At 42.5% G+C, this 72,089-nt stretch overlaps 1 protein-coding gene across 3 annotated transcripts; it reads left to right on the plus strand.

The window, feature by feature from the left end:
* The first annotated feature begins 11,122 nt into the window (after positions 1-11,122).
* On the plus strand, positions 11,123-55,288 carry GCLC (glutamate-cysteine ligase catalytic subunit). 3 transcript variants are annotated; one of them, XM_058554137.1, is made up of 16 exons: positions 11,123-11,698; positions 32,759-32,871; positions 33,629-33,811; positions 37,757-37,870; positions 39,494-39,552; positions 39,652-39,785; positions 44,566-44,640; positions 45,110-45,226; positions 46,308-46,446; positions 46,900-47,012; positions 47,503-47,595; positions 47,891-47,995; positions 52,080-52,161; positions 52,240-52,343; positions 52,420-52,540; positions 53,831-55,288. In XM_058554137.1, the coding sequence occupies exons 1-16, from the start codon at positions 11,549-11,551 to the stop codon at positions 54,040-54,042; spliced, it is 1,914 nt and encodes a 637-aa protein (XP_058410120.1). In that variant the 5' UTR covers positions 11,123-11,548; the 3' UTR covers positions 54,043-55,288. The 3 variants fall into 3 exon arrangements, with proteins under 3 accessions (XP_058410120.1, XP_058410121.1, XP_058410122.1); XM_058554138.1 differs by lacking the exon at positions 37,757-37,870; XM_058554139.1 differs by lacking the exon at positions 52,420-52,540 and having other exon boundaries at positions 53,831-53,923.
* The last annotated feature ends 16,801 nt before the right edge of the window (positions 55,289-72,089 follow it).

The following is a 72,089-nucleotide window of genomic DNA, read 5'->3' on the forward strand; positions in this document are numbered from 1 at the left end:
CTAGCCATAACTTGAAAACTAAAACTTGGAAACTTCAAGACATATTACTTTAGTTAAAATGTAATGACCCTGAGTCTCCTTTTTACATCTAGAAAATACAAAAAAGGATACAACAGAGAAAACCCTTGTTGAGGATCCCATCTTTAGGCAGAATTTATGTTGTTTTTTTATGAGGGAGAAAAACCCACAGGACTTATAAACAACCTTGGGTGTAATATAACTAACATGGATTAAAGTATTTATTTCTTACAAATTTGACATCATCAAATGTACCAAATTTCTGAAAAACAGGACTGTGTGTACTTTGTTCCTCTTGCTTTACATTCTGGACGCCTTCCACCACCCTGTGCTAGGAACTTGATATCAATATGGTCTGCCTGCAGAACATTATAGAGTAATATTAGCAAAGGCGTGCCATTAATTATCGTTTTCATCCCAAGTAAATTTTGAAAGAAATAAAAACCTTAACCATGTCACAACATGTCGAGTCAATTTAATCAACAGACTCAAAACATCAAATCAAATATTCTTTGATATTTTGACACTCTTTTGATTTACTGATAAACCCTATCAGAAATCTTTCAGAAATCTTTCAGGCTTTAAAAATTGTTTAAATATTATGTTTCTAAGGAACTATAGATTCACAACAGAAACAAAAGGGACTGTGAAGGATAACTAAAGCATCTGTCTTTCAACAGCATTTCACATTGATTATCTCATCTTGACGGAATTTAAGAAGGAAGCTATATGCCCCACCTGGAGGAAAAGGAGGGAGAAAATTCTCTCTCTCCACTTCAACGGACAGATTTTTATCCCCAGCTGGAACAAAGGAAAATTCTCTAGACCTGGCAGCTTTTTTTTTCTTTGGTGAGGAAGACTGGATCTGAGCTAACATCCATTGCCAATCCTCCTCTTTTTGCTGAGGAAGATTAGCTCTGAGCTAACATCTGTGCCCATCTTCCTCCATTTTATGTGGGACGCCTGCCACAGCATGGCTTGATAAGTGGTGTGTAGGTCTGCACCCAGGATCCAAACCTGCAAACCCCAGGCCACTGAAGTGGAGCGTGTGAACTTAACCACTACACCACTGGGCTGACCCCTAGAGCTGGCAGCTTTTTTCGCCTGCAAGATCACAGCTGGTAGCTAAATCATTAGCAAAACTAACCAGAAGACAGAGTGACACACGTAAATCATCGCGATGACAATAGGTGCTCTCTATCATTTTCTTCAAAATGGCATCTAAAATTATGAGTTTATTTTCTTGTTTATTGTCTGTCTTCTCCCACTAGAAGGAAAGCTCCATAAGAACAGAAATATTGCCCTTCCCATCCTCCCAATATCCCAGCACCAAGAATAGGACATGCACAGTGTGGGTACCTAGTAAATATTTGTTAAATAATTTTAACAAGCACAAATTTAATCCAACCAGCAGAGAATTGCCTTTGTTATATAATCATGGAAGTTTATATATGGTCCAAACTTCCAAAAGTTCTCTGTAGCCCAAATCAACATTGGTACTAATTTCACAGCTAGTTTATGGACATATTTAATCTATGTTATTAAATATTAAAAGACATCTGTAAAAGATTTCACGGTTATTTGTTTTGCATAGCAAAAACACAAGAAGATAGTGCCCCAATGTAACTTCAACAATAATCTTACCTTCAAGGACAAATTCTCACATTCAAGGTTTTAGCTATTGCCATCACCACTGCAATCTAATTAAGACTTGACAACCTCCAGAATTTCCCCATTATACATGCCTGAAACCACAGGACTGTACCCCTGACCTTACCGAGGGCAGGGTGAACGGTGATTAGTTCCCTGTGTGTGGAAATGATGCACAGTCTCTCACAAACTTACATTTGGTTTTCCTGGACAGGACAAAGGTCTTTGCTGTGTGCTTAAGAGACATCTCGAGACTTTTCATTTTCAATACCGTGAATTTTAGTGAATGACATCACTAAATGATACTAAAAAGGAGTGGCCTGTTTCACGTCCACGGATTTACTTTAAGGATCACACTTAGGATTTTCCTTTAAAAAGAAATCATCTCTTGAGGGTCGTCTAGCTATCGTAGCTCCCACAGTCCTCTCACCTCTCAAGCCTATTCTTCCAGTGATTGGTGATTCAACCTCTCCTCTGCCTTTTGGTCTTTCTCTATTATATCTTCCTCCACCAGCACATGACATAGGTATTATTCTAAAATCCAAAAATCATAGACAAATGAAAGGGTATAGAAAGAAATAGAAATGTATAAAAAACTAAAAATACCATCAAGTTTAAGAGTTTCTTTTGTAAAGCCTTGACCCAGTAAAGATGACTATCTTATCCTGAAAGTCTCGACTGAATGAGGTTACACCACTGCTCTTGGGGCAAGGAGGGTTGTGAACTTGCAATCAAAATACCTGGGTTTAAGTGCCGATTCTAGCACTCAATCTTTCTCCGGCTCAGTTTTCTCATCTCTAAAATGAAGTTGTATTAAAATTCTACAAGATTATATAATCCAGTTGTGAAAATGGGGCATCTATATTAAGGTAGCCTATTATACATTATATTACATTACATTATATATTTTAAGACAGCCTACATATTAAGACCTCCTGCAGGCAGGAGGTCAGATGAGGGTACCGGCAGGAAAGCTTCGTGAGGAGGAGATGGGGTGACCCTGGGCAGAGTCAAGCCATCACCCTGAAGAGGTGGGACACTGACCTCACCGCCTGCCCCCAGCCAGCAGCTCTTCTACCAGAGAAGAAAGTCATTTCCTTCTGTTTGTAATGGTTCTTAAAAGACAGTTGACTGAGGATATTTTTTAAAAGAAAGGCAGGGGGGAAAACTATCTGCTAAACATCAATTCTTGAAGAACTGGGTTTGTGACGAAATACTCACTGTTCAATGTCCACCACCAATTGTTGGCCGGGTTGGAGCAATAACACTGTGTCCTAATCCAGCTCGGCCTTGGGCTAGACATGTAAGCTCTCAGCCTCAGTTTCCTCCTCTGTAAAATTGCCCTGCTTCACCTGTGTTATAAGACGCAAATGATATTATTTTATCAAATATGTGAAAGCTACACTGTTGTACACCAAAATAAGTTATTAGTGTGCTCATTCTTTGAGTCCAGTTCTTAGAAGTAGTGAGTTCTAGAGAGAAAATTATGAGAGAGCAAGTTAAATTTGTAAAACGTACCAAGGCTATCTTCTATAAGTTTATGCATAAGAAACTAAAACTGTTCAGATTAAATCAGACTGTTGAGGTAGAGCACAAGATGTGGTGTAGGTATATGAGAAATGTTCATTCTTCACCCCTGAAATCCCCCTTTCTTCTATCAAAGCACTCTGTAAGCCATAAAGGCCTTTTCAAAATTTAGGTACTACTGTTTATGTGGTTTGATTTTTTTTTAGCAATTTGAGGCAAGTGGAATGAATTTGGATTTCTGAAGGCAAACAAGTCGAATGTTTGTTTACTTGTGGTTTACAAGTGTGGCCTCTGAGTGTGCTTCCTAATCTGTGACCCTCAGCTTCCTCCTCTGTAAGATGGGGTAATGCCTCACAGTAGTCTTTCCCAACCTTTTTCACAACATTGCACATCTTAAAAATGAGAATTTTTTACTTCAAAGGATGTTGCTGCCCACAGTGAGATGTGAGCAGACCTGGGGGCTCTGATCACCCAAATCAGGTCCTGCTTTGCCTTCACGAGGACTGAGGGCAATGGGCATTTTGGCACTTCATTACTATTCAGGGCACATTACTATTCTGGGGCACACTTTTTGGGAAGTTCTGCCTTATCTGGGTTTGTGGGGAGGAATAAATGTGAACCTTCCTGATCATTATAGATGTTGAACGATTCCTTAGTCCCCTTCCTTTCCTAGATCAAGGACCAACAGAGCAACCTGCTTAGTGGGTGTCCATCTCCCTGGCTGAACGCTCCTCTGAAGGGCGATGGGTGGAAGTGGACCAGAGCAGAGCTGCCCACACCAAGTGATTGCTTCACGGCAGCTCTCCCTCGGGTGGACTCCCTGCCCAACCCCACCCCCACCCCCCGCCATATGAGCTGTGGCCTGCCCCTCTTGAAGGAGAGTTCTACAACAGCCCTACCCGAAACCATGGAGGCAGCTGCTGACTAGCAAGCTCTTTACTTTGTCCAGGTTTCAACCTGGCGAGGAGGAAGGTAGAAGAGCCAGTGAAGGTTTGCCTGAACGACACTTGCAGAATACTGGCAGTAGTCACAAAACCTCAAAAGTTAAAGTGCCAGAGAGGCAGCTTTTAGGGGCCAGGAGAGAGCTTTTTAACCCTGGCTTTTATAGGTGCTGGACTTTTGAGTAACGGGAGTATCTTTCCAAGAAAGTCTAAAACTTCTTACCATTGCAACCGCAGAAGCATCCACAGCTGGAGGATGTTTTCTGAGCTTACTGCTACTTGAGCGTAGTAGTGTTGCGCCTCCTGAAATTCCTTGCCTTGATTAATGCAAAGAAGTACCATTTAATGAGCCCCCAGTGCCTGCCAGATGCTTTCCATGTTACTTTCAGTCTTTACAACCACTCAGCAAAGTATCACTTTCCCCTCTTATACAGATGATGAAACTGAAGCTTGCCCAAGGTTACAGACCTAGAAGGGGGCAGGGTTGTGATTCCAACTCACTTCTAAAACTCAAGCTAAGGCTTTTTTCCAGTATGTCACACTCCCTGTCCAGTAGTAACACAGCTTCTAAAAGATCTAATGAGTTTTCATTCTTTAAAACTGAATTTTTAAGAAATGTAGATGAGGGACTAAGACCTCTGCAGGTTAATATTAATATTGGTATAAGTATATAACTAGTCTCGCATGGACAGGAAATAAGACACCGTGGAGAGCAGACCAGGGCTGGATCAGTAGGTGGCCATGAGGAAAAGAGAAATGGGATAAAGAAGGGCTCCTAATCCCTCCTATCATGGGTTCCATCAGCGCACTAAAGACCAGCACTATATTAGATGGCTGTATGTATTCATGTTCATGCTAACTGCAAATAAAGTGACACTAACCATTGTATACATTCAGTTCTTCTCAACCAATCATTTTGATGACCTTAGAAATCCTTGCAAATATTTAAGGAAAGGCACCCATGTAATAATTAGAGTTAATCCTGATACATGTAGACCAAGGTTTCTCAACCTTGGCACTGTTGACATTTTCAGATGAATAATTCTTTGTGTGGGGCTGCCTTGTGCATTGTAGGGTAAGTTGTTTTCAGATGAGTTGATTTTTTTTCTCCCCAAAGGTACCTATTATATTTTAGCTAAGTACTAAAATAAATGGCAGCGGGTATTGTGTGTGGAAAAATACCTTCAGGAAGTACAATTATGTTATTCCTTTTTTTTTTTTTTTTTTTGCTTTTAGGAACTGGTCTTATCAAAGCAAAATTGCTCAATATCCAGTACAAATGCCTTTCCACATAGATGTAATTATGGTTAGCACTTTTTCACGTCTCATCATCCACAAATGATGGGTTGCCGTGTGCCAAAGTTCAATTATTTGATGTTATCTAATCTAGAATGAAGTTTACATATAAATATATGTGAAAGGGGAGGAAAAGGGTGTAGTCTAAGATTAGGAATCTTTAAAAGGGTAAATACATGCCTTAAAGACTTTGTTCACCTTTTGACAGCAGGCCTACTTTGACCAAAATAATTATCCATGCCAACTATTGTGAAACAGTTTATACTACATGTGACCAGCATGGTTTTTTAGTTTAGTTTTGTTTTTAAGTGCAAGGTCCCATAATTTAAAACAATAACTAGAAAATCTGGAATAAAAACAACTGGATAACGTCAACCATCTCCAATTTCGGGATGAAAAAATGACTTCCAGTAAGAGATTAGTCTATTGCTCATTTCTTTCCATCTTCCTGGAACACCCCTGGTACTAATTGCTCAAATGGTCATTTACATTCCTCTTTCTTTCTTCAGTGCTCACTTAGAGCAAGCTACCTGAGATCAGACTTCAGTGAGATTTGCTTTAAACTAATGAGAGGGGGTAAATGCCAGAAACAAGATAAGCTGTGTGGTGATACCGAACATAGTTAATAGGTACATTACATTCTGTTTTCTCTATTTTTGTGCTTCTTTGGAAATGTCCATAATAAAAAGTTGTGTTTCTTTAACCATACTCCAGCAAAAAGAGTGAGTCTACTGGACACAGCTATTACCTTTCCCGTCCCCACACATCTTCTTCCCCAGCATCTCACAGCAAGACGATACTGATATGAAAAAAACTCACCACTTCACATGTGTTCTGGATTCCATCAAGTCATGTCTCCTGAGAGATCTTGCTTTTAAAGGCATCCTTTCTCACTCCCACATCTTTAACCTCATCCCCTGTTGACGCCTATCCATCTTCTTTACACACTCAAGCTTCCCCATCTTAATAAAGGCCTTCACTTGACTGAGCAGACCTTTTGTAACCCTACATGAAAATGAGCACATTTATGTCTTTTAAAAATCCATATGAACTAAAAATTGGCTTTAAAAACCAAGTTAAGGGGCCGGCCCCATGGCATAGGAGTTAAGTGTGCGCACTGCGCTGCTGGCGGACCACGTTGGGATCCCAGGCGCGCACAAACGCACCATTTGTCAAGCCATGCTGTGGCGGCGTCCCATATAAAGCAGAGGAAGATGGGCACAAATGTTAGCCCAGGGCCAATCTTCCTCAGCAAAAAGAGGAGGAATGGCATGGATGTTAGCTCAGGGCTGATCTTCCTCACAAAAAAAAAAAACAAAAAACAAGTTAAAAGATGTTGTTGGGTATTTTTGACTTAAAATGATAACAACACATCTCAGCAGCATGTGTTAGAACTAGTTCACAATACAAAAAGATTTGCACTTTTTCAACTAATTTAGTAGTGTTGACATTAGAGAATGTTTAGGTTGGAAGGGAAACCTCATTTCCTCCAGACCCTCATTTGACCACATGAAGAGGGAGAGGTCCCTGATGATAAGCACAACTTTGCTTAGATTGACCCCGAAGGTTACACTCTGAGCTGGGGCAAAGACTCCAGTCTTTTGGCCACAGCTCTTCTATCATAAGGCCCTGGGGCCTTCTTCAGTATAATCAAATCAAATTCCAAGTATAATGCAATTGTAGAGGGAAAATCCTTTCTACATCTTCTGCATTTTGTACCGTGTATACTTAAGAAAAAACTGTTTTTATCAATTAACTACAATAAAAAGAAACAAAATCTTAAGCACCTCACCGGCAGACCAGAGGTCTTTCGGGGAAAGGGTATGTCCCAGAATGAGGGCTGTAGTGGAGGTGGTATCAAGACCCAGGAAGAGGGCGACAGGAGGCCCTCAGCTGCCCCCACGCTGTGCCGTGTAGCATCAAGTGCCCAGGCTTTGAAATCACGCTGGAGTTCAAATCCCTGCTAGCCACTACCTGTTATGCACTATTATTACTGGATCTCAGTTGCCTCAGCTATTAAACGTGGCAGCAACCAGGACTGTTCTATGGATTCCAGGCCAAAGTGCTTGGCATAAAGCGGGTGCGCCACACACAGCAAGTTACTGAGACCGCTGGAGAGGCCATCAAGGGGCATGCCCAGGCCAAAGAGAGCGTAACGGCAGGGACAGGTGACCGCAAGCGGCTAGACCCTACAAGTTCCTCCCTCCGAGACCCCGAGACACAGCCCCTCTGCTTTCTTCCTTTGATCTCGGCGAGGCGCGCTCCGGACTCTCCGCGGCGCCGCTGACTCAGGGGAAAGGGGAATGGCGCGACCACAGGGAAATGATACATTTCCTCCTCCTTGCCGGGAGGCCCGACAACCGACGAGTCTGAGTTAGCTGCTGCAACGCCAGCAGCACCAGCCCCAGGGTCAGCAGCGGCGGACCGAGACTTTGCCCCGGAGCGGCCTCTCCGGGATTGACCTCTAGCCCGGAGCCGGCACAAAGTGCTGAGTCACCGGGAGGCGGGCCCCGCGCAGTCACGTGGCGGGGGCTGTATCACAACAACGGCGCGGCGTGCAGCGCCCGCGGCCCGCGCCGCTTCCTCCCGCGACAGGCCCGCTCTCCGAGCATGCGCAGCTCGGCCGCGCGGCTGCGCGCATTCCCGGCCGCGCGGCTCCACGGGCCGGGTTTTCCGGGCGGCCGTGGGGCGGGGCTTGGGGCAGTTCCGGGTGCTGGTAGGCGAGGACGCGGTGTCTGGACCGCCACTGGCCGGGGTGGGTTCCGGCCCAGGTAGTCCTCGTTTTTTCCGCGGGAGAAATGAGCAGGCATCGCTCTTGGGCAAGGCTTGGGGAAGAGCTCATTCTGCAAGAGATGGGCGCCTTCTTTTCACTTGAGCGATCGTGAAAGCCCTAAACGATCTGTCCGGCGCTGTCCGCAGAAAACTCACCCGCTGAAGTCGAAACCCAGCCCCGGATGCAATCCACAAGTGAAATCGAGGAGAAGTAAACCTAAAAATGCAAAGCCAAATTGAGGGGATTGACTGTTGTCGAATATGACTTGTGTTGATCTGGTGGATTTTTATCCCCTTTGTAACAGCAATTGGTAAAGGCACTGTGGAGGTCCTGGTTTAGATTTGACATAACTGCCAGGTGGTGCCACCACCCTGCACCCGATTTGGGATTGTCCAGAGCCCAGGGGCTCTCTCTCGGGGTGCTGGTTCAGAATTCGGGAGTAGGTGGGAAAGGCCCCCTTCTGTGTCAACTGTAATTTGGGGCTGAGTGATTCAGATTACAGTGTTAACTCTCACTACATTCAGTTTCACGTAGAGCTTTGCTAGACTAGAACTTAGTCTCTTACTGAACCTCGCCTGTCTCCGTTTCCTCGTTAAAACGAAACTGACACTCTCCCTAGAGACCAGCTTCACGGTACTGTGAGGAAATGCAGCAGGTGTAGGGGGAAAGTGTGTGCTTAGCAAAGGGTAAATTTCTACACCTGCGCTGTTTCAACTAACCGGAATGCGAGCCACATATGTAATCTTAAATTTTCCATTAGCCACCTTTAAAAACTAAAAAGAGGTGAATTAAAGTAATAGACTGTACCTTAACATATTCAAAATACTATTACAGCAACAGGTAATCAATATAAAATTATTAATGAGATATTTACATTCTTATTTTTGGTACTAAGTATTTGAATCTGGAGTGTGCATTACATTCACAGCTCACCTCCCAAACCACTACATTTTCATTGGAAATACTTGATCTGTATTTAGGTTTCATAAATTTAACAGATGAAAAAGTGGGTTCGCATTCCCAACCTGTTCCAAATGTGCTCAAAAGTTTTCCAGAAACTGAATGGAATGTCAATTTTGAAATTTATATTTAAGTGGATTAAAACTAAAATCAGTTTCTCCGTCAAATTCGCCGTGTTTCAAATGCTCAGTAGCCACGTGTGGCTGATGGCTTTTGTGTTGAACAATGCAGGTCCATGCAAATGTAAGGTGAGATCATGAGAATAACAAAACGGTCCTTGGGATGCCTCACCTGCACCGGAAACAATGACCAACACTGTCCCCACCTCCCACTCGTTGCTTGCCTTCCTTTGGAAGCTAACATTCATACAAAGCACTTTTCTAGAATTAAAGATACATCCAAAAAGCATAAATCATCTCCATCCCAAAGGAAGTCCCTATCTAGTGTGGACATATTTTTTAAATGATTCTATCACAATGTAGAAAGAGAGGCATGCACAAAAGCAACCAAAATACAGAGGGGAGTCACCGGGACTCCAAGGATGAACAGGAATGTGTCAGGTGAAGAATTCCAAGCAGAAGAAACAGCAGAAAGCCAGAATCGCACCGATCTGGTGAGGTTGGTAGGGAGGGTACAAAGGAGCATGGGGGCAGTAGCTGAGGTTGAGTCTGCCGTGGACAAATAAGAATGAGGCTCGGTTTTTATCCTGGCTGTGTGCTGGGGATTGAAACATCATCTTCTGAGCTTCGAAGCCCCCCATACATACACACACTCCACTGTGGAAATTACAGCCAGACCTTGGGTATCCATGTCCCCCAGCCCTGAGACTGGCACATCCAATATGAAGGGCAGTGGGAGAGGAGACTCCTACTACCATATATCCATTCAGCAGTTAACAAGTGCTTACTAAATGTTAACTTTGTAGTGTGACGGGAACAGACACAGTAAGTACACACATTCTGGCCTCAGTACATGTGGGAACTAGTTGCTGTTATCTTTCCCTGACCTGTCAGGTCATTGCTCTGTCAACATATATTTATTGAACAATTATTTGAGGGTCAGGTAGCTGGTTCCTTCCCTTCCTCGCCAGGATAGGGCCAACCCCATTTGTTTCTAATAACCTCTACCCCCATGGCAAGCTCACATGAACACCATTTTAATTACTTAATGGATGAATCTTAGGTTTGGATGGAGGATATGCTTTCGGAGATGATTCCTTCAAATGATCCATCTGGAGATGTTGACAAAGCCCCTTTTGTTGCAATGAATAGTGTCTGTGCCATCCAAAGAACATATGTCATCAAATAGTTAATTTAGAGAATATATAAACTCTTGCAATATATACACATGTCTAAAAACTTGTAGACAAATTGATTCTTCTTAATTATTTATTGACCATCAATTCTATGCACATCTGCATTATGCACATTCTTACAACACCCATAAAATATAATATTAAAAATAGTAATATAATTTTATACAGGTATGAAAATAACTTGCCCGAGGTCTCACGTCAGTAAATGGTGGAGACTAGAATTGAACATATGTTTCATCGGACTCGCAAGTTAATATTTTTTCTCGCCATACCCTGCTGCCTTCACCCTTTTATAAGTGTGATGTCCTTCTCACCTAAAAAATAATCTAGTGGGTTCTTCATTAATTCAAATAATCAACTGTCTTCCCCAACCCAGAGTTCATCTCCTTGGATGAGAGAAAATGGATTTTTACATACTGCATTTGCTTAAAGCGAAGCCCACTTCCCTGGGCCCCCACCCTCCCCTCGGTGAGCGCCTCCCCTTCGACTCCGCCCCAACCACGCCTGCGCGCGCCTCCTCCACCGCCCCTCTGCGTCTCCCGCGGCGCTCAGCCCTACCTCCTCCCCCGCACCGCCTCCTGTCCCCGCCCCCGCCCATAGTCTATAAAACCCGGAGCGACGGATCGGGCCCGGGAGCGGCGAGCGAGCGGGGAGGAGGACTGGGCATGCTCGGCGGCGGCGCTGCTTTTGGTCACAAGTAGGAAGCCGCCAGTGCACGACACCGGCAAAGAGAAGCGGGAGCCGCTGCCGCAACGCGGCTGTGGGGTCCGTCGCCGCCGCCTCGGAGCAGGAGCGGGGCGGGCGAGGGCCGAGAGCCGCCCAGCCCGCCCTCTGCCTCTGTGTCCGCGCGCTGCGCCGGACCCCTGCGTCGGTCACCTGGGCGGCAGGGACCCCGCGCCGGGAGCCGGGGCGGACCGGACCCTCCCTCCGCCGGCTGCGGCCCGAGGGCGCCCCCCCGGGGCGGAGCGGCCGCCGCCCTCTGCGGGCAGCTGAGTGTCCGGCTCGCGCCCCGCGCCGGGAGCGAGCGGCGCCGGCAGCCCCGAGGAGAAGGAGGAGGAGGGGGCGGCCATGGGGCTGCTGTCCCAGGGCTCGCCGCTGAGCTGGGAGGAGACCCAGCGGCACGCCGACCACGTGCGGCGGCACGGCATTCTCCAGTTCCTGCACATCTACCACGCTGTCAAGGACCGGCACAAGGACGTGCTCAAGTGGGGCGACGAGGTGAGCCCCGCGGCCCCTGCGCCGCCTTCCTTCGGCCGGGCCCGACCCGGCGCCCCGCGCCTTGCCCCGCGCCAGAGGGTCCCCGGGTCCCCGGCGCCGCCTCGCCCGCCGGGCGTCCCGAGCCACCCCGAGTGGGGCCCTGCCCCGAGCCTCTGGCCGGACTTCTCTCTCCCATCCATTCATTCATTCGGGCTTTCCCTTCCCTCAACAAACGTGGATTGGGCGCTGGCAGGGCGTGAGCGTGAAAAAGTGTGACATTTGGTGCTTCGGGGAGTTTTCAGCCTCCTACACCTGGCCGGCCGCCTCTCGCAGTCCGGTCTCGAAGTGCGCTTTTGCGATTGATATGAAAGGGATTAACTTGTCTTAGACGGCCCGTTGCTTATTAGGAATCGGGTCTTCCAGATGTTAGCTTCTGCCCCAGCTCATCCAGGTATCTTAAACCTCCAACTTCTCCTTCTCATCCCCTTCCTCCTCCCCCCGACTACACTTTACAGGTATAAATTGAAACAGAAGTGACGCCTCCGTTTTTCTAAAGGGGAGGAAAACTTCCTGGTCCTGTTTAATTCTAAATGGAAACGCTTAGAGCTTCAGAATTAGGATTTTTTAGTGCGTTTCCATGGCCTAGATCCAGCATCTAAACTTCACAAATCCAGGCAGCGTGTGTTCTGCCTGGAGGTGAAATGTCTCTGGATTCTCAATGGGTTGAACCATTGTTTACTGGAATGATCTGGAAAGCATTGCCTCCTGTTAGGTTTAAAGTCTTCTGCCAAAGCTTTTTGTGCTCTCCCTTCCCGTTTTAAAAAATCACATGTATATACAGTTCAGATAATTAAATGACTTCTTGAAAAGTCCATCTATATTTTTCGTGTTTTTACTTTTTGCCTTCCATGGCTTGCTCAGGTGTAAGTAATTTATCTTCTAGCCAGTGTGATCACTCTTGACTTAAGTGTCAAGGCGCTGCTACACCAATGCAGAATCTCTCTCTCTCTCTCTCTCTCTTAAAGTTAGTTTTTCTGTTTCTAACGTTGGAAGATAATTCTGCCTCCTACAGCTGAAGGAATTGTGCTATTTTAAGTTAGAAAGGTATGACGAGTAATTCACGTTTCTACTGTTAACCGTTTGTCATACTTTGCACAGAAAAGGGATACAGTATGTGTTTGATAATTCTTCAGTTTTAGTCTGAAGTTCACTGTTTCTTTACAGCATCTGACATCTTATATATTCATTTGTGTGTTGTATGTATTTTATGGTCTGTCCTAGATTTTTTTCTGTCACACCTCTGTTTGCCTTTTTCTCCCCACTGGTAAACCAGTGTCCTCCAGAGTGGGGAGTTTACTGTTTAACAGAATTCACAAAGTGGAAAAGTTATCTTAGACTTAAAAAATAACCCGCTGCTTACTTATTATTATTTTAAATTCTGCTTCAATCAAGTCTCTGGATGGAGTGCAGGGTTTTCAAAAAGAATAAAATTCCTGCTTGTGAGTCTTGACAGTCCTGTTGGCAGTAGGCCTCCTGACACAAGGGGAAGAATTGAGGTTGTGAGGACTGTCCAGGGTGTTTAAAAAAAAAAAAAAAAAAAAAAAAACACCCCAATCTTTCTACTCCTGAAATGGCACTTCAGTGAAATCTTAGTCTCTCCCCAAGTTGGTTCTCTCCCCCATCCTTGGCCTGTGGAGTGCAGGTACTAATTCTCCATTGTGGTGGCTCCACATCTCTAAGGGCAGAGAGAAGGTGTGATGTTTTCTGGGAGTGGGTCTCATACCTAAGTATTTGCTGATACCTCTAGCTCTTCTACTAGCGTCCTGCCAAAGTAATCACTCTTGTATGTTGCAGAGCATTATTTTTCAAACTGCACGTCATGATCCATTAGTGGGTTGAGAAATAAATTTAGAAGATTTTAGAAGTCTAAAGTTCATTGTTTCTTTACATCTGACATTTTGCATATTTGTTTTTGTATTGTGTGCGTTTTATGATGTATTCTCTCCATCCCCCTAGATTTTTTTCTCTCTAGGACATTTTAAAAAATGAAATGGAGTTGGATGAAGAAGATGAATTTCTCATACATAGTAAGAATAATATGTGAAACTTTGGAGTTATTTGAGGGTGTATATGAAGGGGTATGTATTGGGTCACATGTAGGACTATTTCTTTCTGTGGTTGCAGTTAAAGGAGTCTGAAAGCAAGAATGTCACATTTATCAGGGAAGGCTTCCTTGATGAGACGAGCCTTTGACGAGGAGCAGGAGAGAACTTAACTTCTCCGGTGTTGGCGCTAGGCCTTGCACACAGTAGGAACTCACTATCACTCCTACTGAAGAGGAGTCTGCAGACAGGGCCAGGCAGCAAGCAAGCTTGTTTGTATGCAGAAGCCTTGGAAGATAACTGAGAAACAGGCTGGGCAGATAAAAGTAGATAAAGGTGTGGGGGGTGGTGTGGCCCCAAAGATGAAGGATGGCCTTGCCAGACAGACAGTGGTGTTTGAGATGTGATATGTGGACTGTGTTGGCGTGATAGCAAAATACTGCTCTTCATGGGAGGTTTTGGTGTTGTACTTACAGGGCCATCAACTTGAGTTAAAAAAGAAAAAAAAAAAATGTGCTGTAAAACTGGTCGCAGATATGATTGGATGGAAAGCCTGCCACTTGAGAAGTGGGGCACCAGTTGTCTCTGGTGTTGATCTGAAAGAAACCTGGATTGGGAGTTCCACTTGTGTTGTGTCCGAGGCCTGCCCAGCTGCCTGTGTGATTGTGAGCCTCGGGTTCCTCATTTGGAAAATGAGGGGATTGGACTCGCCCTTCCGGCTTTTACAGTTTGAATGAGATTTTTTTAATAATGTACGTGTCTCAAATGAGAATATTACTCTTTGAAATTCACCTGGAGATAGATAATTTTTAGACTGCTGAATAAAGAGAAGGCTGCTACCAATCGCTGTGGTAAAAATGGGTTGTATTATAAAGGTGTGTGTATGCCGGCTTTTTGGAACTCAAAAGTACTTTCCTGTGAGAACCTTATAAATAGGTAGATTCCTAAATCAGTTTACAGATGCATGTTCCACCTTTAGTGTGACAGGTCCTACCCCTTGCCGCTATTTATTATGCTGTTTCTGTGGGGAGTAGAAGTTCTGATTCCTAGGTGCCAGGAAAAGACTGTTTTGCCCCAGAGGGGAGGGGTGAGCGGGCAGAGGTGAGATGGAGATTCCTGGGTGCTCTGTTGCCTGCTGAGCATTCTGTGTATGCAAAAAAGTAAGTCTTCTCTCTTCACAGCTCAGCCTTGCAGGTACAGATTTTGTTTATAACTTGGAATGTGCACATTGTAGACAAACCTGGGAAATCTGTGCTGCGAATGTGGCAATAAATACGACTGTTGAATTTTTGCTAGTAATCACTCTCATGTTAGCTCCCTGCCAGGCCTTTTCACCTACTTAAAAGGAAGAGCATTATCAGAATTGAAATCTGTCGGACTCCAGGTCCATTTCTCAAACACATTATACCAGGTTTTGGATTATTTACATTGTATGAGATTTTATCAAATCTGACTTTATCAAATCTCACTTTACAGAGTTGAACTCTGTAAAAGGTTGTAGAGGTGCCAGAAAACAACATTTAAAAGCAAACATAATTTTTCTAACTTTTTTTTTAACCCAGTATAGTGGCTCTCAAAGGCAAGAAGGTAAATTGTCCTCTAGTTGCAGAAAAGTCCATGTGAACTTTGAGGGGAAAATATAATATATCTTTAATGTATATGAGTGTGTTCTTATCATGCATAAAACCAGTAAAACAGATGGGATTTATTAGGAGCTGGTATACCATCCATTGAGTTTGCACTGCAGATTTGCCTGTGTAGGTTAAGAATGCTTAAGTAACCATTGAGAAAACACATAGCTTGTTAATGAATAAGCTTATGATCCAATAATAAAAATAACAGTCCCAAGCTATAAATCTAGAACGGACAAAAGCGTAGTCATTGGAGTCTAATTGAACGTTCTGTGTTGCTTTGGACAAATAGCTGAACTGCTCTTAACCTCAGTTTTGCCATCTATAAAATGGGGACAGTAATACTTTCCTTATAGGGTTATTAAAACTAAATGAGATAATGTTGATGAAATGGTTTACAAGTGCCTAGCCTTTTAAGTAAAGACTCATAAATGATAGCTTAAAATGTTTACTTGGAAATTTTAAAATAATCTAGTATATCTCATTTAATAACCAGGGTCATTGGGGAATGAGACATTTCCATGTATGTGGGATTTTTTTAACCAATTAACTGAAATTTGCCCATTCAGATATAGTTATATTTCATTTGCTTGGTGATTTTTTATGGTATTTCTGAATTGCATCTCAAAATCTAAATTGTGTTTGTAAAATGCATCATTTGACACTGATTTCTTAGAATAAGACATTGATAAATTATTTCTTGATAGTCATTCTGAGATTCTGGTTTCTTACGTCGGTCATTGTGTGTTCTGTGGCACATAAAGTACAGTTGTTGCATCTTTCTCTCTTAGCTGTCACTGTGGACGTTAGTTTAACAGCATTTATTGACATGTGTCTAAAGCACAGTGGTGAAATCAAGGAAAAAAGAGTGAAACATGGTTGGAGCCTTCTGGTGAATTTTTTTTTCCTTTCAAAATTACCTTTTTTACCAAGAGGTTCGTTTTTGAAGGTTAGGAAACCAGATAGCTGACCCTGTGTTTATATCAGGAATCGAGGCTGAGAATTGAAGCTTGGCTTAAATGTGAGCTTGACGACTACTTCTGATGTAAGTCTCAGGGTTTCTTTTCCCCCCTTCATTTTGTGTTATATAGTTTTGTGTGGGCTTTCTTTTTAAACCAATTTCACTGAATTATAATTTACATACCGTGATATGCACCCATTTTAAATGTACAGTTCAATGACTTTTAACAAGTATATACGACCAGATATCGGCCACCACAGTTGAAATAGAAAATACAAACGGAACATTCGTGTGTATATAACATTCCCATCACCCTCCAGATGTTCCCTTGTGCACACATGCGAGAGAGAAACCCGGCACTTCAGGTGATTCTCATTCTTCAGGCACCGCCTTTGGGAAGCTGCCCTCAAGAATGGGTGGCCATTAATAAGATGAAGGGGAGACATTCTAGGCAAAAGAACAGTGTAGTAAAGGCAGAAAGGGGAGAAGTAGCATTGATATGTCAGGGTTATGTGCACTTTGGGGTTGTAAGTGCAGTGAGTACATACGATCAGTTTCTAGAGGTCTTTGGATAAGTAGAGGTTTTTTTGCACTCTAAACGCATGAGGAAAATAGAATGGAAGAAAAAGGTTTATTACTTCTGTACACCCAGTTCTCCTAGAGAAATGTTTCTGGACTTCTGAACCAGTTACTGTGACCCCAGCATATCACTGTTGAGTTCCTCTGTGTGAAGAGGAAAGTCTAGAATACCACTTCTAGTAATGTCTAGAAGTGGCTTTAGCAAATGGACTTACTAGTACTCTGTGTGTAGCTTCATTTTGTAGTATAAACCTAGGTAAAGTTCAGTAAGACCCCATATCTTGAGAAAATATGTCAGAATATTAATTGAGCCTCTAACATCAAAATTTGTGTTTCTGGTCATTTTTGGATACTCAAGGCATCTGAATATATTGTTAGAGCACTGTGTGTGGGGCATTACTGATGTTGCTGGTATTATTGGATGCACCATATCCTAATGAGCTTGCTAGTTAATATTCTCTGTTTATACACTCATGATTTAACCAAGTAGGGTGGGTTTCTTTTAATTTTAACAGGTTTATTTAGATATAATTGACATACAATAAGCTGCATATATTTAAAATGTACAGTTTGATAACTTCTGATATGTGTATCCCTGTGAAACCATCACCACAATCAAAATAATGAACATACCTATCATCTCCAAAAATGTCTTTGTGCCCCTTGGTAATTCCCCCCACCATACCCCCCCTTCTGCAGGCGACCACTGATCTGCTTTCTGTCACCATAGCTTAGTTTGCATTTCCTCAAGTTTTATATCCAGGAAATCATACAGCAAACAAAACTTCTATGAACATTAATGTACAAGTCCTTATATGGACTGATGCTTTCATCTGTCTTGATTATTACCTAGGAATGCTGGGTTTAACTTCATAAGGAAACTACCAAACTTTTCCAAAGTGGATGTACCATTTTACATTTCCACCAGCAGTGTATGCTAGTTCAGTTCACCAGAATCCTTGCCAATACTTGGTACAGTCAGTCTCTAATTTTAGCCATTCTAATAGATGTGTGGTGGTATTTTATAGTATTTTTAATTTGTATTTCCCCAAAGGCCACAGATGTTGAATATATTTTCATATGCTTATTTGCCATCTGTATATCTTTTTTGTGAAGTGTGTTAAAATCATTTGTCTATTTGAGTTGTTTTCTTATTATGGAGTTTTGAGAGTTCTTTATGTATTCTGGATGTAAGTCTCATCAGATATATGCTTTGCACATATGTTCTCCCATGCTGTTTTCATTCTCTTAACTGTGTATTTTGAAGAACAGAAGTTGTTCATTTTGATGAAGTCCAATTTGTCCATTTGTTCTTTTATGCATTATGCTTTTGGTATGGAATCTAAGAAATCTTTCCTTAATCCGGGGTCACAAAGGTTTTCTTCTAGAAGTTTTATAATCTTACATTTTATGTTGAGGTCTGTGATTCATTTTGAGTTAATTTTTGTATACAGCGCATGGTATGATTTTTGGTTTGGGTTGTTTTTTGCCTGTTGCCCCAGCACCATTTGTTGAAAAGACTCTCCTTTCTCCACTGCCAAAGATGCACAGCCTTGTACCTTTGTCTAATATCAGTTGCCTATGTACGTGTGGTTTTATTTCTGGGCTGTTTGTACTGTTCCATTGATCTATTTGTCTATCTTTATGCTAATACCACACTCTTTAATGCTATAACTTTATAATAAGTTGTGAGGTCAGGTAATGTTAGCTCTCCAACTTGGTTCTTTTTCAACTTGTTTTGACTCTTCTAGGTCCTTTTAATTTCCACGTGAATTTTAGAACCAGCTTGGCAATTTCTACCAAAACCAAACAAAACAAACCCTCCTGGAATTTTGACTGGGATTGCATTAAATCTATAGATCAATTTGGGGAGAATTGAGATCTTAACAATAATGGGTCTTCCGACCCGTGAACCAGTACATCTCTCCACTTATTTATGATTTCTTTAATTTCTCTCAACAGTGTTTTGTAGTTTTTGGTGTTCAAGTCTTTTGTGTCTTTTGTCAGATTTATCACTGAGTAGTTCATAGTTTTTGATTCTGTTGTAAATGATACTACTTTTAAAGTTGCAGTTTCTGGTTGTTCATTGCTAATATATGAAAACAAAATTGATTTTGTGTATTTATCTTGTATTCTGCAGCCTTACTAAATTCACTTTTTTGAACATCTGGAAGACAGTTCTGATAACTTTTAATGTCTTTGCTAAGTCTATCATCTTTGTCCTTTAAAATCAGGTTCAATTGATTTTTTTTCTCTCTTTTGAGTATGTTTCCCTACTTGTCCGCTTGCCTGGTAACCTTTGTTTGGATGCCAGGCATTATGAATTTTACTTTGTTGGGTGCTTGATATTTGTATATTCCTAAAAGTATTCTTAAGCTTTGTTCTGGAATATAGTTATTATCTTATAGTTATATCTTGCTATTACAATTGATGAGACAGATCCAGAGAAGTCTCAGTTTAGGGCTAATTATTCCCTTCTTTTGAGGAGAGACCTTTATAGGTCCTTTTCCCAAAGCCCCTGAATTAGGACTTAGTCCATTCTGGCCTATGGGAACACACCCTGTCTGAGCTTTGGCTACTTGCCTCACATGCGGGGGTTGATTTACTACTGAATCCTTCAGGGGGACCCTCTGCAGGTCTCTGGGGTTCTTTGTGCAGCTCTCCTCCTTGGTACTTTGTCCTGTGAACTCTGATTAACTAGGTTTCCTCAGACCTTCAGCTCTCTCTCTCCAATTTGGAGAGTCCCCCGGGCTCGGCTTGGCCTCCCTGCCCATGAGCTGGGGCCTCTCTCCAGGCAGTAAGTTGGGGCAACTGTAGGGCTCACTTAGTTTTTTTTCCCCCATGTATCAGGGATCTTGGTCCTTTATCTGATGTCCAGTGTCTTGAAAAAACTATTTCATATATTTTCTCTTTTTTTTTTTTTCGGTTGGTTCAGGTGGGAGAGTAAAATGGGTCACCGTTACTCCATTTTGATCAGAAGTGGATGTCTTTCCCACTTTTTCTATTAGTCTTTCAGCTTTGCTCTCCTTTGTAAATTTTGTCCAAAGGCTGGCTACCCTTGTGGTTATATTTCCAGCAACCAAGATTTAGCCAAGGTTTTTTTTGCCCCCACCAGAGCCCCAGTACAGAGTTGTGTATCACAGTTGTAGAGTTGTAGCTCTCCTATGTGGGACGCCGCCTCAGCGTGGCTTGACAGCGGTGAGTAGGTCCACGCCCAGGATTCAAACAGGCGAACCCCAGGCCGGGAAGTGGAAGGCACGAACTTAACTGCTACGCCACCGGGCTAGCCCTAGCCAAGTTTTTAAAGTTAGGATTTTCTTTGCCCTTATGCTGTAATGTTCAACACTTAGTGTTACCATCCTATGACTGGGTATTTGATGAAAACACATTATTTTGAAAGTTTGCCTGTATTTTATGAATGGACTTTAATTTGAAGATGGGAGTCCAAGCCCTGAGTCTTCCCCCAAATGGTTGTGTGATCTTAGATACGGAACTTAAATTCTTTGGACCACAATGTCCTCAGCTGTAAGACAAATCAAAAAAATCCTATCATTTGGTTTTGAGTTGTGTGCTTGTGTGTGTGTGTGTATTTCTAATTGTATCTTTAACAGTTTAACTGTTTCAGAATGCTTTAAACTCTATACAACTTAAGAAAACCAGGAAATGCATGCTAGAAATGGTAGAATCCAATTCCTTGCCCTGTCACCTTTTGGGTTTTAGCATTTTTGCGAGATAGCATACTTTACAGGCTATTGAAAAAGTAACCTAATTATAAAGCCATAGGTGTTATGTGTCTAGAAACATTTTCTTTAACTTCCTAAGTAAACCTATTGGAGCCTCACAACTTTTCTATAAAAAGCAAGATGGTATTGCAAAATGTTTCCTTCAGAAAAACCAAGACTTAAGCTTTACTTAGATGTGGCAAAACACTAAAGGCTTTGTTTCCATAATGGATGACTTTTAAATTAAGAAGTATTTGTTGAGTACTGTCTGTATATCGAGGACTTTCTGTGCTAGATCATGGGGTTGAAGAGAGGAACCGAGGGGAGAGAGAAGCTCTCTGCCCTTGAAGAACTCCAGTCGTAGTGGGGTGGGTGGACAAGCGAGAGCGAGGAGAGGAGAAGTTTGCTTCTATACCTGGAGATCCTGGGAGTCTTATTGATGGAGGAAGGGGGTGGCTTCTGGTAGCATCTCAAAGGGAGATAGAGAAGGCAAGGAAAGGGCATGTGCAAATGTGAAATCAGGAAGGTGCCTGATGTTGAGAGAGACTGCTGTAACCTAGAACCGAAGCAGGGAACAGGGAATGCTAGGGGTTGAGGCTAGAAAGGTGGGTTGGGTTCAGGCTGCTGAAGGTCCTTTATAATAGGCCATGTGGGAAGACGTGGTATTGCGAGTCCAGGAATAATGGCACAAAGAGGTTTCTTCTAGATCCCTTTGGTAATAGTGTGAAAAATGGTTTGGGAAGGATCACTAGAGATAGGGAGCCCACACTATAGAAGATGTCTGATTGCTGGGAGAGAGAAGAGAGTGTAGTCTAGAGCTCTAGAGATCAAGAGATGTGCATGTTAAAGAGCTACTTTGGAGGAGGAGAGTGAGGACCTGGCACCTGAGTGGTTATATCTCTCACCCAGGTTCCTAGCTTAGATGACCAAGTGAATAAGAATCCCTACAAGGATAGTTAGTTCTTGGGGGAACTGGTTTGGAACCCTTGCATATAAGGAGCCCAGTGCTCATCCAGTAGAGAAACCAGGTAGACAGTGAGGAGAGAGAGCTGGAGCAACATCTGAGCTGGCTGTGTGTGGCTGGGCAACCGCAGGCCTAAGGGTGGTGGTTAAAACCAAGGTGGAGAGCGAGATAAGCCAGAGAGAGGAGGCATTGGCGGCGCCTCAGAACCCTGATGAATGCACACTTAAAGGACAGGAATTTAGTGTGGGATCCTGAGAAGGAACAGTGTGGGTGTGGTAGGACTGCTGTGTGCTGGGGGAAAAGGATGGAGGGCTTTCAAGAGGTGTGGGAGGATGGGAACTGAAATGAAGCCATTGGATTTGCGGGTCAGACAGGGACTGGAGGCTTTGGCAACGACCTATCTCAAACACATTAAGAACTTGGGAAAAGAGCAAAAATTGGTTTCCGGCCAGAATAAATGGCACAAAGCCCATGTGTGTTTTCACAGCTTGTAAGGTCCTTGAAATCTTGGTTATAATTTTCAGAAAGAAGCGGAATTGAACTGAGAAAGCATATAAATTTGGGTCACTCAAGTCGTATCTCTGTGGCTAAGTTACCTCTGTTGGATGTTGAGACTGATGGTCATGGATTGAGGGTATTAGAATGATGAACCTGACTCTCCACTTAAATTTGGGTTTCTCAGACATTGAGAAGATGGGGAAACATGAATAAGCCTCAGACTTCTTGCCAAAAGAACTCATTTTGAATACATCTTTATAGGTATCTGGGAAAGTTGGATATCTAGATTGCTGTATCCTTGGAGAGTTCACATGGCTAAGGGTCTACTCTGTTGGACACGCTTTGGAGAGCTCTCTCTAGTCTTCGTTTTTTGTGTCTGTTGTCAGGATATGGTAGTTAAACTTATTTCCACAACAGGATTACAAAAGAACCCCCAAACCAGATGTTCCTAATTATATAAATGTTCACACAGACCCGCTGTCGTCTTTGTCTCCCCTCTTCCAGCTCTTTTTTAGTCCTTTGGATTCAGTTAACTCCTTTCTTTTGAACTGGATGTTGATTTAGCAGAGTTAAAACTCTAAGGCTAGAGACTCTGTGACCCTTTTCCTGGAAGCTAGGAAGAGTCCGGGCTGTGACGCCCCATTTGGATTGCCCACAGGGGCCCTGGACTGGGGTACACAGAGCTTCACATATTTTAATGCTCCGGAGAGATAGTCAAGACCTTGAAGTACCTGTGAAAGCTGGCTGGCACTCCTCTGAAGTGTTTTAAAGAGTTAGGGGTTGTAGCAGTGACCTTAAACTTAAGTGACCTTAAATGTTAGAAAGTTAACGTTTTTTTTTTTTAAATAAAATCCTATTTGTGTAGTATGTACTCTGAGAACTGTAAGCCTCAGGTGAACCTAAAGAGATTATTTGGGGGTGCTTCCTTCATTTCCCTCTCTAAATGTTCACATATTTACACAAATGGGGTCCTTGGAAGGTGTGTTGTTATCTAACACGCTTTGAACAGTCCTGCCTGTGCTGAGCATGATGGTCCTCTCCGCTTCACCCCCAAGACCCCCACTGCCATGTGAAGTTCTGTCTAGGGGTCATGATCTACTGGCTCCGCTACTCAAATAGAGCAAGAACTAGGGAGTAAACAAAAGTCCTCTGAGTACAAAGTTCACACTTTACCACTCATTTTATACACAATTCCTCCATGGTGGGTCATCTAGTTTCTCAGCTCCGAATGAACAGCAGAAAATCAATTGAGGCATAAAGGAGAGAGACCAACTCAGAGCATCTGTGCAAAGCAGATCTGGACGGGGCAGCCCCATGTGCCTCCAAGGGCCTCACTCTGGTGTGACTCTAGTTAAAGAAATGGAATTGCTAATGAACTCTAAAGCCTTAGTAACAAGTGAGAGTGTGTTTAGTATCTTCCTATTGATAGCAAAAGAGGATGTAATCAGTTTTAGAAAGATTTCCACTCATATATACATAAAAATTTTTAAGAGAACATATGCTTAGAAAGGGTAAGCTTTGGGTAACATGACAATGCATTTAAATAAAATTACCTTCCTTGCAGTGCAGGGTAAGTAATGTATTTAATGAGAGTGAAAGGAAAATGGATGGTCGTATACTAAGAGAATTTCTGGAAGAGTTTAATTACAGAAATAGTAGTTTAGAGCTGGAAGGAACGTTTGGGTTTTTTCTTATTTTTCAGGTGGTGAAACTGAGGCCCAGAGACTAAAACACATTCTGAATGTCTGTAATTATAATATGTGTGAGAAGAGAGGGAAAATGAAGACTACTCTGGGTAGGGTATCCACGTTGCACAACTCCAGCAGGCACTACTAGTGTGGTGACGCCCCTTGAGGATTGGGCAAGAAGGGAGTCACGGTATTGGGGAGTCAGCAAAGGTTTCTCTGAAGAGATGATACTTGACTGGAGACCCACAGGAGCCAGCTCTTTGAAGGGCTGAGGTAAAATCTTTCCAGGCAGAGAGAACAGAAGTGCTGTCAGGGCCTTGAAGTGGTTGTTGGAGAAATGGAGAGAAGGCCGATGGGGAGAGGGTTTGAAATGAAGGAGGCAGAGGCTGGATCACCGGCCCTAATTCTCTTGGTGAGGGGTGTTGGATTTTTGCGGAGTGTGAGCATTTACAAGTTCCAGGGAGGGGAGTGACTTGGTCTGCTTGGTGAGCGAGCCCAGGTCTGCCTGTTTGCAGTCGGGGATCATTCCACAGCAGTGCATAGCTTCCACTTTCAACTAAGACCAGTAGGACCTGGAACAGACGCCATAGGAAACAATATTTTCGTGAGATACTACTTCCCTTCCCGTAAGTGACACATTCCGATATTTTACTCCATTTCAAAAAAAAATTTTTATAATATTGATAACAACCCACCATGGCCTACTAAGGGGATGTAACCAGCATTTGAAAAAAAGTTATATATTCTGCCTCAATTAGTGTATCCCTGCCCCAGAGCTAGAAAAGAACCACTCACATTTGAGTGGTGCTGTGTACTTACTACTGTTTTAGGCACTTTACGTGCGTTATTTTATGTAATCCTCTCCCGTGCCTCCAGTGAAGTAGGTAGTATCCCCATTTCACAAAAGAAAAAGCTGAAATACAGAAGTTGCCAGGACTGAAACGCACTGCAGGGCACTCCAGCCACTCCCCCATATATCACCTCCAGAGGAGCAGGGGGAAAGAGCTGGGGGCAGTTCTGTAGGCACCAACCGAGGTGACGTGGAAGGTGGAAAGGAAAAGCAGAAGAGAGGAAGGGATGGTGGCCACAGAGGAAGTGGCTTTTTTTTTTTTTTTTTTTTTTGGAATGGAATGTGAATGTCTTAGAGCCACAAATGCAGTCTTAAGTATTTTTCACACCAGATGGCCAGTGATTCCCTTCTAGTGAAATGCCAACACTCTTTCGAAACTATAATATTGAATATGCCTGGGAAATTTTTCGGTCCGGAGGACAAATGCTAACAGGTTTAGTAATGTGACCACAGCCGTCCCAGCTAATCTTCTGCTGGCAGCGGAGCCCTGTGAAAAGGCAGATGGGGGCAAGCCCTTTATATGAAAATCGGGCTGACCTCACTTGATAGCTCTGCGGCCTGTGGGACTTCATCCCAGGGCACAGGTAGTGGGCCAGAATTAGAGCCCGAGTCGGGAGCTCTGCCTCTGAGATTTTGATCCTTTAACGTGAATTTCAAATATGGCAGGAAAGGAGTATATATCAACAAGAGTGTCTGTCTTCCAGATCCCACCTAAAGCAGGTTAGAATTGCTCTCTTGGTGGGATCCGCCCTGACATCCAGGTGCAGTTCCTGAGGGTAGCCCCAAAACTGCCTTTATGGGGTATAAGACTATGGAAGAGTGTCTGGGCTCAGATTCTTGTGATGGTGGAATGCCATTAAACTTGGAGGTCGTGAATTACTGTCACCCTGTCACTGGGACATAGGTGGCCCCTCTGAGCACAGCAGTCGCTGTGGAGTTAGAATTCCTCTGTTTTAGCATTGGCTCCCACTTAGTCTCTTTAGAATGCACTCTCTTTTTTCTTTCTCCTCTTTGTTGCGTGCCTTAGTCTACCGCCAGTTCCTAAGAACTAAAAACCCTGGGTTTCTCATAGGCAGTCCCTGAGTTTAGGCCAGCCTAAACTGTGAAATAACATTTCATGGTAAGGGAAAAGTCAAAGCATATCAGATATTATAAGAATTTGATATAACTTTAGACTAAACTACTAAAACATTTCATTTTGGGGACATAGGACAGTTTAATATATCAACAGTTACCAGTTTAAGATATCACCATATATATGGCTGTGCAAAAGCACGTGTTCCAATTCCTACTTCATGCTTACTGGTCCCCCAGAAGTGCTCAAACATTACCACGTAAAACTGATTTTGATATTTGTAATGTCATCATTAGACGTGTCAAATGTGGGCGTCGACCTTAATCCAGATTCTGAGCCATATCAAGTTTCATTACTGTAACAGAATTTCCTGCTAAAGTTTATCCACTGTTTTAAGCATAGCTGCTCTTTTGGTCTTGTCATTCAGGTCTTCCCTGTGTAACCATAGGTGGTTAAAAAAGAACGTGGCATCACTGTGGCTAGCACCAGTTTGGGTATCATGCTAGCTATGGGAATGGATGCCATCCAGCTGGTTGGTTGAGAATGCTCAACAGTATTGGTCATTAGCACTATGCTGTGTGAGTTTATAGTCTTGTGGACAGAAGACATGGTTGCTAGCTTGTAACCTAGAGAGGGACTATTGTGACATGATTTCTGTGGGGTGGGCCCAGTTTACCTGCATCTCTGACCAGCCAGACAGGTGATTATGCTGCAGTCGGAATGGTGGTCGGGAAAGCACAGGGCATCCTGTGGGAGGCTGTATTTATGTGGACACGTTGGTAGACTTGCTCCTTTGCCTGGCCGGTCCCTTTCCTCAGGGAAGCTTTCTGATCTTCTGGACTGGATCAGATCCTCCTGCTACGTATGCACAGCTCTGTTTGGTCACCTCGAGCACTCACTCGGATCATTAGCTGTATTGTATTGTTGGCTGTAGCCCCAGCTGCAGTGTAAGCTTGAGAACAAGAACCACGCCTACTTGGCTCCTCACAGTGCTCTGTGGAGGGCGTACAAGGAGAAAGGAGGTGGGGGGCAGCAAGACAAGGTGTGTGACACTGGTCATCAACTCCAGCCACAGCCTTAACCCTCCAAATGGCCGTGGGCTTGTTTTGGAGTTAGTGTAAGGAGAAAACTGTGTCTGAGAAGCAACAGGTGGTTCTAGCAGGAGTCAAGACTGCTGCTTGGGACAGTGGAAGAGAGCCAGTGGTGGAATGGAGGAGCTGGCCCTGAACCCCGAATTTTGAATTTCGGTAGAGTCGCTGGGGACCCTGCCCTGCAGCCCGCCCTTCCTAGGCGAAGTCTGCACTCGCCTGGCCCTCCTCGACCTGACCCCCTGGAGACGGCCCCTTCTCCAGGGTGTAAGGAGTGGGGAGTCCTCACCCCACTGGCTGGGAGGAAATCTAGGACCTGGTGGTTCATTGTCCCCCAGGGACTTCATGATAGTTCCTTCTGTCCAGAGGTCAGGCACGTGATGGGAAAATACTTGGGAGAGGTGGTTCAGGGACCTTCCCTTTATGTAACACTGTTTTTGTGGGAGAGCCCTTTAGTTCTAATTTACATAGACACTGACTAAGGAGCTTTCTCAAAAAGTATAACCTCCCTAAATAGGGACCTGCCTGTAACTGCTTCTGAGTCTGAGACAACTAGATTATTTCCTGTTTAAGCACTGTTTTCACCTCCAGGGAGTAGACATTTAAAAATTGTATTTTATAAATTTTCTAGCCTTTCCTCAAATTCTAAGCTCCCTGAAACTCTTACCCTCATGGTAGAGTATCAAAAAAAAATTTTTTTTTTTTTAAAGGAAAATTTTTGTTTTAAACTAGTGGTAAATGCCATTTCAAGACAACATAAATACTAAAAATGTTAATATTTTAATATTAACAGTTAATATTGTTATCTTGAGCCATAATATCACGAGTATTTCGCTGTCTGCTATAGGTTTTGCATTGTGCTGGGTAGTTACATCACCCTCAATTAAGAGCCTTAACTTTTATTGGCCTAAATTCAGATGCACAGAACTCCTCTCGCCTGTGCAAACCTGCATTAAATAGCCTGAGGGTTATTGTGTCCCAATTGTTCCTAGCAACACTATATAACATGTAAGCTACGTAATTGTCTCTGGAATGGGCCTCTGTCTTTGATTTAACAGCTCAGAGATATTAGTGACTTTACTTCTAGTAGATATTAGTGACTTTTCTTTCTTTTAGAAGTAGAAATCTAAAGGATTTTAATTTTCCTTTGTAGATAAAGGAGTGCGCATTTAAAAATGAGAGTCTCACAAAGTGGTTGAGTATGTTTTATTTATTTATTTTTGTGAGGAAGATCAGCCCTGAGCTAACATCTATGCTGATCCTTCCCTTTTTTTTTGCTGAGGAAGACTGGCTCTGAGCTAACATCTATTGCCAATCCTCCTCCTTTTTTTTACCGCAAAGCCCCAGCAGATAGTTGGCTATCATAGTTGCACATCCTTCTAGTTGCTGTATGTGGGACGTGGCCTCAGCATGGCGGGAGAAGCAGTGTGTCGGTGCGCGCCCAGGATCCGAACCCCGGGCCGCCAGTAGCGGAGCGCGAGCGCTCAACCGCTAAGCCACGGGGCCGGCCCAATGTTCTCTTTGATTTTGTCTTTTCTCTCATCCTTTGGGTGTAAAAGGGAAGTTTAGGATGGGAACAAAATCCAGAAATAATAAAATAAGTCATTGTGGCTTTAGGTATTTTATGTTGGGAAAGCATTGTCTTAATGTATCACTTTTTATTACTGAACAGCTAGGTCACTGAACCAAACTCCATTTCAGCTCTAGTTTGGCTCCTAAAGATTGAGTTAATTATTTGAGCCCTCATATCAACTGGAGTTGGAAATAAATGTATTGAGGTGGGGGGGATTAAATATGATAACATGACAACCAGGGGCCAGGCCAGTGGCATAGTGGCTAAGTTCACACACTCTGCTTTGGCGGCCTGGAGTTCTCAGGTTTGGAACCCCGGGCATGGACCTATGTACCACTCACCAAGCCATGCTGTGGTGGCATCTTGTAGACAAAATAGAGGAAGATGGGCACAGATGTTAGCTCAGGGCTAATCTTCAGCAAAAAGAGGAAAGATTGGCAACAGGTGTTAGCTCAGGGCCGCTCTTCCTCACGAAACAAAACAAAAACTTAAAAAAAAATCATTTCTTATAGGAAATGCAAAAAAGAGTTTGCATGTGAATGAACAAAAAATATATTAAAAAAAAAAAAGACAGGGGCCGGCCCAGGGGCAGCAGCGGTTAAGTGCACGCGCTCCGCTGCGGCAGCCCGGGGTTTGCCATTTCCCATCCCGGGCGTGCACTGACGCACTGCTTGTCAGGCCATGCTGTGGTGGCGTCCCATATAAAGTGGAGGAAGATGGGCATGGATGTTAGCCCAGGGCCAGTCTTCCTCAGCAAAAAGAGAGGAGGATTGGCAGATGTTAGCTAAAAAAAAAAAAAAAAAAAACAACCAGGAGGTTAAAGAACCATTTTGAGCACTGATGCAGAAAGATCAGGGTGACCATAGGGAATGATGACTTCAGAACGCCTTAAATTCGAGTTTGAAAAATGTTCGGGAAATTCTTAAGGCTTCTAACTGAACTTAGATTTTATCCAAAAGTAAGTTTGTTTTTCTTTCTCATTTGGTAAACATTCTGATGTTGTTCTGTTTCATTTGCTTAATGAGATCATGGATGATTATTTTTTAATTAAGGAGAGTTTGCTTTGTTAGCATTTTAAATGTCATCCATTTGGCTGATATTTAAAACTCAAACTGAGTTTAACCTTTTTGTTCCTTTGCCCTGCCCATGCTTTAAACTTGTGGGCTAAGAGTGATTTTGAAAACTAAGGATTTCAATTATTTCAAAACGAGGAAACTAACAAAAGTCGTTGCATGTTCAGGTTATATAAGTGGTATAAATGTTCTTGCTCGTTTTGGTAATACATAAATGATGGGAACTCCGTAAGCTAGGCAGTATCTCTTCATCTTTCTTGCAGGAAGCATGTTCTCTGGTTAAGAAGATAACTTAACCCCCTGATAACAGATGATGCCAGAGAGATGTCAGAGCCAGTGATCGAAGGAGGAAGATTCCTTCCAACTGGGGAGTTATGAATGCTACATAGATATAGCAAATGAGTCTGTCCTGGGCCTAAGTGACAGGCTGAGCCATCTGTTTAAATCTATAACTCTGTTAGATCTCAGCTTCTATGATACGATGTCAGGCCCACTTTATAAATTTGAGGCATAATCAGTTTGAGAGATTTTTCAGCCAGTGTTATAACCTATCCCTATCTCATATAGCTTACAACAATTTTTTTGAAAGCTTACTATCGCTCAACAAGATTGGCATCCTCTATAGTCCTAGCAGCAAGGTGTGCTGGGCCTTGAGGCTGGGCAGGGCTGTGTTCAAATCCCTGCTTGTGGCCTTGGGCAGCTGACTCAGCCTCTCTGAGCCTCTGTGCCCGTCTATGAAATAGATGATCATGCCTACTTTGTGTGATGGGTTTGCAGATTAGGATCCATATATGAAAAGTTCATGGCATACCCTTTCTCATTATGCTAATTTAAAGGTAATTTTGTTTCTCATACTTATAATATTTTCATATATCCATCCTGAGACTTAACAAAGTGTCCTGTTCCATCAGGTTTTAGCTGTTCAGAAGTCATGGATCTGTAGATTCTATCTGAAAACCTGTACTTAAAGGTGGGAGCACTTGCAGATTCTGCAGCCTACAGTGTTCAGGCATTTGACATTGAGTCACTATACAGGTGCAAATCTCACATTTCTGGTTCATGTACCTAAATCAAGCCATCTTACCCATTTTTTGAGCTAAAACAAGTCTAATTAGAGAAGCAAGAATGGGAACTTAAACTCATCAATAAGACAACTATCTTAGTCAATTCAGGCTGTAACAAATACTGTAAACTGGATGGCTTAAACAACAGACGTTTACTTCTCACAGTTCTGGGTGATGGGAAGTCCAGGATCAAAGGTGCCAGCAGATTCAGTTCCAGATGAGGGCCCTCTTGCTGACTGACGAATGGCCACCTTCTTGCTGTGTCCTCACGTGGTGGAGAGAGACCATCTTTCTCATCTTTTATGAGGGCACTAATCCCATCAGGAGGGCTCCGCTCTCGTGACCTGATTACCCCCCATAGGCTTCATCTTTAAACACCATCAAGTTGGAGATTAAGGGCTTCAGCATCTGAATTTGGGGGGACACAAACATTCGGTCTGTAGCAACAACTAATATTTGTTGTTGTTTAAACCTGCTGGGCTATTTCCCGTGGTTACTAACATTTTTTTCCCCCTTTATAATTATATTTTTTAGCTGAAGGGCAAAACAGTCACTGGAACATTACTGTTTTTGTGACAGGGATGGCTGACTCAAACGCCTTCCAGGATCGGGCAGGTCCACATAAATAAAGGAATAGGCCTCTGCAGACCCGAGAGCAGCCCAGCCCCAGACGTGCAGGACTCAGGCCTGTGCTGGGTTTCTGGGTGTGTGTTTGCTTTTAAGGCTGGGAATCTGGATTTACATGTGAAATATCAGGTAGATAGTGGATGTATTGTTGCTTGCCTTTTTAAAAATTTTATTTTAATACTACGATAAGCCAAACAAAATACATCTGTGGACTGGTCTGCCTTGTGGGGCACCTGTTCCACCTCTCCTCTTCTCTGTCTTGGTGTCTTGTGCAAAGGGTACTCTCCATTATTTGCCTGAGTGATCCAATTCCATACCTTTTCACTTACATATGGATAACGTGTTTTATTTCAATCATAGTGATTCATAATCCTTACTGTTTACACCAACAGTCATGATTTAAAGCATGCGATTTCAGGGAAAATAACAGCAGGTTCTATTTGTACTCTACCCAGAAAATTCTTACCTTGGTATTTAACTCGTGATTTTTATCAGAATTCCACCAGATATTGTTGTAAACGCACTGGTGCACCTTGCATTGTAAATTTCATATGGTTTTAGAGTGGGGAAGTTGTCTTAAATGATCTTGGAAAACCAAAACTAAGTTGTTGAAACTCCTAGAATAACTTCTCCTATTGGTGTGTTATGATTATAATTTAACTCTCCAATAGTGGGACTCATTAAATAACCTGGCAGTAAGAGTAATCTACCTCAATTAGAATGCCCAGAGAGGGGCTGGCCCTGTAGTGGTGTGGTTAAGTTCACACACTCTGCTTCGGCAGCATTTCGCTGGATAGGATCCTGGGCAAGGACCTACGCACCGCTCGTCAAGCCATGCTGAGGTAGCGTCCCACATACAGCAGCTAGAAGGATGTACAACTATGACGTACAACTATCTACTGGGGCTTTGGGGAGAAAAAAGGAAAAAAAGGAGGAAGATTGGCAACAGATGTTAGCTCAGGGCCAATCTTCCTAAAAAAAAAAAAGAATGCGCAGCTAACTACTTTCATAAACTAGATAGTAAGCCCATGGAGGAAATTTTTGAAATGCAACTTCTTGCAACAGCAGCGTACAGAATCTTAGCTCCTCTTTTGAAGTACTGTCGTGCACCACATAATGACATTTTGGTCAACAAAGGATCGGATATATGATAGTGGTCCCATAAGGTTAGTACCATGAAGCCTAGATGTGTAGTGGGCTATACCATCTAGGTTTGTGTAAGTACACTCTATGATGTTTGCACAACCGCGAAATCGCCTAACAATGCATTTTTCAGAACGTGTCCCCGTCGTTAAGCAACACATGACTGTACAATTTGACAAAATGGGCATTTTGACCTTTCTATAGGATATTAAGTAGAACGGGGAAAGAAGGAATTGAGAAGTAAGAGTTCTTGTCCTCAAACAATGCCACTATTGATGGACCATTTTCCCTAGGTTTTTTCCTGTTACGCAGATGAACACTCACGTGCTATAGTCTAAGCAGATGTGTCTTGAGTTACTGTGGATCCTTTCCCCACTTTCTTCTCCTAAAGGTTACACTGAGTCTGGAAGTATGTTAATCTTTCTCTTTTTTATTTTCAATAGGTGGAATACATGTTGGTATCTTTTGATCATGAAAATAAAAGAGTCCGGTTGGTCCTGTCTGGAGAGGAACTTCTTGAAACTCTACAAGAACAGGGGGAAAGGACAAACCCAAAGTAAGCTGCTGTACTGAAGGCTTGTCTTAGTGTTTCTGAAACGTTACAACTACTAGAATGGAATGTATAGGAGGCAAGATGGCATAGCTCTTGAGAGCCCAGGCTCTGGTTCTGAGTTATCTGGGTTCAAATCCTGGTGCCTCTACTTAATAGCTGGGTAGTCTTAGGCAAGTTACTCAATGTCTCTATGCCTCAGTGTCCTTATCTGTAAAGTAGGGGTGATAATAATAATAATACCCACCTCGTGTAGAGTATTGACATTTTAAATACATTAACATATTAAAGCACTTAGGAGGGTAAACTCAATATGAAGCTTATTTACTATTATTAAACGTTAAAAAAACATTTCCCAAGTGATATGGAGACCACAGACTGTGGTGCCAGATAAAACATGCAGATGGGTTTTGTTTGGCTGGCAGGATGTTGATAAACTATTTCTTTGTTGAAGTAGACGGAGAGGTGAGGGGTCATGGACTCCCCAGTCGTTTTTCCATTCACTGGATTTTGGAGGCTGCATGTGAGTTTGGAGCCCAGCACTAAACTGAAAGAGCCCTTGCGGCTCCTCTCCTTTCCCACAAAGTGGACTAGCTTGCTAGTGAGAGTGAGTGCCCTGTGTTCGTTTTTAGTTATTTATAAATATTTTGGACCCAGTACTTTCAACACCTATGTAGTTGAATGCTTTCTAAATTTTTTCAGAAACTTTTTAAAAACTTCTAAAAACTGAGTGGCTGGAACGAGATTTTGTTCTTCTCTGTAGCCATCCTACCCTTTGGAGACCAGAGTATGGGAGTTACATGATTGAAGGGACCCCCGGGCAGCCCTACGGGGGAACGATGTCCGAGTTCAACACAGTCGAAGACAACATGAGAAAACGCCGGAAGGAGGCCACTTCTTTACTAAAAGTACATCAGGCTGTTTGCACAATTACTTCGTTTCCCAGGTTAGTTCCTCTGTGAACAGGCCCCAGCAGACATTTCAGAGCTGGAGGTTATGAAGAGAGCAAATCATGACCCAGGCATTTGAGCCCACAGTTCTCATACTTTACAGACAGTCCGTGCTTTATTGGCTGCATCTGATAGAGTCTGTGCCGTTGGAGCTGCAGGTAGAAATTGCCCACCAGTTTCAGTCAGTGGGTGTTGGCCCGGAGCACTTTGGGGAGAGTGTTCGTCTGGGCTCAGTGGGAAAGGCCACCGGGAGGACCACTGTGACTGGTTAGCCGTGTGTCGATGTCCACCCACGTGGGAGTGGAGGGAGCAGCTCGCTGCCAGGCAGGTCTGACCGTGTAAGGAACACCATGTAAGGAGCAGCAGAGTCTCCTGAGGGTTATCAAGTGCTCCTCTCACTCGACTGTGACGGTTGTCTCTCACGCGTGTTTGCCCGCCAGCAACTGGCGGTGTTCGTGGCAGATCAGAGGGTCACCTGTTGGGGGGCTGGCATCAGTGCTCCCAGTGCACGGTCAACTCATTAACTATGAACAGGGGGAGTCACTAGGTTGTGTTTGGATATTGTGCTGAAAAGAAAATTTAGGATTTGTCATCAAACCTAGTTATGGCTAAAAGTTCATAAAAGTAAATATAAATAGTGAAGTTATGTTGTTAGCTTAGAATGAGGTATATAAATATTGTACAATAATACGTAAATCTGAATGTAAGAATGCAGTTCTGCAAAATTATAAATCTGATTTATCTATGCCAGATATCTGTCAAGATTGTGACAGAGTATGCTTACCTCCTCAAAGTTCAAAGAGCCTTGGGGCTTGGTATCCACGGCGTGGAACACTTTGAACTGTTTTTATACCTTGTTTTTTTTTTTTCTGATAAATATCCATAATGAACACAGACATTCAGAGTCATATCATTGGTCTTTGAAGGACACTTAAATGGGAATTTTCTTTTTTAAAATCTCTATTGTAACATCTAAATAGTTGAAACCTTATTGAAGCAACTCCCACTTACTTAAACATTTGGAGAAGCATCTCTTACTTTCTGTGATTGCTTCCTTCCATTGGTGCCAGCCACTACCCTCTCCTTGCCAGAAGAAAAACCCCAACTGGAGGGGAGTGGATGAGCTGGCTTGGAAGAGAGTTGGCGCATTCCTTTGCCCTAATGTTTTAGGGAGGAGGTAAAAAATCATGACTCTGCCATTCACTCAGATACTTGAGTGCCTGCTCCACACCGGACCATGCAGTGTGGGGCACAGTCATGGGTGAAAACAGGCACAGTCTTTGCCTTCACGGAGCTAGTGGGAAACAGAGTAATGCAATACCCATAGATCCAACAAATATGAAGTTGGGGCAGTGCTATGAGGAAGAGATGTGGAGCCAAGAGAGCGTGACATGATGTTTAATGGACTCTGTGTGGAGGAGGAAGGCTTCTCCGAGAGAGGATGATTGCAGCAGTGTCCAGAGTTGCAGGAGGAGTTTTAATAGGAATGGGGAGGGGAGGGATGTCCTCGGGAGGGGAGCAGCATGAGCTAAAGTCCTGGGATGAGCCAGGGGAGCAGGGAGCCTTCCAAGAGCTAGGAGAAAGCTGGCCAGTGTGGCTGGGATGCTGAGAAGGAAGTGGAAGTGTGGGGTTAAGTGACACTGGGCAGGCAAGATCGTGTTAGCTGAGGGTTTTGGTTGCCATCGTAAAAGCAGTAGAAGGCCTTGGGCAGGCTGGGTTGGGCGGAGAGCATCAAGTTCTTGATTTGCAGCCCTCACCTGGGCTGTAGTGTGAGCAGGGCTATGGGATGGATGCCAGCGCTTACTAGGAGATGAGTAAGGGGCTCCCTCGGGGGAGATGAGTGTGCCTGGATGAGAGTGGGTAGTGGAGCTAGAAAAAGGAGATAGATCAAGAGATGGCAAAATCAGCAAACCTAGGGGTGGAAAGAAGAGATGTCAAGGCTGTGGGTGTAGGTAATTATGAAACTTTAAGAAGGCCAAGGAGAAGGTTACAGATGTTATTTGACAGTCTCTAGTGAACTGGAAAATTGAATCTTACATTTTCCTTAACATTGAGAAGGTTGTCAATTTCACTTAGCAAATTAAAAAAAAAAGTTTTGTAATACAAACCGGAAGCGTTTTATTTTATATTTTAAAATTCAGGAACGTATAGTATTGATTGGCGGTGGGAGTTCTTTCTGGGCCGCAAAGGGAAGTTTTTGGTTAAACCTAATGTGTCTTTTACTTTAAGTGAGAAATGGCTCCATATGGGATAGTTGCCTTTTTTTTTTTTTTTTTAGGATTTAGCTTCTTTTTCTTCAGTTATTATGAAGGGAAAGTTGAGACAAAGGAATAAGTTTTATTCTAAGAATATTTTTTAAGGGAGGGTATTTTTGGACTTGTAAACAAAACAGGAATAATTGTTAATTATTTAGTTGTAGGAGCCTCACCTTACATCCATAGTAAATGATAAGGAAAGTTTTCTTGTATTTCGAGATCAAGAGAGAACGAAGTACTCGGTTTAAGTGTAAACATCGTGATTTTTCCCTCTGTAAAGAGGCAAATCTCTGTAGTATGGAAACGGTAGTTGAAAACAGTGGCCATGTGACTATATATAAGTTAATCAAACTTACATAAAATGAAGAGTTCAGTTCCTCGGTCACACTAGCCTCATTTCAAGTGCTCAGTAGCCACACGTGGCTGCCATGTTGGTATTGGACAGCGCAGATGATAAACATTTCCATCATTCAGCAAGTTCTGTTGGATGGTGCTCATCTAGAAGAAAAGCAGTGCTGAAGGAATCTGAAGATCTGAGTTCTGCCTGCCTTCTTCCAGCCAGACAAGCACATTGTCATTCTCCCTTCATCCATCCTGATTCTGGGTAGCTCAGAATCCTCCAGATTTAAGTTTGTCACTTTCCTAAAGGACTTTCCCTAAGGTTGCAGGCTCACAGTAGATAATGCACATAGCTGTGAAAATTCCCAGGAACTCTGATTATCCCTAGGAACTGTTTTCCAGATAAGATCAGCTAGTTCAGTTGTTGCTCACAAGGTGGATGTGGGCAGCCAGCAGGTGCTTTATTGTATAAAAGGTAGGGGTTGAAAATAAGGCATGGGCTCATCTTGGCTCTCAAGCCAAACGGTTTCTACCCTGATGTAAAGCCCTAACAAGAGCCTCCCTGGTTTTGCTTTCACTGACTGTTAGTCTTTACCCTCCCTCACAGTGCACTTAACCGTGACCTTAAAATTCTTAGAACTGGTTGCGTCACTGCAAGTGATATGGATTTTGAGCTTTACACTTAGAGGTAAATATAGGGCTTCATTTTTCTGTACTGGAATTAAAGCTCCTCTTTAGGTCAAGTAAGACTATCAGGTTGGGTTTCAGGCTTCAGAGAGAGATCTCAGGGGTGATGGGGACACCTGTGGAGATACTCCATGATCTTGAGGGATTCGTGAGGTGACCTGCAGAGGCAAAAAACAGGAGACCCCTTCCAGATTCGAACAAAGCTGATCAGGAGGTTGGAAGCAGTGGGGCTGTGCAGGGGTCAAAAGATAAGCCCAGAGATTAGAGGTAGTAACAGAAGACGCCCCGGACGCTACATACAGGGAAACCTATAACCCGTGACAATGGACGGGACCAAGGGAAGTGACTTCTGTGTGGTTGGTCGTCACTATTGGATGAAGAGACGAGTGGGACATGAGTGCTCTGCAGATACTGAGTGAATGGAAGCTCTCTGATGAAGTCAGTAAAGGGCTGCCATCACAAAGGGAGATCTTGGTGAGCAAGATGACAAAGCACAAGGAGGTGGTTGTAAAGGGGCATAATATATACAGAGCCTCCATGTGCCAGACCGTCTGCAAAGGGGAGTACGAGACGTGAGGTCTTTAACAGGTGCAGTGGTGGCAAGACATAATTAACTCTCAAAAACAAATCCTATCTATTTAGTTCTTCAATTTGTTGTAGATTAGGCTGTCCTGGGTTCACGGTGCCCGATTTCAAACCCAACCCGGTGGAAGGAGGAGCTTCCAAGTCCCTCTTCTTCCCTGATGAAGCCATAAACAAGCACCCCCGCTTCAGGTGAGTGTGGCTTTGTGTTTAAACCAGATGTCCCTCACTCAGATCCCTGCCTTCTGAGAGGATGGTGTGCCTGCCCAGGAATCCTCATGGAGCATTTACTGAATTCTGGCTCCCTCTGTAATTAACCAAAGAGGACGGCAGACATGTATACATACCTGTTCGCATCCTCAGTACCCCCAGGCTACGTGATTGTTGTTTCTGGTATCCAGGCTTCATTTGCCCGTTTTGCAACTCATCTTAAAGTCACTAATTTAGCCGCTCTCTTCTTTAATGAGCAGATTCTTTTCAGTCCTAGTTCTGTGAACACCTGTTGGGAAGCTTTCCCTTAGTTATTCCTACCTTTTTCCCTTCTGTAAGTTACCATCAGTACCTGTGATCCATTCATCCCACTCTACATATACATACATACATACATACATACATACATAAGGTAAAATAGGGACATCTGGCACAGAATAGGCATTTCTACCTTCTGTTCTATTAACTTCCCGGTCTGTTAGTCTCTAGGTTAATTCTTGGGTTTTTAAGGTGCTTCGGGGCCCACACCAGTCTGCTCTTGGCTTTGTACCTTGAGTCTCACCTGTCTTCCTGAGCCTAGGCTCCTGCCCTAGAGTCAGGGACGTTGGGACTTCTCAGTGTTCGTTCCTTTAACAAGTCTGCACACATGCTATATGCAGAGTCTTTGGGGAGACAAAGATTTATAGACATAGTTACCAACTTCGAATGGTACAGTGTGCTAAGGGGAAAAGATAGATTATGATGGATGTCAAAGGATGGTAGCCCCAGAGGTCCTCCTTGGAGAAAGGAGGGTGCTTCTGACTGAGGGGATCAAAACAGGCTTTGTGAAGGAGGGAGCATCTAAGCTGAGTCGACAGCAGCACAGTCCCATAGACTCATAATGTGAGCCACAGATGTCATGTTAAATTTTCCAGTAGCCACATTAATAAAAAAGGTTGACTTAATTTTATAATATATTTTCTTTAACTCTGTATATCCAAAATATTTCAACTTGTAATCAGTATTTTTAAGTGTTAATTTTACTTTTTTTTTGTACTAAGTCTTTAAAATCTTGTGTATGTTTTACCCTCAGAGCATATTTTAATTAGGATTAGCCACATTTCAAGTGCTCAGTAGCCACAGTGTGCCTGGTAGCTTCTGGGTTAGACATCGAGGGTCTAGAGGTTAAGTATTAATGCTGCAGATTGGGGAGGGAGTAATGAGGTCTTGGGGTTCCAGAGATGCCTGGAGAAAGCAAGTACTCTAAAGCTTGGCTAACCTCTTTGGAGTTAACATGAGAAGTGTTAGGAATGTAGGGTAAGGCCAGACCATGGCAGACCCCAAGACTTGAGCTTGATTTGGTAACTTACGTGCAGCCCAGGAATCGGGAGTTGAGCAGGGGAGAGAAGGGCATTCTTGAGCAGGAGCCAGAGGCAGTGGTATTAACCCGAAGCCATCTTTCTGAGTATCCCTCCGAGTGTCTTGATCCACATAAACCTTCTGTAGGGTTGCCTTAGGAGAATTCCTTTGAGGTAGGATTTCATTCCATTTACTTGTGTACGATCAAATTCTTCTTTTACATGATGGTTCTTAGACCGATTTATGACATTTGGTTGTCTGTTTTAGTACCCTAACAAGAAATATCCGACACAGGAGAGGAGAAAAGGTTGTCATCAATGTACCAAGTAAGTCCACAGAGAGGTGGCGGGTGGGAGAGAAGCTCACTGAGTTGTTGTTTAATCCTTGACTCTTAACCATTTCCTTTTTTCTTTTAATTTAAACAGTATTTAAGGACAAGAATACCCCGTCTCCATTTCTAGAAACGTTTCCTGAGGATGATGAGGCAGCAAAGGCTTCTAAGCCTGATCATATTTACATGGATGCCATGGGATTTGGGATGGGCAATTGCTGTCTTCAGGTATTGTTTCAAATAGACAGAGAGGCAAAGTGTCCTCATCCATTTCTATTTACAACTTCTTTTCTTTATATATGCATGTTTCCCTTTTAAAAATCATATTTTAATCAGGTTGAAGTGGTAGCCAGTATGCCTTTCTGACAACCAATGAAGTTATTTTAGTAAATTCATTAGAAGTTATCTCTGGGTGGAGAATTTACAGAATCTACAGTTCACTACAAAGATAGTGTTAATTAACTTAACATGTGAAATATTCTGTGGTGGCTGTCTCTCTTCTCTGTGAGCCTAATTTGTGCTGCCATCTAGTGACAGTCTAGCTTTGAGGTTGTAAACATTGCTCATATCTTTTATTGTTTCTACAAATGAACTCTGGTGGATGCACTCCAATGATTTTGTGATCCAAGGAAGGGATTGTTTGGACTTTAAATTTTTATATTCATGCGGGCCATCTAGCGGTATAAAAAGAGTAAATATTTAGCAGCCTTTGTTTGCCTTGTCCCAGCTAAGTTATACGGAGATGGAGTAGCCTTCCTCTGTGTACTCGGTGAAAACTGGCCTGGATCTAGTTAGATGACTGGTGTCCCTGGTACTGATTGTGCCCAAGCTCACGTGGGACCTGGGTGGCAAGCAAGAACCCATCGGGCAGCACGCGGGCCTGCGTTGGGGTTTTGGCTGTCCCTACTCTGGTACTTGGGTAATTCCCTTCACTTCTTTTTGGCCTCAGTTTTCTCATCCGTTGAAAGAAGGGTTTATATTACGACCCCTGCTAGGTCTGACTCTAAGCCAATATTTATTTCACTGGTTTTGTTAACAGGACAAAACTTATTTTAACCTGTAATTTGTTTAAAATCACGTTAGAGGAGAAGGAGTTGCACAAAAGATAAACTTTCAAATAGAAAATTTCAAAAAAGAGAGAGGCCTCTTGTTATTGTCCAAGGAGATTTTATCCGGTTCCGATTACGTCAGCTGATTAGAAACAGTGTCCTTGGACGCCTGGAGCCGTGCGAAGCCTGGCCCCTCATAAGGTCCCTGGGCCTCCAGTCTGTCGCTCTCTACGCAGAGGCCAAGAAACCCACATTCCCGTCATCTCAAACGGCTGCGGCAGAGACTCTCGCCTTCCTGCACATGTATCTCTGACATGTTTATTTTTACAACTATGTATATTCACAGTTGACTGCCAGTTAGATTTTTCCATGCTAAATGTGCTTAAATAATCATAGCCAAGGATAAATTTTTTTCTGCTTTTCCTGACTTATATAGGTAGTATAAAATATGTGTCTTCCAAGCAAACGTAGGCCAGTAAGTTTCTTTAGAAATGGTCACTTCATTCAAAAAGAGACCTTTGACTTTTAACTGTGTATCTGCTTTCCTGTCGTAATTATAAGTATTCTGAAGAGAACCATCAAGCTTTAAAACTTGCAGTGCGTGGCCCTGAAATTGTATCAGTGCTGTTGGAGTACCGACTGCCCTTTCTTGGTTCAATGTTAAACCAGGGTGTTTTGCCATGACAGCACAGTGGCTCTGTTCCAAAAGGATATTCTTTCCCTTGAAACGCTGTATTTATACAAATAAATGTGTCCTGATGGTAGGTAGTTAATATTTTTATTAGCTATGGATACAATCTTCCATCCAGTTTAAGCTTTGTCATGGGTTTAGGATCAAGTTTCTTTTTCTAAGTGGTATGTCCAGCACCCCGGTTTGAAAACTCGCGCTTAAAGTCATTAGAGGGGCCGGCCCTGTGGTGTAGTGGTGAAGTTGGTGCACTCTGCTTCAGCACCCTGGGATTTGCAATTTCGGATCCCAGAAGCTGACCTACACACCACTCATCAAGCCATGCTGTGGCGGTGTCCCGTATACAAAGTAGAGGAAGATGGGCATGGATGTTAGCTTAGAGCTAATCTTCCACACACACACACACACACACACACACACACACACACACACAAAATCATTAGACAACGTAACGTGTATGGCAAATGAGACGAATTCCACGTGTCACCGCAGAAATCCCTGCTTTGTATCTCTCACGTGGAACACTAGGAACTGCTTATTACAGTAAAGCAGAAAAATAGTTTCAAGGTGACTTTTTTTTTTTAATTTTTTATTTATTTTCCCCCCAAAGCCCCACTAGATAGTTGTCTGTCATAGCTGCACATCCTTCTAGCTGCTGTATGTGGGACGTGGCCTCAGCATGGCTGGAGAAGCGGTGCGTTGGTGCGCACCCGGGATCTGAACCTGGGCCGCCAGCTGTGGAGTGCGTGCACTTAACCGCTAAGCCACGGGGCGGCCCATCAAGGTGACTTTTTAAGGTTAACGGAAGACTTATTGTACAAAACGAAAAGCGTTTAACCACATTCAAATTCTCGACTCTTGGGGAGCTTTTCAGGAATCATTTAAGTTCATGTCATGTTGTAAGAGGTGTCCCCGCCCCTAAAGAAAATCATGTGGCTTCAAAACTGGGTTCTAGATGAATTCTAGAGTAGATATTTAGGTTTCTAACATCTATTTTTCGTACTTTTCCCCCCTCTCATCAGTTTCCTTAGTGACATTGCTTTTCTTTACATTCTTCAAAAGGACACCAGAAGCCAAAACTGTCCTTATATTCATGTGTTTTTAAGGTGTAAGAACTTTTTTTTCCCCTTCCCCGACTAAAGCCATCCTCCACAGTGACGTTCTGTTTGGCTTGGCAATGGCTCCATCAGCTCTCGACTAAGGAAACTGGTGACTAAATAGCTTCGGCAAAACTAAGTCACTTACCTATTGTAACTCAGTTGTTGAATTCCAGGTGCTAATTTTCTTAAGCGTACTTCTCTCGAGTTGACTTTTCCAGGATTTACCTGTGAATTGTCCAGTATGTACTAGGCCATCAAAGAGAAGCCAATCAAAAAACTGAAAAGAAAAAATGCCTGTCACAGTGTCTTCTTAAAAACAAAATTAACAGACACACTGAAATACCTGAGAGTCATGAGAAAGGACTTAAACTCAGATGCATGTTCAAAAGAAGTGGTCAGAACGTGTGAGGAACATTATGGTATTTTTAATCCCAATCCATATAAATTTGGCCTTTAGGGTCACAGTTTTTCAAGAATCTTACCATTTTATAAAAATGAAACTTATCTCTGCCCCTATGTTCTCCTTAGCACCCTCTTTCCTTCAAGATACTGTCTTCGCTTAATAAGTACTTATTAAGTGCTGAGCAGGTGTCAGACTGTGTTCTCACACGTGGGGTAGAGACCAGGGAGGCAGATCCTGCCCTCCTGGAGCTGAGGCGGTGTCAACACCCATTCAGTCCTCACCCCCGCACAGACTGATGTCTGAGTCCCCACTCTGCAAAAACTGCCCTTGTTCTGGCTATCAGTGACCAAATTGCCAATCCTTCTCAATCTTGATCTGTTTTAACTTCTTAGTCCTTGATGTCCATGACACAGCTCTTCTCCAGGTTGAATTAATTTGTAATGGCTGGTTAATTATCTTTATATTTTAATTAAAATGTAGCACTGTCTTAATCATTAATGTAGAAATGATAGGAAGGTCAGGATGTGATAAATTATCTAAATAATTGTTGGCTGTAGTTAGTCACCACAGGGACGTGAAATGCTGTTATAACTCAGCAGGCAAACTTTCCAGTCTCCAACAGAAGTTCTCTGCTGATTAAAAAAAAAAAACAAAAAAAAAAAAACAAAGTTGAGACCTGGCAAAAACTATTGGAACTAACAGGCTGGGATTGTAACAATAAACATATTCATTCAGCTGCTATTTCGAGCATTAAGCACTTAAATTATTTCCTGCACCAACACTCAGTTCAAACCGTTACTACTAGATGACAAGAACAGGAAATTAGAACCTTCCCAATTTGCAGTTAATACAGATGTGCTAACACAGCCACCATTTGTGTTCCTTGCCCCCTCCACCACTCCCCACCCCAAAGAAGGCAGGACTTTTTTGTGGTTTCTTGTGGGTAATTGTTTTTAGAGGATGTGTACTAATCAATTGTGTGATCTTTTTCTCTGCCTAACTCTTAAATGACCCCTTCCGTGCAGGCTTCCTGGGTGATCTGCCCATCTTCAGGGCATCATCTGAGCCCACTCCCCAAACCCAGCCACTTAAGGGGCTTCTTTGTCTGTTCCTTGGCCCACGGGGTCATGGTGCCTCTTATTCCTGTCTGTCCGAGGAACACCTGAGCCGAAACCTAACTCACACCCTCACTGTCTATACCCCACTGGTCCCCAGAGCCTGCTGCTTTGACTCCGCTGGGCCTCTCCCCACGAGCCCTCCTCAGTTTTTTCCTTGACAGTTATGGTGTTTTAACTCCTCTCCTTCCTCCAGGCTTGCCCCCTTCCAAGCCGTTCCCCGTACTGTCCCCAGTGAACTTTGAAACCCATCATTCACATCTCCAAATCCCTTTTGTACAAAAATTTATATAACCCCTCAGTTAGCTGCAGAGAATGGGAAGCTGTACGAGGAAATGAGCCAGTAGAAGAGGAAACGCCTTGTTGAACTTCGCTGTTTATCTCATGTCTTATTTTTCTTTCCTGGCTTCTTAATCTTATTTAACTTAGGAACATGGTTATTTATATTAGTCGTGAACATCATTAAGTAACATTTTCTAGAAAAATTCATCCAAGACAGCTTTTAAACAAAACTCCTGTGTTAATGTCATCAATGGCATGATCATTCCATACCATGCCCCCCACCTTCTCTAACTGTCTTCTTTCTCAGACTTGACTCTTTGGGGAGGGTGTTAAGAGTTTTCTGTTGTTAATAACTTGCAATTCTTAAACAGGTAACGTTCCAAGCCTGCAGCATATCTGAGGCCAGATATCTTTATGATCAGTTGGCCACGATCTGCCCAATTGTCGTAAGTAGAAGTTGCATCTTATTTTAAATACTTCTTTGTATAAAATAAAGACCGCGTGTGCAAAATTTGCTGATGGCGTGCTATTGCAGTCCAGTTAAGATTCCCTTCAGAAATGAGCTAACCCAGATGGTATGCAGATTAGAGCTAACAAACTGAGTCTAGGCTGTGGAAGTAGACTGTTGCTAATAAGACATTTATGTGTTCAAGTGTCACATTTGAGAGTAGCCATTTTCCCTCTCCCCTCCTTCCTATCCTCACATGACGGAGGATGATTTAAATGAATCAGATCCCAGGATTGGAGTCCCTTCTGGTGCATTTCACCGGGAGAAAGCAGGCAGAGACAGACATTGGAGACCTCGGTGTGGGTCATACATGCTGATTCTTCTTGGCCAGAGAGAACTGCATGGAGCTGTTTTTAGCATGTCGGTGACGCTTTGAGCCTGCAGTGCTGACTTCCGTTTGTTTCTAGATGGCTTTGAGTGCTGCGTCTCCTTTCTACCGAGGCTACGTGTCAGACATTGACTGTCGCTGGGGCGTGATTTCCGCGTCTGTAGATGACAGAACTCGGGAGGAGAGAGGACTGGAGGTGGGAATCACTTTCCTTAATAGCCTTTTGCAATTGAGCAGGTGAAATGGGGTTTTTATAACTGCTTGCAATTTTGAAGTCGCCCTTAAATTTTTATTTTGAGTGGGTTAGTCACATGGGAAGAAATTCACAGGTTATAAACATTCCCTTGTTTCTGGTCTTTGGCTCCATAGTGTTTGTTTTGGAGTGAATATGTGGGAAATGTGATTTGGTTTGGGTGGGGAGTTAATTTTCATCATTTGTCGAAATCTGTATTTGTTTTTTATTTTAAAATTAGTAGTGCAGTTTTTCTAAATTTTGGAAGTCAGTGCTGATGGCTGTTTTTACCAAGAGGCTTTTTGGCTCTACCTGAGTGATTTGTATAGGATGCTTTCTGCTGTGGAACATGTCATCTGTCATCAAAGATTCTTTTGCTCTGTATAAAGGGTTAGGTTTTGCTGAAGAAGGGTGGGTTTGTGCCTCCCGTGTGCATGTTGGGCTGTGACCCTGCATCTCTCCACCCAGAGTGTGCATCAGGACCACCATGGAGACCTTTAAACAGTAGACACCCAGGCCTGTCCTCTACCTAATAGTCACCTCCAGGTGTTTTCTAAAGGAGTTCCCACAAGTAATTCTGATGTTCTCAACCAGGACAGTGCTCCTACTGCTGGGGTCTTTATGGGATTGTTAATAAATTGGTGAACATGCTTTCTAAGTAGAAATACACTTTAAAGGAGAAATAATTTTGATAGCTTTGTTTTATATTATAGGCTTAAGTTTTTGCTTTCAACCTTGGCATTTATTTTCCTAGCCTAATAAGAATGAAGGCGATCTGCTTTAAAAAAGAAAAAAAGTGTATATTTAAATCATACCAGAAAAAAGGCTCCTTAAAAAGGCTACTTGCCTCTAAGCTTTTTTAATATAATTTTCCCTAATAATACTTTTCAGGGTTAACTTTTTTTCAGGGTCTATGTTAAGGTTGGACATTTTTATGTAATTATTCTATTTAAAAATATATAGTATTTTAATATAATTACTTGGGGCATTGGTTTATTTCCAGATCATTTTATATGGCATTCATTCATATTTTTTTCGATTTTAGCCACTGAAGAAAAACAACTATAGGATTAGTAAATCCCGGTATGATTCCATAGACAGTTATTTATCTGAGTGTGGTGAGAAGTATAATGACATTGACTTAACAATAGATAAAGAAATCTACCAACAACTGTTGCGAGAAGGTAAGCTTCCGTTCCATTTTTCTGGATTTGATTGTATGCCTTTAGTTCTTCAAAACTCTTTTAAACTTGTTTGCTGACTCCTGGTCTGGTTTCTATTTTTAGTGTACAGTCTCTGACTTTTCTTATGAGGCTGTTTGTTCCTCAAGTTTCAAGTTCCAGATACTTGCGAGGTCTTCTTGACTTTCAGCAAAAGGAACTTACTTCAGACGTCTGTGTGGGGTACACACCAGTGCCCCAGTAGGCATTGTGCAAGTAGCAGATAAAACTCAGACACTTCCCCAAGGTCCATAGCCTAAAATCTTGGGCAACACGAGAATCCTGAACGATCCAGCCATTCCCTAAGCTTCCAGATACCCTGCTTCAAACTTCTTGAGCGGGCCTCTCTTCTTACTGGGCTTAGAGAGCAGTGGTGTCTCGAGCTTTGAAGTGAGTCCCTGTGCCCTCTCTTTGTAGGCATTGACCATCTGCTGGCCCAGCATGTTGCTCATCTCTTCATTAGAGACCCACTGACGCTGTTTGAAGAGAAAATACACCTGGATGATGCCAATGAGTCTGACCATTTCGAGGTACCTCCTCTGTTTCACATGCGTGTCCCGGCACTAACCACGGTGGAGGCAGTTGTCTGGCTGTGGGGAGTTGGTGACCGGAGGAATCTCATTACCCAGTGCAGTGCAGAACTAAGAACAATTTTAGATTGGTCTAAAGTACCTCTGTTTTATCATTCTCACTGGTTATATCTCTGATTCTGAATTTTTTGTTTAGTATTTTCTCCTGTTTGTGTAATGCTGAAAAATTCAGACATGCTGCCCAAAAAGAACACGGCCGGTCATCTCAGCGCTCCTGACCTGTCGCCCAGCTTTTGTCAGACACTCGCTGTTGTTTTCCTAGCAGGTCACGCTCCAAGAAAATCTTAAATTGTACCTTTTTGTATTTGTAAACTGACGAGAATTTTGTATGCAGAGTCAACAGTCTTCTTCTCTTATTACATATCAAATCATCTTAATGTTTTCCTGGACATGTGGAAAGTTGGTTTTATTCTCTGCTTTTTTCTTATAGAATATTCAGTCCACAAATTGGCAGACAATGAGATTTAAGCCCCCTCCTCCAAACTCAGATATTGGATGGAGAGTAGAATTCCGACCCATGGAGGTAAGACACGTATGGCAGAACTGGCTCGAATGCCCCCGTCCTCTGACTGCCCATCACTCTTCTGAAGCTCTCATCAGAGGCTCTTAGATCCGGCGTGTGCGTGTTAAAGCAAGTCCAGATGCTAAGGAGGATTGGTTTCTGAGGGTAGATTGTGGGCAGAGGGTTTCCAGACCCAGACGGGGAATTGGGAGGTGGCTTGGGAGTGACAGGACCCACGGAGGGGCCTGTTGGGGAAGAGAACGTCTGTGCGCTTGGTCTGGGCTGGCCTAACCTCTCCGGGCTCCTGCTTGTCCAGGTTCAGTTGACGGACTTTGAGAACTCTGCGTACGTGGTGTTCGTGGTACTGCTCACCAGAGTGATCCTTTCATACAAGCTGGATTTTCTCATCCCGCTGTCAAAGGTGAGAATACGTTTCAGTATAATGGTGGGTTGAGATGACTGTAGATTACTATCTATTGCTCATTTATATACAACCTTTATTTCAAATCTGACCTCATTCAGAATTGCTCACCCTTCAGAATAAAACACTTCTCCCTCTACCTTATTCTTTTTTTTTTATTTTGAACCTGAGCTTATACCATAGATTTTGGTACTGCTTTGGTGGAGACTCCTGGAAAAAAAACCAAAAATGGTAATAGTGGCTCCTTTCTCAGCCCATTTGAAAGAGATTCGGGATTGCATTTGAAGAATCACTTTATTTCTAGAGGCTTTCGATTCAAGATGATGGCTGGAGTAAGTCCCACAAATTGATTTTGTCCTCTCAAAAATCCCATTTTGGTTATGATATTAAAATTGGGGTGGGAGGGGAATGTAGGGAAAGGTCACTTCAGTGGAACAGAGCTGGAGATGTTTCTGGAGAATGTAGATGGCATTAGACTATCAGAAAAACAAATCAGTTAATCAGCCCATCCCAAAAAAACCAAAAAAGCTTTAGAAGCATTTCCCAGCAGAGCCTTGGACCAATTCCAGGCCGTGAGGCAGCAAAGCTGTGGTCATGGGGCAGTAGCCAAGTCAGTCAAGGCCTTTGATTCCTGGTCCCGGGGGTCTCTTGGCACTGAGAGTGGCTGGAAAGGCTGCTAGGCAGAGAGAAGGGTCTGCTGGGGTTTTAGGGCCAGAGAACGGAGAAGTAGAGCGGCGCTGTGGCGAGAAACATGGACGGAGAATAAACCTGCCCAGCCCAGCACCTGCCCCCAAGACGCCTCGCTCCCTGCTCCCTCCCCGAGGGGCTTCTCCAGCCTGCAACGTCCCCCCACACCCTGAAGGAAGTCTGGCTGTCAGCCTGTCCCTGCCTGCTCATCACCCCCCCCCCACCAGAGGTAACCCACAGAATTCTGTGGGCCCGAGTGACTCGTGGGGGCTTGCCTGCCGGGGAGGTCAGCCCACCTGAGGCAGAGTCCGTGTCAGCTCCCGTCTCAGCTTCTATTTACAAATGGGAGTAGATGTCTGCAAGTCAACAGAAAATGGAGAATATTTAGCCTTAACGAGAAGGTCCCAGCTGGGCCTGCAGAGTATATTATCCTTAGGGGAACACCGTTAATTCAAGAAACTGGAAAGATTTCTTAAATTCTAATTAGTGCCCTTGAAGAAGTTATAGAGAAGGCTTGCATCCATAAAATAAACAAGCACTAAGGAGCGTTTGAAGACTAGGAGCTCTTAGAAACCAAGAACATGGTAGCCACACTTAAAACTATGTACTCACCAGTAGAGCAGATATTGTTAAAAATCACAGTTACTGATTTAGGAAACCAAATTGAGATTCATCCCAGCAGGATGGCAAAGAAATGGAAAAAACGGAAAAACTGAAGCATGGGAAATACTCTGGAAAGTTCAGTGTGTATGTAATAATTTAGAAGAGGAGAATGGTCTATATAAGAGATATGAGAGATAATAATCTAAGAAATAATAGATGGAATTTTGCCTGAGTGAAGAGTCCATTGAGGATGAGATAAATATTTATAGAAGAACTCAAATCTAGGAATTTCTGAATCTCAAAGAGAAAAATCAACAGTCCAGATAGGAGAGAAACTTAGGATAGCCGCCAGGAGGGGAAAATCAAGTGATACCACTTCTCATCTAAACATAGAGTGCTAAGAGAGAGGGAGAAAAGCCTACAGAATCCGGAGGGGTCGAGAGTTACGACCACAGAATCCTCTTCCCAGCCAAACTAGTCTTTAAATTCCAGGTGATTCTAACAAAACTTAATTAAGTTAGGCTAAAAGGATGCCACAGCAGTCTCAGCCACGGCAAGGGGACAGTGGAAGGAGACAGATGGCAGATACTCTAGCTAAATGTTTGACATTAAAGAGAGAATTTCAACACTACTTATTTAAAAGTAAGCAAAACTACTAATGGTATAGAAATAGCATGTTACTTCTAACCTGCTAGCTAAAAGAGGTGGGAAAAGAACAAAGAACTTTCCAGTGCCACAGAGTGGGTGTGGGGCCCAGGGCGTGGTGCGACAGTGTAGCCAGAGAACCTAACATGGTAAAAATAAGATGCAAACACATTTGAATAGGCTAAACTTTCCTGTTCAGAAGCTAAAACATGATATAAAATAGCAACAGAAGGGTATATGTTGTTTACATAAGACATACCTAAAACAAGGACAGATGTGGAAAATCAAGAGCTACGCAATGACCTTTTATGATAGCAGGAGTGACAAAGTAATAACAAACAGAATAAAATGAGATCAAATATTACATGAGATGGAGAAAGCAGTCTCATATACTCTTCCAGGATGATGTCAGAGCTGTGCTGCTTTTTGTCAAGTGTAGCAAACGCTTCTCAGAAGCACAAGCAGAAGAACCTAGAGGCCCGGCAGTGTAGGAGTGAGATACGGCTTTGGCGTGAGGACTAAATTCATGAATCACTCGTACCACTTACTCACCAGCTTTGTAACCTGGGCGAGTTACTCATCCTCTCAGGGCCTCGGTTGGCACTTGTGGAGGGGATAAGTGGGCTGTCGTACGGCCACATGGGATTCAGGGAGGTAAGTCACTGAGAGACCTTGCGTGTCACTCAGGAACTGACAGCTCATATGATCAGAGGCGCAGAGGCCACGGGGGAATTAGATGACCGGGTGGTACACTTGGTCTTGGAGCCCACATCACGATCTCACACCACAGCCTGTCTTTTTTCAAATGCTCCAAAGGAGATTTACAAAAGTTAAGAGAAATCTTCTCTTCTCAAAAGTAGATGCCATACAGGCTGCGTTCCCACCAAAATTCAACAAAAAGATGTTCAAGAGAAATTTAACTATTGGAAATTTAAAATAGTTTTCCTAATAGGTTCTAGATTAAGTCAACTAGAATTACAGATTATGTAGGAAAGTGAATGGCAGTGGGATGCTGGCAAAGCTGGTCTCTAAGGGAAAATCATCCAAATGCTTTAACAGAAAGATTGAAAATAAACCTCAGCAGTGAAATTGAGAATCTAAAGAGCAATAGTAAAATATACTTTTAGAAAGGAATTCATAGAAGCAGAAATTGAAATAAAACCAGTGATATTTATGAACTTTGTCAAGACTAAGAAAAAGCATATTGGAAATGAAAACAAAGATATTCCTAGCCATGGTGGAATTTTAGACTATTATTTGAATATGCTCCTAGAAGTGTCTAGATTATTGAGGTCATGTGTGTCTTTAAAGAAAACAAAACAACAACAAAAGGAATTGAGTATGGGGGAAAAGTAAGTAATCAAACACTTTATACCGTCATCCCACTTAATGTGACCTCCTAACTTGTTTCTGTTCTGTGTATTGAAATTCCCCTGAGATTTCATTATAGGAAATATGGGACTCCTGCTAAAAAGTTTTAAAAGCTCTACTTGGAGGGTCTTAAAAAGTGACTGGAGAAATGGAGAATTCACAAATAAAGAGGAGGTTTTTGGCCTCGTGAATGAGTCCACATGGCCAGAGCCACCACATAGGCAAACGGCAGTGGGTGGTGACCCTCTGCTCGGAGGGCTAGCCTTATTCCAGATCTGACAGCCTGCTGAGTCTTCCCTTTTCCTCACCACAGTGAGGCAGCGAAACCCTGGAGGAGGGAGGGCAGAGCGCGGAACTAGAAGGCAGGAGAACTGGGTTCCCTGACTGGGTTCTCTGCCTTTCCGTACCTGGGATCTTGGGTGAGTCGCTGTGCTGTGTAAAGGGAACCAGCCACCTGTCCTCCATAGATTCTTGCAAGGTTCAGTCACAAAGGTGCTTTGAAATGTGGATGGCCTCCATGGATATAAGTTGTTGTTTTGTAAGGTAAGCTTCTCTTAGAATTCCCCCATTGTTATTGACAAGCACATACCAATCTGTAGTTGAGTGACACCGGCCCTACATACAAGTAAAAAGTCTGTTCTTCCAACTAGAAGGTATTGGAGGGGCAAGTAGGATTCTTAAGGGAGTGAGTGCTAACTGCAGAAGCAAGGAAGACGCTATAACTTCTGTGTTTGGTCAAGAATGTTTTGACTGAGCCATGATTATTTTTCTCCCTCAGGTTGACGAAAACATGAAAGTTGCACAGAAACGCGATGCTGTTTTGTGGGGAATGTTTTATTTCAGGAAAGATATTTGCAAAGGTATTACATTCTCTGGGATTTCGAGGGTCACTTTAGGCTACAAGCAGCTGCTGAAGCTCCTTGCGCTTTCCTCCGCAGGGGGCAACGCTGTGGTGGATGGCTGTGGGAAGGCCCAGAACAGCACAGAGCTGGCCACGGAGGAGTACAGCCTGATGAGCGTAGACACCATCATCAACGGGAAGGTAGGGGCCCTGTACCGCGCACCTCCCCGCTTACGCCAGTGGGCAGGGAGCTGATGATGCATCCTGCTTCTTGTAGGAAGGTGTGTTTCCTGGGCTGATCCCGATTCTGAACTCTTACCTTGAAAACATGGAAGTGGATGTAGACACCAGATGTAGTATTCTGAACTACCTAAAGCTGATTAAGAAGAGAGCATCTGGTATGGTATCATTTGCTTTTCTTTTAAAAAAACAAAAAAACTCTTCATGTAGGCAGACCCTCACCATCTTACAACATTCAGTTTCTTAAAGTAGTCTTTTAAAGTATGCCGTATTGGGCCGGCCCCGTGGCTTAGCGGTTAAGTGCATGTGCTCCGCTGCTGGCGGCCCGGGTTCGGATCCTGGGCGTGCGCTGACGCACCGCTTCTCTGGCCATGCTGAGGCCGCGTCCCACATACAGCAACTAGAAGGATGTGCAGCTGTGACGTACAACTATCTACTGGGGCTTTGGGGAAAAAAATAAATAAAATTATAAAAAAAAAGTAATAATAAAGTATGCCGTATTTGATCAGTGCACGCACTGCACATCTGACATCCTTGCACTTGAGCACCCCCTGGTAATCTTGGACACTCACAGTTTAATTAGCAGTGCTTTTTTCTTACTGGTTCCTCAATAGTGGTGCACCTTTAAGTTAGTGGCATCTTAGACAATGAAATAGAGTATCTGGCTGGCCTATTTGTCATTTGTGTCTGGCTGTGTTCGTTGTGCATCATTGTGGGTTCTTTGTAGAGGGCCAGGTAACTCTATAGGTTAGATAAGTGACACAGCTAGGGTGTCTGGGTCTTCAGCCTGCCGCCACACGGTGAGCACCCTAAGAACGCCCTTCTTGGTTGGCTTTGAGGAGAGCTCATTGACCTTGCCTAACAAGTGCCCGGCACGGGGAGCTGGCAGCTGCGAGTAGGGGTGACAGTAATGGTGGGAATGGCATCTGGGTTTCATCTGGAGCTTCTGTAAACTTCCTGGAGTCACAAAGAACATCCCCCCAATTTCTCTCTTCACTCTATGTATTATTCTTGATTCTTTCCTTGTCTTTGATCCAAGTTTGCTCTGGGAAACTCGGGACCCTCCCGTTCTCTGAGGCAGTCTCCTGCCACGAGCACATGTAACCTTAGCCCTCTGGCCCAATGGGAGCACACGTGCTCTAGCGCACACGTGTTGGCTCCTGTTTCTTGAGAGCTGACAGTGTCAGTGTGTGGGTAGCATCTAGCAGGTACCATAGCAACGGGATGTGTGTGTTCTAGTTGCCTGCCTGCAACCTAAAATTCTTCCCCAGGAGGAATTCTTCAAACTCTATGAAAAATATGTTGTTCCCAACCCCTGCCATGTGGCTACACCAAAAGGTCATACTGATTTTTTTCTCCGGACTGTGTTTATACTGGCCACGAAATGTCAACTTATTTTTAAAAAGCATTACTATAAACTTACATTGCCTTAAAATACTTTTCTTCAGGAGAACTAATGACAGTCGCCAGATGGATGAGGGAGTTTATCGCGAACCATCCTGACTACAAGCAAGACAGTGTAATAACTGATGAAATCAACTATAGCCTTATTTCAAAGTGTAACGAAATTGCAAATGAATTATGTGAATGCCCCGAGTTACTTGGACCAGCATTTAGGAAAGTAAAATACAGTGGAAGTAAAACTGAGTCTTCCAACTAGACCTTGTGCAGAGGGACGACTGCATTACTGTCCCATCGAGGCACTGACTGCAGTACTCCAGCCCTGCGCGTGGTGTGAAGACCAAATCATAGAACTGCACTGTGTCCTGAGCCCATCGGCCAGATGGGTTTAGAGGCTGCCTTCAGTAGGTGAACCTAGAGTTTATACAGCGTACATGTACATAGTAAAGTATTTTTATGATTAACAGTGTATTTTAATAACATTGTATCTAAAGTCATCGTGAACTGGCATGTACATTTTTCACTTCTTAACTCTGGAACAACTACTGTCTAAACAGTTTTGTAAATGTAACGTACTGGTCATTGTACTAGACCTGCATTCCAGAGTTGACAATGTTGACTGTAAATTTTTGTTTTTTTTTTTAAAGACTTTACCTGGGACCTGATTCACCGAAATTGATCGCTTCATTATAAAACCAGTCTGTCTTACTGACTTGCTCTGAGTCATCTCCTCCTTTCTTGCGTACATAGAACCACTATGGCTCCTCCAAGGCGCTCCTAGGGTGAGCTTGGGTTTCTGGCACCTTATCAATGATGTTTCTTTGCAATCGGAACAGCTCACCCCTTGGTCCCCCTGCCCCAAGCTTTCACCACTAAATAAAACCCATGAACTGATGGCTGTTATAGAAGGTATTTTCCTTCTTTATTTGTTATGAATTTGCTGATTCAGGCATTAAGTTTAAAGACAACTCCGTATTACCCCAAATTCACATGTAGTGATTATTGGGGGTGATAATTTTTTAACTAAAAAAGGAGAGAGTCGTTTTTCCTCCTGTACCTACCCAGAGTAATGGTACCAGCTCTTCTGTTGAGGCCCCTGTATACTGAAATTTCCAAATCAAATGCAGTTGCTGTAGTTTTTGTTTTGTTTCTTTTTTCCTAGTTTCCAGTGAGCATATTGACAGACGTTCTTCTAAAAGCCATTCAGTCTAGATTTTACCTGGGAATATTCTACCTAGAGCTCACCTTCCCTATGAAACTCATAAATAAATCATGATGTGCACTAAGGTTTGTGAATCAGGACCCTAAATGTGTAATTGTAAATAATTTAAGTTTCACATGATTGTTAGAGCTTTATGTTGAAGTTTTTTTTTCCCTAGTTAAAAGTCTTAACTGCTTCTGAAATAAATATGTATAGTAGATTATGCAAACCTTTACAGGTATAAATATTTAAACTATAATGCTAATTTTAAGAAATTGCAATAAAGCTGCTTCAGTTAAGCCTGTTTATGTGTAAATACTCGGGTTTGTGCTATATTTCATACATGCATTTTGGAAGATTAAAGAAAGCCCGTTTTTCATTTGCAATTTACTTGTGTAAATCAGGTTGTAAAAAGGCAGATAAACTAAAATGTTTGTGGTGTGAGGAAATAAAAGAATGGAATTAGCATTCTGAAAACTCCTGAGTGTGTGAGTCCTACAACTGTATGGTTGGTGGTGGGGTTCGTTTTTTTAATTAGCCCAGATGTTCCCAGAAATTACTTCTACGCTGCGATCCCCAGATGTTTTTAGAAAGAAGCATAGTGATGAGAAGATGCTGCGTCTCCCTTGGTGGCTGTCCTCCCCTGTGGGGAGGCGAGGGACTGCGTGTGGCTGAAATGACCAGTGGGCCACTGGAAGGGAATTCTTTTACTCCTACCTTCTGCTGTGCTTTCAGTGGTCACGATGCGTGTTGAGTGACTGCGTGCTGTGGCACACTGAGCTGGAGACGTTAGACTGAAGCCACACGGCCTGCAGAGGGCGGCTTCAACCCTTGTCTTTGGATTGGCATCTCCCTCCTACCCCTCAGCCCCCAGTCCACATAATACTGTTCTCATCCCGTCAGCCCACTTTCTAGAGCTCCGGGGGCTTTCTCTGAATGATCCTAGGGCAGTGCTTGTCAAACTAACCTGCATACAGATCTCTGGAGGGGCTTATTAAAGTGTACGTCCTGGCTCAGTGGGTGTGGGGTGGGCCTACGGTTCTGCATTTCTGACAAGCTCCCAGGTGGTCGTGATGCTGCTGGTGTGTGGGCCACATTGAGTAGCAAGGACTTAGAGCACTTTCTTTACCTCAGTTATAGGCAAATCAACTTTAAGTCTCAAATGACACTTTTTAATTCTGATGTGTTGTATCTAGGTTTTTCTCATACTGAAAACCAGGTCATGGTACTCTGTATCCAAGACAGAAAGTAAGCACCACCTTTCATGAGCTTTACTACCTGAACACAGCTGAGAATTCGGTGTTTTAGGAACAGAACTGTAAATATTGAGATAAGCAGGAAGGGCTTTCCTTGGTGGAAATAGTTGTGGTTGAGCCCAGACTCTGACCCTGACTTAGAACACGAGGGGCTGTTACTTAACCGACTTCTAACCCCAAGTCTAGTTTCCTGCCCATCAAGCCTCCTGGATTAATAAGAGGTTTCCTCTTGGTCCAGATGCCTGTGCCCTCTGGTTCATCCCTGAGGCTGGCTGTGAGCCTTTCCAGTCAGAGATGGAGGGCGCTCGCCTTGGCCACTTCCTGAAGCACTACCTACACAGAAATTAACCAGGAGACGTGGGAATCCGGGACGCGGTGCGGCTTGGGCCACGTCTCTGGGGAGCTGATGGGAGGTTTCTCGGGAACCTGAAACAGCAAGGATAAAAAGGGGGAGTATCCTTCAAGCCGCTGGTGGTGCCTGTCCTGGGGCAGGGGACCGCCAGAAGGACGCCTGAGCTGCTCCCGGCTGGAGGAGGGGCCCTCTCACAGCTGTAAAGAGGCTGCTTAATTGCCGAGTTCTTAGAGGTGCCGCTAGCATGCTCTCCGTTTAGGTTAAGGCTTCTCCCCACCTGTCCCTGGATAATCCCGAAGGCCCTTTTCATTCGTCACGTTCTGTGAAATGAAACAGCAGAGCTAAGTGTGGAAGATGCCTTAGGAAAGAGCAATGGTGCCTCCAGCTTCTGATTTCAAACTGCATTGCAAAGCTGTAGTAGTCAAGACAGCACGGCATGGGCATAAAAACAGACACGAGATCAATGGAACAGAATAGAGCCCAGAAATAAGCCCACGCATTATGGTCGATTAGTTTACAACAAAAGAGCAAAGAAGGTACAAGGGGGAAAAGGACAGTCTCTTCAATAGACGGTGTTGGGAAGACTGGACCCCTATCTTACACTGGACACAAAAATTGAAGTGGATTGAAGACTTGAATGTAAGACCTGAAACCATAAAACTAGAAAAAAATATAGGCAGTAACCTCCTTGACATTGATCTTGATGATGATTTTATGAATTTGACAATAAAAGCAAAGGCAACAAAAGCAAAAATAAAGTGAGACTACATCAAACTAAAAAACTTCTGCAATGCAAAGGAAACCATCAACAAAATGAAAAGGCAACACACAGAATGGGACAAAATATTTTCAAATCATGTATCTGATAAGGGGTTAATATCCAAACTATATAAAGAACTCATAAAACTCAATAGCAAAAAACCAAACAATTCCATTAAAAAGTGGGCAGAGGATCTGCACAGATAATTTTCCAAAGAAGCATATAGACAGCCAACAGGCACATAAAAAGATGCTCAACATCACTAATCATCAGGGAAATGCAAATCAAAACCACAATGAGATATCACCTCACACCTGTTAGAATGACTGTTATCAAAAAGACATGTTGGCGAGGATGTGGAGAAAAGGGAACACTTTCGCACTACTAGTGGGAATGTAAATTGGTGCAGCCACTATGGAAAACAGTATGGAGTTTCCTCAAAAAGTTAAAAATAGAACTACCATATGATCCAGCCATTTCATGTCTCAGTATTTATCCAAAGAAAATGAAAACACTAACTTGAAAACCTATCTGCACCCCCATGTTCATTGCAGCATTATTTACAATAGCCAAGATATGGAAACAACCTAAGTGTCCATCAATGGATGAATAGGTAAAGAAACTGGTGTGTGTGTGTATACACACACTATATGGAATATTATTCAGCCATAAAAAAGACGGAACTCTTGCCATTTGTGACAACATGGATGGACCTTGAGGGCATTATTAGCTAAGTGAAATAGGTCAGAGAAACACAAATACCTTATAACCTCACTTGTATGTGGAATCTTAAAAAAAAAAAAATTTATAGATACAGAAAACAGATTGGTGGTTGCCAGAAGCGAGTGAGGGATGGGAAAATGGCTGAAGGGGGTCAAAAGGTACAAACTTCCAGTTATAAAGTAAATAAGTCATAGGGATGTAATGTACAGCATGGTGACTGTAGCTAATAATACTGTATTGCATATTTGAAAGTTGCTAAGAGAGTAGATCTTAAAAGTTCTCATCACAAGAAAAAACTTTTTTTGTAACTAAAATGGTGATGGATGGTAACTAGACTTGTAGTGATCATTTCACAATGTATACAAGTAGCCAATCATGTTGTACACCTGAAACTAATATAATACTGTAGATAATTATGTCTCAATTTAAAAAAAAAAGAAAGCAATGGACTATCACAACGATAGAAGAGAAAGAACTCTTAGACACAACGTGGCTGAATCCCACAAATGTCAGGCTGAGTAAAGAAGCCAGATGAAAAAGAATGCATACAGTATGATTCAATTTATAAGTTCAAGAACAGACGAAACTCCCTGACAATTGTCCAAGTCCCACTAGTGGTTACCTCTGAGTGCGAGTGCATCATTATTGACCGGAAAGAAACTTCTGGAGTGCCAGACATGTTCTATTTCTTAATCTGGGTGATGATTCATGTATTTAAATATGTTTAAAAATCACCAAGCTTAAGATGAGCACATTTTATATATATTATGTATGTTATACCTCAAACAGAAGAGAAAAATGTGGGTAAAAACAATTCAGAAGGAAGGAAGCAGGGAAGAAAAGGAAATTTTCTGAGCAAAAACTCTACCTGTGGCGTATGTGTTGAATAACTGCATTGTTTTATACCTTTTGACTACACTGTGCTTTCGTCATGGCATCCTAATGAAAGCAGTTTAACAGCTAACATCTCAGTCAAAAGGATTGTGTTCTGGGGCCAGCCCCGTGGCTTAGCGGTTGAGTGCGCGCGCGCTGCTGCTGGCGGCCCGGGTTCGGATCCCAGGCGTGCACCGACGCACCGCTTCTCCGGCCATGCTGAAGCCGCGTCCCACATACAGCAGCTAGAAGGATGTGCAGCTATGACATACAACTATCTACTGGGGCTTTGGGGGGAAAAAAGGAGGAGGATGGGCAATAGATGTTAGCTCAGAGCTGGTCTTCCTCAGCAAAAAGAGGAGGATTAGCATGGATGTTAGCTCAGGGCTGATCTTCCACAAAAAAAAAAAAAAAAAAAAAAGTATTGTGTTCTGAAGTTCCTAGGAAATTTGTCAGGACTGGGTTTGGAGGGGATACAAGTGCTTCTAATGTGAAAGCAAGAGCATAGACTTGAGTTCAAATCCTAATATTTATACATACTAGCTGGGTGGCTTCAGGCAGTGACACACCTTCTGTGTCTCTATTTCCTCTGTAAAAGAGACATGAGAATACTTTGCAGAGTTGCTGTGGGGTAGATGAGTGAAATGAGATGATGTGTGTAAAAGCAAAGTCCATACAAGCAAATGATTTTTACTCCCTACTCTTTACCCCTAGAGAGTCGGAAGACACTATTGTATTAAAGGTGACACGAGCTGCCATCTACTTTCTACCAACATATTTTCCCGTCAGTCTCCTTTGAAATAATTTACCCTTCCAAGAATGCAATGGAAAAGTCAGCAGAGAAAAAAACAATTCTATTGATAATTTAGGAACTAAAATTTCTGGGGGAAAAAATGAAACATGAAAATGTCCTCGTGTTTTTCTATCCATTGTTATTGCCTCCCAACACAGTCCTGGTGACTTTCCCAGAACATTTTTTTTTCTTTTTCCAAAATAAAACCCTCCCCCTCTTCGCCCCCCTCCCCACAGCAGCTGCAGCAACTCCAGGCATACATCTCAGTAGCTGGGCAATCCCAAAGGAGAAGAGCTCATTCCCGTAAATCCACCGGAATGTCTGGGTCTGTCTCTGACTTCAGGAAGAATCATGATGTGCTATAAGTCAGGAGACTGGGTTCTACTTCTGACACTATTCCTGGTACTTGTGTGATGTGGGGCAAGTCATTTGCTCCCTCTGGACCCCAATTGTTTCATTCACAGAATAAAGGGATAAAATCTCAATGCTATCTCAGGTCTGATCCAGAGCTAATATTTCAGTTTTCCATGATAAAAGCTTTTTCCTCTGGTGTTAGATAATAGCGCCCTCTAGTGGTCTCTTCTGTAGTTGCCTTTTTATTTTTCCTACACACTCTGAACAGTTACTGTAAAGTGAAATCCATACTGAAATCTATTTTATTTCTATTGTCATTTTAAAACAGAAATAGGCTTGTGTTCTAACACGAGCAAAGTGTGGATTTCACTTTTATTGCTGTTTTAGCTGTATCCACACATTTTCTTATGTTGTGTTTTCAGTTGTTGTTGTTGTTCAGTTATGTTGTTGTTCAGTTCTAACTTGTGATTTCTGCTTTGACCCATGGTTATTTAGTAATGTTTTACTTCAATTCAAAATCTTTGGGAATTTTTCTAGATTTTTTTTTTTATTATTGAAGTCTAATATAATTTCATTGTGGTCATAGAGTATTCTGTATGATTCAATGCTTTAAATTTTAGACTTGTTTTGTAGCTCAGTTTATGGTCTTTCTTGATGAATATTCCAAGTGCACTTGAAAAGAAAGTGTATTTGACACATTCAGTGTGTGGTGTTCTTTACTAAGTTGAATTTTTTATAATGTTCAAATCTGTGTCCTTCCTGCTTCCCTTTTTCTGCTTTACTGTCAATTACTGGGAGTGGAGTGTTGAAATCTCAGAATATGATTGTGGGTTTTTCTATTTCTCCATTTAGTTTTGTGTTTTTGCCTCTATAGTTTGAAGCTCTGTTAGTAGGTAGCTTCACATTAAGGATTGGTATGTCTTTTTTTTTTTTTTAAGTAGTACCCAACAAGAAATTTTTTATTTTCATTTATTTATTTATTTATTTTTGTGAGGAAGATCAGCCCTGAGCTAACATCCATGCTAATCCTCCTCTTCTTTGCTGAGGAAGACCGGCCCTGAGCTAACATCTATTGCCAAGCCTCCTCCTTTTTTTCCCCCAAAACCCCAGCAGATAGTTTTATGTCATAGCTGCACATCCCTCTAGTTGCTGTGTGTGGGACGCGGCCTCAGCATGGCTGGAGAAGCAGTGCGTCAGTGGGCGCCCAGGATCCGAACCCGGGCCACCAGTAGCGGAGCACACACACTTAACCGCTAAGCCACGGGGCCGGCCCCTGGTATGTCTTAATGAATTGACCCTTACCTCATCATAAAGTGTCCCTTTTTACCTCTGGTAATACTCCTTGTTTTGAAGTTTACTTTGTCTGATATTAATATAGCCACACCAACTTTCTTATGACTAGTGCTTGCATAATAAATATTTTCTATCATTTTACTTACAACCTATTTATGATTTTATATTTAAAGTGTGTCCCTTGTAAACAGCTTATAATTGGGTCTTATTTTTTCTAATCCTTTTAAATTGAAGTACGTAGTCCATTAACATTTACTGTAATATAATAATTGATATGGTTGGGTGTAAGTCTACCATCTTGTTTTCTATTTGGTGTTGCTGTGCTTTGTTCCTTTAATCCTCCTTTCTTGCCATCTTTTGGTATTCCATTTTCTCTCCTCTATTGACTTAATTATATGTCGTTGGATTTTTAAAAATGGTTCCTCTTTCTGTATTTTTTTAAACGGTTACAATATGCAAATAGCAAAGTTTAGCATAGATTAACACTATGTCGGTTCACATATAATGTCAAGGACCATAAAAGAGGATACTGTCATTTACCACCACCCCCCATTCTTTGTGCTATTATTGTCATATAGTTTACTACTATGCATGTTATGCTATTAACAATCCAATGTTGGTGTTTTACTTTAAAAGTAAAATGACTTAAAATATCTAAAATATATAAATAACTCTCAAAACTCAACAGTAAAAAGCAAGTCATCCTATTATAAAATGAGCAAAATACATGAAGAGATATTTCACCAAAGAAGAGAGAGGCACATGGCAAAAAAGAACATGAAAAGATGTTCATCATTAGCCAATAGGGACATGCCAATTAAAACCACAAGGAGATATTACCACATACCTCTTAAAAAAGCTAACATAAAAAAACAGTGATAATACTAAATACTGGCTAGGGTGCTGAAAAACTGGATCACTTATACATCACTGATAGGGATGTAAAATGGTACAGCCACTCTGGAAAACAGATTGGCAGTTGCTTATAAAACTAAATATGTAATTACCATTTGACCCAGCAGTTGCACCCTTGGGCATTTATCCCAGAGAAATGAAAATGTATATTTACACAAAAACCTGTACACAGATGTTCATAGCAGCTTTATTCCTAGTAGCCAAACAGAGGAAACAACCCAGATGTGCTTTAAGGGGTGAAGGTCAAACAAGCTGTGGTACATCTATCTCATCAAATACTACCCAGCAATAACAAGGAACAAACTATTGATACAAGCAACAATCTGGATGACTCTCCAGTGAATTATGCTGAGTGAAAAAAGCCCAATACTGATTAGCAGCTGCCAGAGTTTAGGGATGGGGAAGGGGAGAGTGCAGGAGAGAAGTGGGTATGGTTATAAAAAACAGTGCGAGGGATCTTTTTGGATGATGGACCTGTCCTGTATCTAGACTGTGAAGAGGGATACATGAGCCTGCACAGGTGATAAAACTGTATAGAACTATTGCACACACATAAGTGAGTACCAGTCAAATGGAGGAGATCTGAATAAGATCAGTGGGCTGTATGAATGTCAATATCTTGGTTGTGACACTGCACTATCGTTCTGCAAACTGTTTCCATTGGAGAAAATTGGGTAAAGGTACAAGGGGATCTCTCTGGATTACCTCTGACAACTGCATATGAATCTATAATTATCTCAAAATAAAAAGTTTAATTTTAAAAAAGGTAATAATTGTGCCAGGCACCAGGAGGTATAAAGAGGTAACAAGTGTTCTTGCCGTTAAAGAGTTTATTATCATGAAGACACAGAGTTAGGAAGCCAGTGGTTTTAGAGATGGCAAAGCCCTTGATCACATCCAGGAGACAGCTTAGTTGTGAGACATGAGCTCTGTTGTCAGATATCATCCTAGTTAACATTTATTGCACAGTTCTAAATGCTTTATATGTAGCCTCTCATCTGATCTTTACTACAGCCCTCTGAAGTAAGATATTATTATTATCGCTATTTTGCAGGTAAGGAAAGTAAGGCATAGTCAGGTTAAATAACTTGCCCAAGTCATTTTTTTTTTAAATCTAGGGCAGTCCTGATTCAGCCAACCTTGAGCAATATTTTAGTGTTATAGAAAGGGCAAAGGATTATTTTTCAAAATTCTTGGGTTCTAATCCCAGTCTGCTACTGATTCACATTTTAACTTGAAAAGTGATTCTACCACTCGGTTGCCCCATTTGAAGAAAGAAATTGGAGTACATTTCTAGAATCCTTACCACATGAGCATTCTAGGTTGTTATGATTCCCCAACTCCAAAATGAATAGTAGAAAAGCAAGTGTTCTGTCCCCATTTTGGCAGGTAGGGCTATCTCCAGGGACTTCGCTCTTTTCCTCTTTCCCCTTTTGCCTGAACCCTTCAAGTGTTTATTGAACATCCACGCCAGGCCATCTGTTGAGTATTTGGTTTTCTCCGGGTTACTGATGCCCCCACCTCACCTTTCTCTCCCTCTCCCTGCAGGCTTCCCTCATGCTCTCAGGCACCGCCAATTTCAGATAATAACAATACCAGTCACTTAGGGTGTGCTTTCCAAGTGCTAAAGATTGACACAGCAATGCCATTCAGTCAACCAAATCCCGGTGAAATGGATCTATCATCACTTTTTCACATTTGCGGCTTAGAAAACGTAGGTGTCTGGTGTAAGGACACTAAAGGCAGTAGGTTGAGGCAGGTCTCAAACCCTCACCTACCTAACCAGGCCACACCTGGCATGTCATCGATTCATTTAAGCCCTGCAAAAGGTCAATTTTTAGGAGATGGATTGTTCCATTATGATTTTTTTAACTTGCTCACTTTCCTTTCTGAAACTTACATTTGATAACAAATCATTTTAACCAAAAGCGCCTTGGAATTCCAGCAGCCCCCTCATGGTGGCAGTGTCAGACTAGTCCATGTATGTGCCGCCTTCCAGTCAACAAGCCAACTTGCAAGCAATGTAATTTATCAAATTAGCTTTTGGTCAGCTCTGGAGTTACGCAAAATGCAAAATTAGGGCACTCTGAAGGGAAAAAAAAGAGTTTCAGGCAGCCAGGATATTGACCCCAGAGACAAAAGAAATTCAACAAACTTGCAAAACAGAGAAAATAACTTCCTCTGGGGAAAAAACAAAGCACCTTCTTGTGGCTGCCCCCCCCACCCCCCCATATAATAACTGGCCTTGGGAATCTTCCAGAAACACACACAATAGCCCGCACCACAGATGTTTTCCCATTTCCTCTGTCCCCTTGAAACCGAACATTCGAGAATAAATAGTCCATTTCTCCTTTCTTGATTTGCTCCAATGGTTGTAAACAAGGGGACAGCTGGCATATAGAAATGCCACATATTTTTCCTGACCACATATGAACCCCTGCCTGGGGACTAAATGAGAAACAGAAGGAGGATTCGGCCAAGGTTTTCAAAGTGTTTGGCCAGGACAAAAAACAGCCAGGCAGTAAACCTTCATTGAGTTATGTCCAAGTATAATAGACACCTATGGGTCATCTGCCCAGGACAGGGCTGTTTTTTTAGGGATCTGTCCCATCCATCCACAGAATAAGCCCCCATGAGCCAAGTTTTTACTTCCTGACTCTTGGTCATAGCTGATTGGACTAGAGGTGAACACCTGACTTCAGAGGAGGCAATCCATTGGCTGGCCAGCAGCCAATGAAGTTCTGTCTTGAGAACTCCAACGAGGAGACAGAGATGCAGGTTACTGAGCCCTCTCCTGGGTGGAGCATCAGGGAGAAACCCCAAGGGCTTCTGCTGCTGGTGCCTTGGTTGTTCAACCTTCCTCAGATCCTAGGTGGTGCCTAATAAATTCACATTTTTTTTAAGCTTGTTTGGAGTGGGTTTCTCAAAACCCGTGCATTCCCTATGAAAGACACCAAGGTCCTGTGCAAAGTCCAGTGGGGATATAAAGGAATGTGTGACTCGTTCCCTGCCCCCACTGGAGTGGACAATCTTCCTTCCTAGAGAAGAGCATTGGGTCTCTGGAATTCAGCCCAGCTTCCTGACCCTGAGAATGTCCTTTGTTTCTCTAAGAGCCTCCGCTTTATTCTCAGTAAACGTGGAAATGATAATGTTTGCCTAACGCAGTCATTTCCAGCAGAAAGTCTACATCTGGCCAGCTGTCCCGCACACAGCGGATGCTCCATGAACGTCAGCCTCTGCTCTGCCTGGCAACCAGGCCCTTCAGCTGGTCTCAAAGGCCAGTCACACAAACACCGTGGGAGGTTTTAATAGAAAATACCTCTAACATTCCTATAAAGAAAAAAAAAACAGCCCTAATAATGGCTGTTTAGCCAGGGATACATTTTTTTTTGTTTAGAGACTACGGTGGGGACGGGAGGATCATTGCTCCTAAGAAATATGCTTGTGGAATAGTGAGACAGAGGCCTGTTTCTGGAGAGAAGGGGAGTGAGTAGCTCCTCTATTTTAAGCCAATGTAGAAGGTTGGGGAGGGAAGTTTGGAGGAACCCCTGAGCCCACACGCATGGGAATGTTGGAGCAGGGCGGGTCTAGTCCTCCTAAGTGGGCAGCTGCCCCCTCCTGCTAATGGTCTCTCTTGTGAAGAAAATTTTCCCATAAGCAACTCATTCTCATGACAGGCTCAAGAGCCCAATGTGGATGCCCCTTCTCGAGGCATTTTCAAAGAAGTTAGTGAAGATAACATAGAAAAAACTCTATTCATGGAACTTCAGGCACCATTGAGGAAATCTTTTTCCCATTATAGACGGAACATTAGACCATTGCCCTGCCTAAAGAAAAGACTCCTAGTCCTTGGAGCTACTGGGAAGTTACTTAGGCCCTCACTGCCCTGTAACGGAGAGAGCATTGACAGTGCAGGGGTAAGTTGCACCTGGCAGCCAACAAATAGTTATTGAGCGTTCACTCAATGCCAGGGACTGTTGAACTAGAAATGTAGTGTGACCAAGACAGTTCCTGCCTCAAGAACCCTCTGTTCTCTGAGTATACACCAAGGGTCACACATGGGGCTTATGACGCAGACTTTTTTCCAGTCCCTCTCTCCTGGATTCATGTCTGAGTTCTATGGAGAGCACAGAAGAATTGTTTCCTCAAAGCTCTTTAGAACAGTGGGGCCCCAGTATCTCTCTATTATTCCTTTAAAAAAATGAAACACAGAAGGTAGAGGACGCTCTCGCCCATTTTGCAGCTGAAGGTTGACTCGCTTTGCCGCCTCAAGAGTTTCAACTCCAATAGACATGAACACTTACCAGGTGTTATATTCCTAGTTGGGCCCCACAGGGGGCTGCCGAGGCCAGACAAGGAAGGGAGGTGACAGACTTGCTTGTGAGCGCTCATGAGACACCACAGGGAACATACTGAAGTGTTACGGGGACTTGCTATGAAGCAAAGGCCAACGAAACACCACTAACAATCAGAGAGGAGCTACTTTTTCAAAATTAAACGACTATGTATAAATAAGATTCTCTCTGAAAAATAAACAAGGTATGAGATAAGGATCTAGGTTTGCTTTGGTATCACTGTGGTCACCAGAATAGGACTGCTTCACTTTGTTTAACTGCTTGCTCCCCCTTTTGAATATATGCCCCAAATAAAGCATGTCAGAGTTTGGTCACGAGAGCCTAGGGTGCACTTTTGGATGGATGGAGAAGGGATGGGGTTAGCATACAGCTAAGCTTTAAAAAAAAGAACAGAAACAAAACTAGGGGAGATCTGCTCCTCTTCTGTGCTGATCAAACAAGCCCCTGGTAAGAGGAAGTTACTGTTAGCAAGGTGAATGTTTAGTATGAGCGTCACTCACAATAAAGCGGTGTTTGAGAATAGCACACCCAGCTTAGGAAGTCATTTACCTGACAGTTACTGAGACAGTTCCGCATAAAATTTTAAATAAATTGCTTAATGTTCTTCTTTTTTCTGCAGTGTGTTCCCCTCTCTGTCACCAAGCTGGAAGGGGCCCTTGCTCTCGGGGCAGACTCAGTTCTACCTCCCTAGGGACAAACTCCTTACCCTTCTCTCCTCATCCAGACCTGGGACCTGGAGCTGATCTCGTCTCACTGCCACAGGATCCTGTGTCTCCTGGTTGGCAAAGATCCTACCTCGAGCTTCCAAAGCTTCCCTGCTCTTTATCCATTTTCCCTGATAAATTCACAAGAAGTTGGAATGAACGTGAGTGGAGAGAAAAAGGCAGAAGCAAAGAAGGGAGGCAATAGAGCAGAGTGGTCAAGGAGCGAGGTCTCTGACTTCTGCTGCTTGGCTTCCACTGTGTGACTTTGGACCAGTTACCTAACCTCTCTGTGTCTCAGCTTCCTCATATGTAAAACAGGGATGATAGTAATAGTACTGAATTCATAGAGTTGTTGTGAGGATGAACGAGCTGGTGTGTGTCAAGCACTTTCGACAGTGCTTGTAGAATAGAAAGCACTCAGTAAATGCTAGCTGTTACTCTAGCTGAGTTCAGTTTTTAAAATTATCCTAAATTCTTTGTTGAACACCTGAGACTAATGTGATGTTACATGTCAATTATACCTCAAAAAAAATCCTAAATGAAAAAAAGATATTCTGAAGACTATTGTAAATTTTAACTTGACGTAACGCTTATATCAAAACATCATCAAGAAAGTGGAAAGATGAATAACTAGCTGGGGAAAATATTGGCCACAGTATGACAAAAGATTAATGTCCTTAATATATAAAGAGTTCATAAACATTAAAATTTAAGATATTAAGACTGCCTTTGCCAAAGGCAAAAGATATAAAAAACTACTCATAAAAGAGAGAAAACTTGGAAAGACATCCTGTGTTCATGAATTGGAAGACTTAATATCATTAATATGTCAATACTAACCAAAGCGATCTACAAATTTAATGCAATTCCCACGAAAAGCTCAATGGTATATTTTGCAGAAATAGAAAAATCCATCCTAAAATTCACATGAAATCTCAAGGAACCCTGAATAATCAAAACAATCTTGACAAAAAGGAACAAAGTTTGAGGTCTCATATTTAAAAACTTATTACAAAGTGACAGTAATCAAAACAGTGTGGTACTGGCATAAAGACAGACATATAGACCAATGGAATAGAATAGAGAACCGAGGAATAACCCTCACATATATGGTCAAAGGATTTTTGAGAACGGTGCCAATACGATTCAAGGGAGAAAAAACAGTCCTTTTAGCAAATGTGATGGGAAAACTGGATATCCACATGCAAAAGAATGAAGTTGGACTCTTACTTACACATATACAAAAATCAGTGCAAAATAGATCAAGACTTAAAGCTATAAAACTCCTAGAAGAAAACACAGGGGAAAACGTTTAGACATTGGGTTTGACAATGATTTCTTGGATATGATACCAAAAGCACAGCCAACAAAAGCAAAAATAAATAAATGGGACTATACCAAACTTAAAAACTTATGTACATCAAAGGAAACAATCAGTGGAGTGAAAAGGCAACCTATAGAATGGGAGAGAATGTTTTCACACCATATATCTGGATATATATATCCAGAAAATATAAGGACCTTCTACAACTCTACAACAAAAAAGCAAATAACTCAATTTAAAAAATGGGGAAAGGACTTGAATATGCAGTTCTCCGAAGAAGATATACACGTGGCCAACAAACATATGAAAAGACGTTCAACATCACTAACTATTAGAGAACTGCAAATCAAAACCTCATTGAGATATCATCTCATTAGATGACCCACTAGGGTCATTAGGATGACCACTACAAGAAAACCAGAAAGCAATAAGTGTCGGCCAGGATGTGGAGAAATTGGAACACGTGCAGTCTTGGTGGGATTGTGAAATGGCGCAGCTGCTGTGAAAAACAGTATCACAGTTCCTCAAAAAATCAAAAATAAAATTGCCATATGATCTAGCAATCCCACTTTTGGGTACATACCCCCAAAGAATTTAAAGCAGCGTCTCAAAGAGATATTTTTATACCTGTGTTCATTATAGCACTGTTCACCAAAGCAGGAGTAACCCACATGTCCATCACTAGATAAATGGATAAGCAAAAGATAGTATATACATAGAACGGAATATTATTCAATCTTAAAAAGGAAGGAAATTCTGACACATGCTACAGCATGGATGAACTTGAGAACATTATGCTAAGTGAAATAAGCCAGTCGCAAAAAGACAAATATGGTATGATGCCACTTACATGAAGCACTTAGAGTAGTCAAATTCGTAAAGACAGAAAGTAAATGATTGTTACCAGGGGCTGGGGGAAGAGGAATGGGGAGTTGTTGTTTAACGGATATAGGGTTTACTTTTGCAACATGAAGAGTTCTGGAGATTGGTTGCACAACAATGTGAATATACATAATTAACACCGCTGAACTATACACTTAAAAATAGTTAAGATGGGACTAGCCCAGTGGTGTAGAGGTTACGTTTGCATGCTCCACTTCAGCGGCCTGGGGTTTGCAGGTTCAGATCCCGGGTGTGGACCTATGCACCACTTATCAAGCCGTGCTATGGCAGGCGTCCCACATATAAGGTAGCGAAAGATGGGCACGGATGTTAGCCCAGGGCCAATCTTTCTCACCAAAAAGATGAGGATTGGCAACAGCTGTTAGGTCAGGGCTAATCTTCCTCACCAAGAAAAAAAAAAAGGTTAAGATGGCAAATTTTATGTTATACTTATTTTACCACAATTAAAATTTTAAAAATTATTTAAAAAATAAAAATAGAAATCTAATGAGCATATGGAAAAATATGCAAACTCATTTGTAATCAAGGAAATGAAAATTAAAATGGGATCAATTTTTGCTGATCCAATTAGCAGAGACTTTTTTTTTTAGAGTATCATATGCAATACTGGCATAGATACAGCAAAATGGGCACTTTCCCATCCTTCAATAGCACTAAGCCTAAGAGCCTTAAAATATTCATATCTTTATTCAGGAATTCTATTTCTAGGAATCTCTCCTAAGAAAATGATCAGAAATACAGAGTGTGTATATATGGGTATATGTATACCAACAAGGAAATGGTTTCAAATGTGAAGACTTGAAAATAAGTGATATGTAGTGTTTCACAACCCTTAGAAACGATATTTATGAACAATTTCTAATGACATGAGACAGTGGTAATGAAGTAATTTCAGTATAAAATTAGTAATCTTAGAATAAAACAGGACATAGAATTTAATGTGAAATATAGTTACGATTATGCAATAAATATAGGTGAGCAGAGGAAAAAGGATGGAAGCAATTTGAGACATGCACAATGATTTCCCTCTAGTTGGTCGGACTGAGGGTTTTATTTTATTTTTCATACTTCTCTGTTTTTTTCATTCTTTTAGTGGATCCAAAGCCATTCCAGGGCCTCAGTGGAACATGCCATCCTTACTCTCAATCTCAAACAGGGTAAGATTTAACCACGGTCAGCCAGTGGTGCTCCGTTAGCTGACCATAGGTCTAATATCAACAAGCTCCTCTTCAGTTTTCGAGTTGGTATTTATTTGTGTGCTAGACTCAAGTCATAAAATGTCATCTTAACAATATTACTACAAGCGTTTATTTATTATCTTTTTGTCGTTCTATAGTAAAATACATACACAAGAGTTTTATTACAATTTTTCAATGACTACTGGCATTGTTTTTGTTTGTTTTTTAAAGTAAGAGCAATTAAATACGCTCTTAAAAATACCACTGCAATTTGTATATTGCCATAAATCAGCCTTTTTCAACTTTGCTCTACAGAGCACTTTTCTGAAAGACGTTCACCGTAGGAAAGCCAGTGACGCGGGGCTTCCACGCTACAGTAGGTTTGAGGAACACTGCTACATTTTTTGTCTCCAAAACTTATTTGACCAAGATCCTCCTTTATCAAGTAACGGCCATGAAACTGTGTTTCCTAGGAACCCATTTGTGAAATGCTACAGTAATAAGTCTGATCAGTAATAAGTCTGAATGCTGGTAACCATGAGAATGCACTTCCTGGAAAAAGTAGGATTTTTGTTTCTACCATTATACAACCTAAAAAACTTAATAGATGGATTCAGTGGTATTATGGGCTGAATTGTGTGCCCCAAAATTCATACAGTGAAGTCCTAACCCCTAGTATCTCAGAATGTGACTGTTTTGGGAGATAGGGTCCTAAAAGAGGTAATTAAGTTAAAGTGAGCTCAGTAGGGTGGGTCCTAATCCACCACGATTGGTGTCCTTCTAAGAACAGGACATTCGAACACCGACACATACAGAAGGAAGACCATATGAAGACGCAGGGCGAAGACAGCTGTCTACCAGCCAAGGAGAGAGGCCTTTGAAGAAAGCAACCCTGCCAGCACCTTGATCTTGAACTTCTTGCCTCCAGAACTGGGAGAAACTTAATTTCTATGCTTTAAGCCACCCAGTTTGTGGTACTTTGTTATGGCAGCCCTAAGAAACGAGTACAAATAGTGCACCAACTTGTACGCCACTGTCCTGGTGGGGGTAGGAGGATCGTGGTAGGAGCGGGCCCCTGGTAGGGAGGAGTTTTTGACCATTGATATTGTTTAGAATTCTGGGAGCGTGGCAATAACAAAAAAGACTGACTTTCAGTTGGTTTTATTGCTTTTAAACTCTCTGCAGACAGTGCATCCTTCGCTGCCTGTACCCGGGTGGATTGTTCCCTTCACCAGCTTCTCGGCACACCATTGATGGAAATCAGTGTTGTGGGTCAAATTGTGTCCCCTAAAAAGATATATTGAGGCCCTAATCTCCACTGC

The sequence above is a fragment of the Diceros bicornis genome, chromosome 14 (genome assembly GCF_020826845.1).
Source record: "Diceros bicornis minor isolate mBicDic1 chromosome 14, mDicBic1.mat.cur, whole genome shotgun sequence".
Lineage (NCBI taxonomy): Eukaryota > Metazoa > Chordata > Mammalia > Perissodactyla > Rhinocerotidae > Diceros > Diceros bicornis.

Excerpts from the sequence above, each read along its gene's own strand:
- GCLC (XM_058554137.1), top strand. The coding sequence starts at position 11,549 with ATGGGGCTGCTGTCCCAGGGCTCGCCGCTGAGCTGGGAGGAGACCCAG. Across the intron at positions 32,872-33,628 it reads GGGGAAAGGACAAACCCAAA|CCATCCTACCCTTTGGAGAC; the intron begins GTAAGCTGCTGT and ends TCTTCTCTGTAG. Across the intron at positions 46,447-46,899 it reads CCAACAACTGTTGCGAGAAG|GCATTGACCATCTGCTGGCC; the intron begins GTAAGCTTCCGT and ends CTCTCTTTGTAG.